Source organism: Erinaceus europaeus, chromosome 14, assembly GCF_950295315.1.
Source record: "Erinaceus europaeus chromosome 14, mEriEur2.1, whole genome shotgun sequence".
In the NCBI taxonomy this organism is placed as follows: Eukaryota; Metazoa; Chordata; class Mammalia; order Eulipotyphla; family Erinaceidae; genus Erinaceus; species Erinaceus europaeus.
In genome coordinates this window covers 52589405-52661493 of record NC_080175.1, presented here as the reverse complement: position 1 = coordinate 52661493, position 72089 = coordinate 52589405, and positions in this window count along the sequence as shown.

Genomic DNA, 72089 nt, shown 5'->3' with positions numbered 1-72089 from the left:
AAAACTTTATTTGTTCAACCTTATTGTTTATATGACTTTCACCTTAGAAACCTGTTGGCAGACCACAAATGGAGATAGCATAATGGTATCTACTTTTGAGATACCATTATTATTACATGATGAAACAAATTAATGCTTAGTTAGTCTGAATAATAACTACATTAGCTTAAAATAAAATCTATAGGTATTTACAGTCAACAATTTATACACCTTTCCCATATTTGGGAGCTACTCTCTTCCCTGATCCAGTTTTCTGGTCCTTTTTCCAGTCATGACATCATCTCCCCAGACAATAACTTGGGTCTACTTGCATATCAGATGTAAGGTTCAGGGAAAAAAATAAAACTAGTGTAGCCACAGGCCCTTTAGAATATAAGTAAAATATGCCTACTAGCTATCTACAAAACAGAGATGACCCCCACCTCCCACCCCCAACTCAGCATCTGTGCTACTCCAGCCTTTAAAACTAACCTTTAGTCTAACAACTTGTTTGGCTTTATATGTTAACTGTCTTTTCAGCCACCACAAGCCCTGGCCCTCTCAACTTACATTGAAAATGGATTCCAGAAGAATTTAAAGACGGGTGCTATCTTTGTTGATCTCACAGCAGCCTATGACATGGTCTGGCACCTTGGTCTCCTAGTCAAGATCTCAAGATGCCTGCCTCCATGGGTGGCCAACACCATATCGTTTCTTCTCCAAAACAGAAGATTCCGGGTGCATCTGGGTGACAAGTCTAGCAGATGGAGACCTGTCTCAAGTGGCCTCCCCCAGGGCTCTGTTCTGGCTCCTACGCTATTTAATATTTACATCAATGACCTCCCAGAAACTTCTTCAAGGAAGTTCATCTACGCCGATGACATCTGCTGTGCAATTCAGGCATCAAAGTTTGACATCCTCGAGGAAACACTCACTAAAGACATGTCTCTGATATCTGATTACTGTAAAAAATGGCGACTAATCCCTAGCACTGCAAAAACGGTATCATCTGTTTTCCATCTACACCATGCCTCGGCCTCGCATGAGCTTAATGTGTAGCTTGGCGATATGAGAATCTGGCATGAAGCCCAGCCAGTCTATCTTGGCGTTACTCTTGATCACACTCTGTCATTTCACAAACATCTCATAAAAACTGCAGCAAAGGTGGGCACGAGGAATAACATCATTGCAAGACTGGCCAGCTCCTCATGGGGCGCGAGCGCTTCCACACTATGATCATCATCTCCGGCATTATGCTATTCCACTGCAGAATAATGTGCCCCAATATGGTTCCGTATCCCCCATGTCCACTTGGTCGATTCCAAATTATATTCCTCCATGAGGATAATTTCTGGAACCATCCGTTCCATCCCGGTTCCATGGCTGCCAGTTCTTAGCAACATCACCCCGCCAGATATTTGCTGGGATGCGGCATCATCTAAGTTCATTTCCCACATCTACGCTCGACCGGACCTGCCAATATATGCGGAAATCTTCGCCCACCCTGTCCAACGCTTGACGTCTCGTCACCCAATCTGGTCCCCTATGCCTACACTGAATTTCTCTGTTCCAGTCTCTTGGAAACAGAGCTGGCAGTCAGCTGAGGTAAAGAACAAACACCTCATCACAGACCCCTGCAAGCATCAACCCGGCTTTGACCTAGCACGTTATGATTGGGCCCTTCTCAATCGCTATCGAACAGGCCATGGCTGGTGCACCGCTATGTTCCATCGCTGGGGAGCCAGAGACGACCTGAACTGCCCCTGTGGCTACAGAAAGACTATGACCCACATAGTCAATGACTGCCACCTCTCCAGATTCAAAGGAGGTCTCGAAACTTTACATCAGGCTCAACCTGACGCTGTTGACTGGCTACGGAAGAAGGGCAAATGCTAGAAGAAGAAGAAGAAGAAGAAGAAGAAGAAGAAGAAGAAGAAGAAGAAGAAGAAGAAGAAGAAGAAGAAGAAGAAGAAGAAGAAGAAGAAGAAGAAGAAGAAGAAGAAGCCACCAGGTATTAGATGTTAGCATGATACCAACCAGAGTTCTCTGGACAGACAACCTCACCAATGTGTCCTGTAGCTCCAATTCCCCAGAACCCCACCCACTAGGCAAAGAAAGAGGCAGTCTGGGGGGATGGATCGACCTGTCAATGTCCATGTTCAGTGGGGAAGCAATTACAGAAGCCAGACCTTCCACCTTCTGTATCCCACAATGACCTTGGATCCATATTCCCAGAGGGTTAAAGAATAGGGAAGCTATTAAAGGAGGAGTTTTCGTGGTGGGAACTCTGTGGAGTTGTACCCCTTTTATTCTATGGTTTTGTCAGTGTTTCTTTTTTAAAATAAATAATAATAAAAAATCTATGGTTGCTTGGTGGTGGCAGACCTGATAGAATGCATATATTACGATGTTTGACAACTCAACTTCAAGCTTTAGTGACTCATAAAAAATGGAGCAGTTCTATAGCTGTCTTGGTGTCACTTCTCTGTCTCTCTTTCCTTCTCTTTCTTCCTCTCTCAGCCACATAAAAAAATAATAAAGAAGAAAAATAGTGGATGCCAGGGATGGTCAAACTGTGTAGGTCCTGAGCCCCAGTGGTATTATATATTATATATTTGGTGGCAAAACTTAAAATCAATAGCAAATATAAATTTCATAATGTTAAATTACTGCTGCATATATCAATTTTTATTACCCCAGATTAATAAAAATATATCCATATTATACCTAATACTGTAAATTCTAAAAGCATATCTGTTTCATTAAACCAACATTAATATTGAATTACTTAAAACTACTTTAATCACCATGTCAATTTTTTTCTAAATCATATAAAGTATTAGCATTTGAAGTAGTTTACATATTTATGAAGGTTCTAGTAGACTGATTTTACAAAAGTGTTTTTTTTCTCATTAAAGACAAGCAGTTTATTAATTTGGTAATTGCATTCAAATATATACAAATGTTATTATATACATGAGAGCTTCGCTAGCTAGTATAGTGTACACTGACTGGATCCAGTAATGAGACTGAACCAGGGAGGTGAAGCAAGATGAGGTATTTATTTATTTATTTATTTATTTATTTATTTATTTTATTTCTTTTTTATTATTTTTACTTTTCATTTATAAAAAGGAAGCATTGATAAAGACATAGACTAAGAGGGGTACAACGCCACATAATTCCCACCACCAGAACTCTGTATCACATCCCTTCCCATGATAGATTTTCTATTCTTTAACCCTCTGGTAGTATGGACCCAAGGTTACAATGGTGGGATGCAGAAGGTAGAAGGTCTGGCATTTGTAATTGCTTCCCCACAGAACATGGATGTTGACAGGTTGATCTATACTCTCAGCCTGCTTCATTCTTTCCCTAAGATGAGGTATTTAAAGCTGAGCTGCTCTACTATTCTTTTCCATGACCAAGGTTCTCCTACATTGCCATAAAGCAACAAGACAGAAAGCTGATTTTAACTGAGTGATCCAGCAGGCCCTAAGAGAGAACTAGCTTAATATGTGAAAGTTTACATCCAAATCCAGTCATATAAGCCCATTTTTTGTTTTATTTTTAATTTTTTAGTTTTTTAATTTACTTATTTTAAAAAGGAGACATTAACAAGACCATAGGATAGGAGGGGTACAACTTCACACAGTTCCCACTACCAGATCTCTATATCCCATCCCCTCCCTTGATAGCTTTTCTGTTCTTTATCCCTCTGGGAGTATGGACCCAGGGTCATTGTGGGTTGCAGAAGGTGGAAGGTCTGGCTTCTGTAATTGCTTCCCCGCTGAACATGGGTGTTTTTCGGGGTGTCTCTCTCCTTCTCCGGCAGGGTGTCCTCCAGGGGAAAGGTAATGGGCTGGTTCTTTCTCGCTCACGACAGGGGTGACACGAAGTAAAAGACACCAGGGGACTCTTAGCGTGAATCTAGAATCTGAGTCCTTAGAGTCCCAGAATCCTAGAGTCCGTTTATTAGCAAAATTGACATGAGTTAAATAGAAAAGCAATGGAGGTAATTATTGTTGTAATATGACAGAAATTACAGGTTTCTTAACAGTCAGCATGCCCCTAAGGTAGGGGGCTGGTATGACAGGAATTGATGAGATATAAGACAGTTATTCTCCATAACACAAGCAACTTAATTATCCAAAGGTATTTGAAAGAAGCATAGGGGTTAAACCCGTAGGGTGAGACAGAAAGAAGATGAATATCAAAAGGCCATATAGTTTGGCATTTCTCTTGTCTGGGGTCTGAGGTGTGTGATGAAGTGTGTGATAAGGTGTGTTCTTCTGTGATCAGAAGGTGACTTTGAATGAGTGAATCTGTGGCCATGTGGCCTGCAGTTAATGGAGGGAAGTACTGGGGTATCTGTGGGCCTGAGAGTCAAGAAGGAAAGAACCAAGTCTGAGTTTCCCCCCTTATGCTCACCTCGGTTGAGAGAGACTTACCAAGAGGTTATCTTCTCAGACCTCCATCCAAAGATGGGGGTGGTTCTCCCTAAGCTCTATCAGGCTCACACATGTTCCCAACAGGTGTTGACTGGTTGGTCCATATTGCCAGCCTGCCTCTCTCTTTCCCTAGTAGGATGGGTCTTTGGGGAAGCAGAGCTCCAGGACACACTGGTGGGGTCCTTTGTCTATGGAAGTCTGGTCGGCATCCTGCTGGCATCTGGAACCTGATGGCTGAAAAGAGAGTTAACATACAAAGCCAAATAAATTGTTGAACAATTATGGACCTAAAGGCTGGAATAGTGCAGATGAAGTGTTGGGAGATACTCACTGCAGACTATTTTGTACTTTTGCTTTCAGGTCTATATTTTTTCCCTAGTTTATGGATACGTTTGAACATATGCTCTATCTCAGGGGACTTGGTCTCTATCTAGGTTTTGGGACTTCGTTAGGAAATGAATCACCTGGAATGGAATTAGAGAATACTGTGAAAGGAAAGGTCTCACCTGAGTAATGAAGCTGAAGGGTTGTCATTCCACACCTGAAGTCTACAGATACAGTCTGAAGTGAAGCATGCCGGGGTGGCACTCGTTGCATTGATTAGGTTGCGATCAACAGATGCAATATTATTTGATATGAATTGAGAGACATATGCAGGAAAAGTGGACCCCACCCTAAGGTTCCAGGACTGGGGGAAATATAAGCTCTATAGTGTAAATGGGAGGTTACTGCTATCTTAGGGTTCAAGAAGACAATGGATAGTTATTGTTATCATCACATTATTTGGTAATTGGGTTAACTTTGAAAAGTCCCTTTGTTTGGATTTGCTATACAATACCCAACATCTTGTATATAGCTGTGCCACTGGTTAGGATTTGTTGTATCATATACAACATCACCATAATTTATGTCCTTTGATATTATTTGTATATAGCTGTGCCACTGGTAGCTTCTGTTCCCTAGTCTAGGCTTTTGAGAGAGTCAACATATCAAAAACTCAGCCTATGTATTAAAAAGCCTCAGTCTGTGCTTCAAAAAGTTTGAGATATAAATTTCCTCTCTCATATTAATTAAATAGCGATTTATATGACTACCATTTAATAGGAGTGTACATAGACACCATTCCCACCACCAAAAGACTGTGTCCCCTCCCAACCACCCAACATCGCTCCCCTAACCTCTGCACCCGGGGAAGCCAAATGTCCACCCTCCCCCTCACCACAGGGTTTTTACTTTGGTGCCCTAATCTAGATTAGGTCAGATACTGCATTTAGTTACCCGTTTGGTTCTTGTTTCTGAACTTCTGTTGATGAGTGGGATCATCCCATACTCATCTTTATCTTTCTAACTTAGCTCACATAACATAATTCCTTCTAGCTCCATCCAAGATGGGTCAGAGAAGGTGGGTTCATTGTTCTTAGTAGTTGTATAGTATTCCATTGTGTGATATACCACAGCTTTCTCAGCCAGTCATCTTTTGTTGGGCACCTGAGTTGCTTACAGGTTTTAGCTATTATGAATTGTGCTGCTATGGACATAGGTGTACACATATTTTTTTGGATGGGTATTAAGGAATCCTTGGGGTATAACCCCAGGAGAGGAATTACTGGGTCACATGGGAGGTCCATATCTAGCCTTGTTAGAGTTCTCCAGATTGCTCTCCAGAGAGTCTGGACCAATTTACATTCCCACCAATAGTGCAGAAGGGTTCCTCTGACCCCACAGCCTCTCCAGCATTTGTTACTGCTGTCCTTTTTGATGTATGCTATACTTACAGGAGTGAGGTGGTATCTCACTGTTGTCTCAATGTTATGATTTCTGGATGTCTTCTTCAGATTTAGTGTTTGCATAAAGAAATGCCACTGATTTTTGTACATTGATTTTGTAGCCTGACACCTGGCTATATTGCCTGATAACTTCCAGTAGTTTCCTGCTGGATTCTTCAGGTTTTTCTATGTATACTATCATGTAACCTGCAAATAGTGAGAGCTTGACTTCTTCCCTTCCAATCTGTATTCCTTTGATTTCTTTCTCTTGCCTGATTGCTATGGCAAGAACTTCCAATACTATGTTGAAGAGTAATGGTGATAGTGGATATCCTTGCCTAGTCCCTGATCTGAGGGGGAATGCTTTCAGTTTCTGTCCATTGAGTATGATGTTGGCTGTAGGTATGTTATATATGGATTCTACTATCTTGAGAAATTTCCCATCTATACCCATTTCTTGTAGTGTATTGAGCATGAATGGGTGTTGGATTTTGTCAAAGGCTTTCTCTACATCTATTGAGATAATCATGTGGTTTTTGGCTTTGCTTTTATTGATGTGGTGAATGACATTGATTGACTTATGTATGTTGAACCAACCTTGCATTCCTGGGTTGAATCCCACTTGGTCGTGATGAACAATCTTTTTGATATGTTGCTGTATCCGGTTGGCCAAGATCTTGTTTAATATTTTGGCATCTATGTTCATCAGACATATTGGCTTGTAGTTTTCCTTTTTTGCTGTGTCCCTATCTGCGTTTGGTATCAAGGTGATGTTCGCTTCATAGAAGGTGGAAGGGAGTGTTCCTGTTTCTTTGATCTTATGGAAAATCTTAGGAATATGGGTATTAACTGTTTCCTGAAGTTTTTGTAGAATTGTTTGTAAAGTCATCTGACCCTGGACTTTTGTTGTTGGGGAGATTCTTAATAACTGTTTTGATCTCTTTGTCTGTGACTGGTGTATTTAGGTTTTGTAGTTCTTCTTGGTTCAGTTTTGGGAGGGCATGTGTTTCTAGGAATTCTTCCGTTTCTTCCTGATTTTCTAGCTTGGTGGCCTATAATTCTTCATAGAAGTTTCACATGATTTTCTGGATCTCTGTGGTGTCAGTTGTTAAATCTCCTTTATCGTTTATGATTCTGTTAATTTGAGTGTTCTCCTTTTTACTTACTTTTTCTTTAGTGGGTTTGACTAGGGATTTGTCAATCTTGTTTAATTTTTCAAGGAACTGATATATGGCTTAATTGATCTTTTGGATGGTTCTCTTATGTTTGATGTTGTTTATTTCTGATCAATTTTAGTGATTTCTGTCCTTCTGGTTGCTTTAGGATTCCTTTGTTCCTCTTTCTCTAAGTCTTTAAGATGTGCAGTAAGGTCATTTATTTGAGCTTTTTCTTGTTGTTTAATATGTGATTGTATGCCTGTGAGTTTCTGTCTCAATACTGCTTTAGCTGTGTCCCAAATATTCTGATAGCTCCAGGAATATTTGAATTTCTTGCTTGCGTGTCTCTCTGTCCCAGTGGTTCTTAAGCAATATATTGTTTAGTTTCCAAATTCGTGTCATTTAGTAATTTTCTGTTTATTGTTAAATGTTAGTTTCACACCACTGTGGTCTGAGAAGATACTTGGGATGATTTCAATGCTCTTGAATTTGTTGATGTTGTCTTTGTGGCCTAATATGTTGTCTATCCTTGAGTATGTGTTATGTGAATTTGAAAAGAATGTGTATTCAAATTTTGGGGGGTGAAGAACTCTGAAAATGTCCAGGAGGTCTAATCTGTCCATCTCATAATTTATTATCTTATTTCTTTCTTGATTCTGTGTTTTGTTTATCTATGTGTGAGAGTGGGGTGTTACAGGCTCCCATTATTATTGTACTACTATTGATGCATTTTTGTAGTTCTTTCAGTAGGTTATTGATGTATTTATGTGGTCCCTCATTTGGTACATAGATGTCAATAATTGTTAAGTCTTCATGGCTGATTGATCCTCTAATCATAATGTACTGGTCTTGCCAATCTTTTATTACTTTATTTAATTTAAAATCTATTGTGTCAGAGATGACAATGGCAGTTCCTGCCTTTTTTTGTGGCCAATTACCCTGTATGATAATTTTCCATCCCTTCACTTTAAGTCTGTGTTTATCTTGTTTGTGTTAGATGGGATTCTTGCAAGCAGCATATGTTTGGGTTATGTTTTCTGATCCATCCTCCCACTCTGTGCCTTTTGATGGTTTAAGCCATTGACATTTACTGATATTGTGGATTTAATGTATTGTAGTGCCATTATTCAAAATTTTTGTTTGCTCTGATATATTGTATGGTAGTGATGTTCTTGTTTATAAGAGGTCTTTTAGAACCTCTTTCAGGGCAGGCTTGGTGATGGTTGCTTCCTTTAACAGTTGTCTGTCTGAGAAGGTTTTGACACCTCCATGTAGTTTGGATGAACATCTAGCAAGATATATCATCCTTGGTTGAAACCCTTTTTCACTGAAGGCTTGATCAATATCTTGCCATTCTCTTCTGGCTTTTAATGTTTGAGTGGAGAAGTCTGCTGATAGTCTTATGGGTTTTACCTTGTATGTGACTTTTTGTTTTTCTCTTGCAGCCTAAAGGATCCTTTCTGTATCCTTACTTCTTTTCATTGTAACTATGATGTATCTTGGTGTCTTCAGGTCTGGGTTGATTCTGTTTGGGACTCTCTGGGCATCTTGAATTTTAATGTCCTTTCTGTTGTTCAGGTCTGGGAAGTTTTCTTCTATAATTTCCTCTAGAATGTTTACTTCCCCTTCCTCTCTTCCTCCGGCAGGCCAATTATATGAATGTTACTTCTTTTGAGATCATCCCATATGTCTCTGCTGTTGTTTTCAGTGTCTCTTAATCTCTTTTTGAGCTATTTCACATTTTATTAGTTTTCTCTAGCTCATCCTCTGTCTGCCTAATTCTGTTTTCTGCTTCTGTTAGTCTGCTTTCCCTTCCCTCAGCTTCTTTCTTCAGTTCAGCCATTTCAGCTTTCAGTTCTAATTACCTTGATGTAGCTTGTATTTTCCTTGAGGTTTTCATCTGTTGCTTCCCTAATTCTGCTAGCCCTTTCCTCCATAGTTGTCTTTATTTCTGTGATTATAGGTTTACTATTGCCTGCATAATTTTTTTATCTATGGTTACCTCTGACTGATTTGTAGTTTCTTTTGGGTTCTTGTCTTCATTCATTGTATTAGCAGTTTTATTTGATCTTGGTTTAATAATTTTTAATTGATGTTTTATTTTTATTTTTATGTTCTGTTTTTCTTCAGATGTTATGTTTTGAGTACAAGTCACAGTATACTAAATACCTTTATAAAAAATGCAATCACCAACCTCAGATATTACAATGTAACTGAAGTAAGGATAGAGGCAGTTTAACCAATACCAGTTAGTCCCAGAATGTCTCCAGTCCAAGAAAAAAGAGCAACCAAATCCAAATGAAAAAGAAAGAGTAAGCAAAAAGGGGTAGCAAGAATAGATAATCATGCAAATCTACTGTACATTGTAAATTCTAGGGGTATCAAGAGGAGAAAGGGAAGTAGAGAAGAGACACACAAAGAGACTCCACTCTGAGTCAGATTTCTTCCAAAAATAATTCACAAACGAGTATCAGTGAATTCAGAAAGCTATAGAAGGAGGAAGAAAGGCAGACAAGAATGAGAAAAAAAAAAGAAGAAATAACGAAAAAAGAAAAGAAAAGAATAGCAGTGAAAGGAAAGGTTTTTTTTTTTATTAGATAGAAGAAGGGAAAAACGGGAGAGTGGATAGAGGAGGTAGATAGAGTGAAATAAGTTCCTCTCCCAATGGATAGGACACCCAGTCCCCTAGCAATGGAAAATAAGAGTTAATTTTGGTCAACTTGAATGGGGGGGGGGGAAGGGCCATGAATATATATAATAGTAATAATACAATAGAACAGAGTAAAAAAAATATCCTAATAGTCTGCAGTATGTAAGGCTCCAGATTGGCTCTCAGACTGGAAAAGCTTTGGAATGACACCCCTTGTAAGCCAGGAATCTTGGTAAAGAAAAAATCTCAGTGGGGAGCCTGCTAGCAGCAACTCTCAAGGGCCTGGGGTCTGGTTATAGGGGGAGGGGAGAGGGGTGTGCTTCGTAATCAGAAAATTTCCTTTTTTTTCTCTGTTTTCCAACCCAAATTGTGCTATAGTCACCTCCTTGGTGTTACCCTTAGGACCCTTTATTCACCCTCCTGCTGTAGGCCACATATCCCTACCCTTTCTACCAATTGTTTTTGGAGCTCATGCCAGCAGCTGTTTCCAAGTTGCCATCTTGATTCCACCCCCCATATAAGGCCATTTTAAGTATATTTCTAAATAGTTTTCTCTCTCTCTCTCTCTCTCTCTCTCTCTCTCTCTCTCTGTGTGTGTGTGTGTGTGTGGTGTATCAGCTATAAGTAAAGATAGTGATTACATATTTTTATACTGACGTTTATGAGGAATTGGCTCATTAGGGGGATTAGAAGTTTTTTTGTTTTGTTTTTTTAATTTGTCAGCTAGAGACTGATGACCCAGGAAGGTCAGTGGTGTGGTTCTGAGAATTAAGGAAGCTGATAATGGAAGTCCCAGTACAGAACAAAGATTGTTCTTGCAATTCAGTTTAACCATCAAACAGAGTAAATTAATTTGCTTTTAGTGTGGCATGCTTTTTTGCTGAAACAGTGTCACATTGTAAGATTATGCATATTTCATATATATATTTATGAGTAAGAATTTGTATTTAATAGTAAATTTATTTCACTACTAAACCTTAAATTATATTCTTCCCTTTATAATTGTCCCTTAGTCCTAATTTTGTACACCCCACTCATTGACTTTATAGGCTAATAGTTTATAGCCAATAGTTCAGTAATTCATTCATCTGTTTGCTTTATCCATATACCATATATATTTTAACTAAAAATAAAAAGGGCTTTGGCTACAGTGTGTAGTGGATTCATTTGAGGGACTGCTTGGAGCAGGTTTAAAGGAATTAAGTTTGTATTAGTGTAGTGCAGAGGTATGGGACATTATTTTAGGTACTGCAAAATAAGCAATCAGGAGTTAAGAATACACTAGGTCCATAAAGTCCATGAGTAGTTATCAAAACTTCAATCCCATGAGATAAACAAATTTTTTTCTGGGTGGTCTGAAAAGCCATGATGCATTCTTTTCTATGTTAGAATGTGTCATAACTTTTCTGACAACCCAATAGTTTAGGTAGATTAACAAGTCATAAAAATATACAGTAAAATCTTTTGAGAATCTCTGAAATAATCAATGCTGAGTCATTCTCTTATGTAGACAGAATAGAATACAATACAATAGAATGCAATGAAACAGCTGTTACTGTCTGACTCCCATAAGTTGTTTTTAACCCTCTTTGACTTGTTCTCCTTGTCCTCGGTTATCCTTTCTGCAGGATGCTTCTTCAACCCTTCATTTTCCTCGTTTGTAGTTTGCTTAGATCTTGCTTCTGCATGTGAATGCTTACATAAGTTGTAACAAAAGTATCTGGAGAGATATTCTTTCTTTTTGGCTTGAGAGCTTTTGGCATTGTCATAGATAACTTATAAAGGTCATCTGATGCCAGATGTGTCCTTAGAACCAGCTGCAACGAGGGCCTCATCTCCTCCAATTCAATTTGTGGTGTTCTGCAACCAGATTTATTCAACAACTTATAGCTTCAAAAGTAGATCTTCCTATTCAGTGCAGTGAAGTGTAAAACATAATCTAGCCCAGCCAGGTGGATATTCGGTACTGTGGGACCTCTGAAGAAATCAATCAGAAGGTTTTTCAGCGTTCTGTAGTCTTCTTGAGATAAAGAATTATTAACCAAGATACATAGAGGTATATATAATAGCTATAGAGGAGTCTTAAAAGTTTATCTGCTAGCTGAGTGACACGTGTTCAATTCCCAGAGAAGTAGCCATGATGGGCACCTCAAATAGCTTCAGCCAAGATATGTCTGGTCAGGACAATCAGCAGCAGCCAAAGAAAGAGAACATCTGGCTAGCTGTGCTTTTAAGTCTGTTTAGTCTACCCACAGTTTGTTGTGCATTTGTGTAGATCACTGCATGCTCTGTTGCAAAGGTTTTCCTCTGTAAGCTCTGCCTTCACCCACAAAAGTATAGGCACAATAACTGGGAGTCAGATAAGTCCCTATTAGCCTGAAGACCTGTAGTCTGGTATCTGTATCTAACCCAGAGATGGTCCATCACTCAAGGAAGCTCAGAACAGAGACTTACAGAGGTGTCCCTAAATTCAGATGGTTCTTGGTGTTGACCATGGTGTATCTAGAGTGTTGGACTGTTATAATCTAGACATCATCTGATTGTGTTCTTATGAGGAGTTCACAGATGAGAGGTTTAACTGTGCACCATGGGTCCAAACAAGACCTGTGAATGATAAACTAGAACAAATATACCCTGCCTTCAGTTAGTAATTTTATTGACTTCAATCACAAAGACTAGACAAATCATGAGGCATCTGCTGGAGAAGGTATAACTGTGGATAAAAGTAACACTTAGCAGCTGTCTAATTAGAATTATGCAGTATAAAATTTTAAATATATAAAGGTCTCTGTATTCTTCTGTTCATGACTGAGAATTAGCCTTTTAAGGGTACATTACAACATTCCCAATTTACTCATCTATTTGGGTAGTAAGGCATGCCAATTACATGTTAGAAGACACAAGCCATAATATATAAATATATTCAGAGCAGTTGCCATACTAATATTATAAGGAATGCCACTAGCAGCAAAGGTAGAGGCATATGCAAACATGGTTTGCCTTCTGTGTTTCCCCTTCTTTAGGGGTTCATCTTTTATGGAAACACCTCTATCTAGAGATTTATGTCTCATTGAGTGAATCTTTGATATCCTGTATCAATCACTAGCCCTGCTGTCAACACAAGTGCACCAGTGTTAAAGATGTCTCCCCCTCTCTAGCTATCTCTGTTTCTCTCTCTCTCTCTCTCTCCCTCTCTTTCTATCTATCCTTCCTCCCTGCTCAACTTCTCTCTGTCCTATCAAATAAAAGGGGGAAAAAATCTCCCTTCTCTTCACGTGATTATTTTATTTCATTTTTTGCCTTCAGTGTTATTACTGGGTCTTGGTGACTGCACTGCAAATCCACTGCTTTTGGTGGCCATTTTTTTTTCCCACTTCTTTGATTAGGACAGAGAGAAATTGAAAGACAAGAGGATATAAAGAAGAGAGGGAAAGAAAGATAGACACTTATAGGCCTGCTTCACAACTTTTGAAGCAGACCCTCTGCAGGTTGAGACTTAAACCCAGGTTTAAATGGGGGCTTAAACCCAGGTCCTATATGCAATTTTTCCCTTTTATTGGGGAATTAAAATTTTACATTCAACATTAAATATAATAGCCTGTACATGCATAACATTTCTCAGTTTTCCACATAACAATACAAGCCAGGGTACTAGGTCCTCTACTTATGTGCACTTAACCTGATGTGCCACTGCCCAGCCCTCCACATACTTTAAACATGTTCTTCTTTATCTTTTAACTAACAGTCACTTTCAAAAGTGTGAGGAGCTGTTTCATACTGTTTTGATTTGCATTGCTCAAATAAAAGATGATTAACATCTTCCCATATGTGTTTTGGCTACCTGTCTTTCTTGGATAAGTGTATCTGCAAGTGCACAACTAGAGTTATTAGTTGTTGTGTTGTATATTCTTCAATATTAAGATAACATCATTCGATATATTATCTTCATTAATAGGATGTCCTGTTTTGTTATGATTTTCATTTTCCTTCACCTACAAAATTTTATTAACTTAGTTTACTAATTTATTTTGAATAGAGACAGAAATTGATAGGGGAAGGTGGAGATGTAGAAAGAGAGAAAAAGAGGGGTGGGGAGAGAAACTAACTAACTGCAGAACTGCTTCACTATGGTTCAAGATTCCCTTGTAGATGGGTGCCAGAGGCTTGAACCCTAGTACCTGAGCACTGAAACAGCTGAACTCTACTAGGTGCACCACCACTCAGTCCCTATTTAGAAAATAATTTAGTTTGTTTTAATTCTATTTGTTTACTTCTATTTTTTAAATTTATTTATAAAATGGAAATACTGACAAGACTATAGGATAAGAGAGTTACAATTCAACACCATTCTCACCACCAGAACTGTGTATCGAATCCCATCCCTTGATAGCTTTCCTATTCTTTTTCCTTCTAAGAGTATGGACCCAGGATCATTGCAGAATGCAGAAGATGGAAGGTCTGGCTTCCGTTTTCATTTTCCTTATCTTTGGAGTTAGATCATCAAACATATAAATATATGGACATAAAGCAGTATACTACCTGTGCTTTCATCTATGCATTTTGTGTTTTATGTTTATAAACATTTATTTAGAACTTTTAGGTTAACTTTTCATGGCATGGAACAGTTATTGGTCTATATTAATTCATTTGCACATGACTATGTATTTTTTCTTAATACTATTTGTTGAGACATTTTCAGAACCTTGGAGTCTTTTATTTGTTCCTTGTTATAAATTAATTACCTGTATAGATATGGTTGTAATTCTGGGATCTCAATATTATTTAATTGTTCTATGTGTCTATATTTAATCTTAAACCATTTCATTTTAATTACTTTAACTTCATACTCTACTATAAAATCCATATGGTACCTCTATTCTCTCAATAGGTTGTATCTTACTTTTGGTTTTCAATATCTCCAAATAAATGTGATACAGCTATTGTTCTCTTACTGTGTAGAATGCAGTTATGATTTTCTGTTAAAGCTATTTATTTTTATGTTTGTTCACTTTCTCATCACTGGGACAGCACTGTTATAGTTAAACTTTTTCAGATACAAAGACACAAACAGAGTCAAAGAGACACCAAGAAAAACATCACAGCATCAAAGCTTCCTCTACTGCAGTAGGAGTTAGATTATAACCTGGGACATGCACACTATGCAAGTGAGATACTGTTCTGACTGCCTTCCTGTTCCTATAATTCTGGTTCATTTAGAAAGATACAGTGTCATACTCTGATACTATGTCATACTCTCTCTTGAATTAAACAGAATTGTTTTATGATGACCTGTGACCCTATTTAGTCAAGGATTTGAAAACACTTGATCTTTTTTTTTTTTTGACATTTGTCCACAAGCAAATCTCAAATAAAATTTTACTTTTGTGTTAACTTTTGAAACATCTCAGGGAATCCCTAAAAACTTCAATGTAATTTTGTCTTTTTTTTCCTTTTTTAATTTTTTAAAATAATAATTATTTTTATTGGATACAAATAAAAATTAAGAGAAGAGAGAGACAGAGAGGGATAGACATAGAGGCACCTGTAGTCCTGCATCCCTGCAGGTAGGGACCAGAGGCTTGAACCTTGGTCCGTCTTCATTGTTATATATGTGCTAGAGCAGGTGTGCTATCATCTGGCCCATTTTTTTATTCTTCATTTTTGTCTTTTCTGGGACTGTATCAATCAAAGATGTCGTATTTTTTAATAAAGTCAAAGAGAAACAGAGGGCATACTAAAGTTCCCTCCAACCAAATCAAGGTGCTGTATATAGCACAACAGTGCAACTATCCTGAGCTATTCTGTTGGCCCATATTTAAATTTTTTATCCACTTAGTTCATTGTTACACATAAAGAGATGTTTAAAAATTAAATAAGTTGGAAGTCGGGGCGGTAGCACAGTGTGTTAAGCTAACATGATACAAAGTGCAAGGACCAGCATAAGAATCCCAGTTCATGCCACTGGCTCCCCACCTGCAGAGGAATCTCTTCACAAGCGGTGAAACAGGTCTACAGGTGTCTACCTTTCTCTTCCCATCTCTGTCTTACCCTCTTCTCTATTTCTCTGTCTTATCCAACAACAATGTCATCAATAACAACAACAATAATCACTACAACAATAAAACAAAGGCAACAAAAGGGAATAAATATTAAAAATTATAAAGTTAAAAAAACTAAATAAGTTAATTGAGATGTAACTGGCACCAAAAGCATTGACAAATAAAAGTAGGTGTTGAACCTTCCTTAGGTTACATTTATATCATTACTATATATTTTAATATAATAGTAATACTATTAATAAATACTACAAATAACTTTTATTAATGCATTATTTATATACGTATTTTAGGAATTCTCTGAAACTCAGAAATTGTCTAATGCCTTTCCATATAGAATCCTCATATTGGCTTTTTATGTAAGCCATTATAATTCTAAGTTATTGATAACTCTATCATTCTACATACTATATTTTAATCTTTTAAAATATTTTATTTACTTTATTTTTGTTATTTTATTTATTAGATAGAGATAAACAGAAATCCAGAGGGAAGGATAGAAATAGAGACAAAGAGAAACCTGAAGCCCTGGTGAAACTTGATTTTGTTTTTTTTAATTTCTTTATTGGTGGATTAATGGTTTACAGTTGACAGTAAAATGCAATAGTTTTTACATGTATAACATTCAACAGTTTTCCACATAACAACTAAACCCCCTCTTGGTCCTCCTATGCCCATGTTCCAGGGCACGAACCCTCCCCTTCACCCCAGAGTCTTTTACATTGGTGCTATACTCTACTTCCAGTCTAAGTTCTGCTTAGTGTTTTCCCTTCTGATCTTGTTTTTCAAATTCTATGAGTGATATTATTCCATCTTCATCTTTTTGCTTCTTACTTATCTCACTTAATATGATTCTTTCAAGCTCCATCCAAGATGGGTTGAAGAAGGTGAAACCACCATTCTTAATAGCTGAATAGTATTTCATTGTGTGTGTATATATATACTGCAACTTTTTCAGCCACTCATCTATTGTTGTGACACCTGGGTTGTTTCCAGGTTTTGGCTATTACAAATTGTGCTACTATGAACATAGGTATACAAAAGTCATTTTGGATAGGTATGTATGGTTCCTTAGGATATATGACCAGTAGAGGAATTGCAAGGTAATGGGGTAAGTCCACTTCTAGTCTTTTGAGAGTTCTCCAGACTGCTCTCCACAGGAGTTGGACCAACTTATATTTCCATCAGCAGTGCAGGTGTGTTCCTTCAACCCTACAACCTATCCAGCATTTGTTGCTGCTACAAATTTTTTCTGATGTATGACATTCTCACAGGAGTGAAGTGGAATCTCATTTTTGCCTTTATTTTCATTTCTCTGACAATCAATGACTTGAAGCACTGTTTCATATATTTGTTGGCCTTTTGGATCTATTTTGTGATGAATTCATAACCTCTCTCCATTTTGGATGGGGTCATTAGTTTTCTTATTGGTAAGTTTGATCAGCTCTTTATATATTTTGTTTATTAGCTTCTTGTCTGATGTTTGGAATTTTGTCCCAGTCTGTGGGAGCTCTCTGTGCATAGTGGTTTCTTTTGCTGTTCAGAAGATTTTCAATTTGATGTAGTTCCATTGGTTTATTTTTGATTTGGTCTTCTTTTTTTTTTTTGTAATATATATTTTTTTCCTCCAGGGTTATTGCTGGGGCTCAATGCCTGCACCACAATTCCACTGCTCTTGGAGGCTACTTTTTCCCCTATTGTTGTCCTTGTTGTTTTATTATTGTTGTGGTTATTATTATTATTGGTGTTGTTGTTGTTGGATAGGACAGAGCGATATTGAGAGAGGAGTGAAAGACAGAGGAGAGAGACAGACTACTGCAGCACTGCTTCAACACTCACAAAGCTTTCCCCCTGCAGGTGGGGACCTGTGGCTCTAACCTGGGTCCCTGCACATTGTAATACATACACTCAACCAGATGAGTCACCACTGGCCCGTCTTGGTATCTTTAACTCTGAGTTAACTATGTTTGGGTGCCTCTGAGCTTCTTGAGCCTTTATGTCTTTTTAAAATTTTTATATTTATTTATTTATTTTCCCTTTTGTTGCCCTTGTTATTTTATTGCTGTTGTAGTTATTATTGTTGTTGTTATTGATACTATTGTTGTTAGATAAGACAGAGAGAAATGGAAAGAGGAAGGGAAGGTCAAGAGGGGGAGAAAAAGAGAGATACCTGCAGACCTGCTTCACCACCTGTGAAGCAACTCCCCTGCAGGTGGGGAGCTGGGGTTCAAATTGGGATCCTTACACCTTACACTTTGTACTATGTGTACTTAACCTGCTATGCTACTGCCCTGATCCCGACTTTATTTCTTTTATGTTGTCTAGACTGGAGAAGTTCTCAGCTATTATGTCCTGAAGAATGCTTTCTTCCACTCCTTCTCTTTCTTCCTTTGGTAAGCCAATAATATGTATATTATTTCTTTCGAAGTCATCCCAAATGTCTCTGTTGTTGTTTTCAGTATCTTGTAATCTCTTTTAGAGACCTCCTACTTCTTTCTTAGTTTCATTTAATTTGTCCTTGATCTTGCTAATTCTGTTTTCTGCCTCACTTATTCTATTCTCTCTCTGCTGTTTCTTGTTCAGCCATTTTGTTACCCTGTTCTAATACTGTATTAGCTTGTTCAGCTAGCTGTAATCTTAGCTCAGGTATTTCAGCCTACAGCTCTCCGATTACCTCGAGATAGTTAGTATTTTCCTTCATTGTATTATTTGTTGTTTCCTCATTTCTGATGCCTTTATTTGCAAACACTTTCCTCACTCCTGTGACTAATTCCTCAACTAGCATTTGGATGTTGAGCTCATTGTTCTGTTTCTACCTTTGGGGGTCTTTTTCCTGGGCTTTTGTCCTGGTTCATTTCTCCAGTATTTCTTATTGGTTTAACCGTTCTCTATTGTGTATTATGAGGCCTCTCTCTCTCTATCTATATATATATATATATATATATATATATATATATATATATATATATATTTCCAGGCATGTGTGATTAGTATATTGAAAAAGCCCAGCGAAAAGTCCCTCAAAGGTAGAAACACATAAGAATGCAGACAACATCAGGTCTGGGTGGTGGTGCACCTGATTGAGCATACATGTTACAGTGCACAAGGACCCAGGTTTGAGCCCCCGGGACCCACTTGCAGGGGAAAAGCTTTGCAAGTGGTGAAGCTGTGCTGCAGTTGTCTCTCTGTATCTCTACCACTCTATCACCCCCTCCCTCTCAATTTCTGACTGTCTCTATCCAATAAATAAAGCTAATATTAAAAAAAAAAGAATGCAGGAAAACTCTAAACAGGGTTCTAGGTACAGTACCTAAAGAGTTCACAGTTATGGAAATTAACAGTTGTTTCAATGTTGTCTCAATCCATAGAGTGAAACACTATGGCTGTTAAACCCTCTAATGTTCTTTATCTTCTCTATAGGCTATGGCAGCCTGTGGGTCTGGTTAAACTTGTGATGAATCACCTGTAGCCTTGGTGAAAGAATGGCTAAATTTATGAAGCTTTCCCCCTGTAAGTGGGACACAGGAGATAGAAGCTGGGTGCTTATACATTGGGACATATGTGCTCAACCAAGTGTGCCATAATCTGGCTATTTACTTTTTATTGAGAGAGACAGAGGTATCGACTCAGGTAACAAAACCAATTAGATCACTGCTAAGTTTTGGCTTATGGTGGCATGGAGATTGAACCTGGGGCCTCAGAGCATCAGGCATGAAACACTTGCAGAACACTCACACACACATTTTATGAGGCTAATATCACTTTGATCCCCAAAGCAGGAAGTGATTTCCCCAAAAAAGAAAACTATCAATATATACCCTGGTGAACTTTGATTCAAAGATTATAAACAAAATCTTGGTTAATTGAATCCAACAATATCTTAATAGAATAATCCACCAAGTTCAAGTGGGGTTCATTCTTGGGAAGCAGAGATGGTTCAACACCTGAAAGTCGATCAATGTAATCTACCATATCTACAAAATGAAAGATAAAAATCACATGATCTTATAAATTTGATGCAAAATTGAATTTGATAAGGTCCAACACTCATATATGATAAAGGCCTTCAAGAAAGTAGGATTGGAAAAAAATTATCATCACAGTAAAGGCTACATATGACAGACCCATGGCTACATTATGCTGAACAGGAAAAAAGAAATGATAGCTTTTCCCCTCAAATCAAGAACAAGGCAAGGATGTCCACCTTCACTGTTTCTAGTCAATATAGTACTAGAAGTCCTTGCCATCACAATCAGTCAAGAAAGAGCTTTCAAAGGAATTCAAATTATAAAGGAGGAAGTTACATTTTAATCATATACAGGTGATACACTGTTATATCTATAGGACCCAAAAGTTCTGCAAAGAGCTACTAGGAGTCATCAGTAAGTTCAGTAAATACCAGGTTACAGTTATACTCATAACTCTGTAGAACTTCTTTATACAAAAAGAAGGTCCAAAGGAAAGAGAACTAAAGGAAGCAGTATCATCTACAATTGAATCCAAAAAGATAAAATACCTAGAAATAATCCTAACAAAGGAGATGACGGTCCTTCTGAAGGAAAAATATAAGACACTGTTAAATGAAATAGAGGTTGACACAAAAAGTAAACAAAGAATATCCCCTTTCCATGGGCTGGAAGAATAAATATCATTAAAATGGTAATCCTGCCAAAAGCAATCTACAGATTCAATGCAACCCTTATGAAAATATCAGTGACATATTTCAAGAAAATTGAACAATTTGTCCAAAAATTTATGTGGAACTATATAAAGCACAAACATTAAAAGCACATATGAGGAAAAATGGTGGCATCAATATTCCTAACTTCAGTACATATTAAAAACCAATATAGTGGTGTACTGGAACAAATAATAGACATAATGGACCTATGGAAAAGGATGGAGAGCCTTAGATAAACTCCCACATGTGTAAACACATTATATATGATAAAGAGGCCCAAACTTCCCAATCTGAAAAGACAGTCTCTTTAACAAATTGTGTTGGGAGAACTGGACAACCACATATAGAAACATGAAACTATACTACTAACTAAATTATAAACCAAAATTAACTCAAAGCGTATCAAAGGTCTGGATTTTAGACCCGAAACTATAAAATATATAGAAGAATACATCAGTGAAATATTTCAGGACCTTAACATTAATGACATATATGGAGACTCCATCCCTTTATTTGCCACTGTAGGAGAACTATAGTGGTTATCTATGGGGGTGGGATGTGGACACAGACCCTTGGTGATGGGCGTGGTAAGGAAAAACTGACTATAATGTAAACCATTAATACCTCAATAAATGATTTTCTATTGCTCATTTAAAAAAGTAAATTGAATGATTAGATTTATCTAAAGCAAATTCATTGGAGGTAATTATGACTTGTAAGAACCATTGCTATCACAAGTGCAGCTTTTACTTACCCAGTCCCAACTCATTATCTTTCTTCAAAATGGTAATTCCATTTCTCTCTCTCTCTCTCTCTCTCTCTCCTTCTTTCGTGTGTCACTAGGGACTCACATGCAAAATTTCATGAGTCTGATCTTTATTTTTATTCTTGGAGACAGAGAAAGATAGGAGAGAGGAGACCACAGCATCAGAACTTCTTTGTGTACCAGGAAGCTTCATATGGTGCTGGGACTCGAACCTGAGTTGTAGCATGGCAAGGCAAGCAACCAAACAGGGGAGCTATCTCTTTGTCCTTGTTCTGATTGATTTATATGTTTGAATACATCTAAATATAAATATAACATTCCTAAATTAACATAAAACACATAGGTAAAATTCTAATATTTTAAGGGTGATTGACATAGTAGGACCGATATATTCTGTTTGAAATGGTTGTGTCAGAAGTATATTTTTTAATAAGAATATTTCTTTCCTCATTTTCTGTTGTCTGTATGTAGGAAAAATGACTTTTTTTTCCCATCTGAGGTCTTTTTTGAAAAGTTGATCAGGCAAATTAACATCAAGAAAATTAGTAAGATAAAATGAGCCCAGGTACTTATGTTTCTACAGAGAATTAATATGGCTGTAAATTCATCTAGAATAGGGCAGAGTAAAACTTTTTGTTCTTGAACTATTGAATGAGACAGGAATCTTTGGCATTTATGAGAGAGGAGGGATCTCACACAATTAGTAGGATGTGACTATGTGACTAAAGAAGACTTGTATTTTCCCATCCAAGTGCTAACCAGACCCGACACTGCTTAGCTTCTGAGATCAGACGACATCAGGCGTGTTCAGGGTGGTATGGCCATAGACAGAAGACTTATATTCTGATGGAAGCTTTACTTGGAATAACCTAAAGTAGGTAATGGCCATTCTTCTAGGTTGTTAAGGCATTTTTAACAATTTCTCTTAAAACTCAGAGATCTGTAGTTGGTGCTAATTTTACATGATAATGTGGCTCATGTGTTAAAAAAAAAAGGGTAATCTAGCCTTCTCTTCAGTGTTATACTTTATCCTATCCTTGGGGGGCTTGAAGAGATCATGTTAAAGTGAGATAAACCAGAGAGAGAAGGGTGAATATGGGAAGATCAAGATCATAGGAAGAACTTGAGAAACAAAAGAAAACTAAATACCAGTAGTTGGACTGAGTTTGACATATCACATTAATGCAAAGGACTCTGGAAGGAGAGTAGGTATGAGGGGAGGGTGAATGCTTTGTGGTCCTGGTGCATGATGGTAGAAAACAACCTAGGGGCTGTAGCGCAGCGGGTTAAGCGCAGATGGAGCAAAGGACAAGGACTGGCATAAGGATCCCGGTTCGAACCCCGGCTCCCCACCTGCAGGGGAGTCGCTTCACAGGCGGTGAAGCAGGTCTGCAGGTGTCTATCTTTCTCTCCTCCTCTCTGTCTTCCCCTCCTCTCTCCATTTCTCTCTGTCCTATCCAACAACAACAACAACAATAATAACTACAACAATAAAACAACAAGGGCAACAAAAGGAAATAAATAAAATAAATATTTAAAAAAAACTTTATAAAAAAAAAGAAAACAACCTAGGAAGTCGGTGAGAATGTCTAGCAGGCATCTATCATGGAAAGAGGAGAAATGTTATCATGTGTCAGCAACCATACTGTAAACTATCAACTGCTCAATAATAAAAATAAAAACAACTGCAGTAAACAATTACAAAAAACAAACATTTCTCATCTGTGAAATGCCAGAATCCTTTAAAATACTACTGCATTTTATATTTGTCTAAAATGTTTTATAAATTTGGAATGGCAAAATAGCTCACATGGATACTACATTGCTTTGTCATTTGCTCAAATAAAATACTAGAATTTGTGTCTTTTTTTTTAAATTAAAAAAATTTTTATTATCTTTATTTATTGGATAGAGACAGTCAGAAATCGAGAGGGTAGGGCAGATAGAGAGGGAGAGAGACAGAGAGACACCTGCAGCCCTGCCTCACCACTTGCAAAGCTTTCCATCTGCAGGTGGGGACCGGGGGCTCGAACCCGGGTCCTTGTGCACTGCAACATGTGCGCTCAACTAGGTGCGCCACTACCCGGCCCCAGAATTTGTGTCTTTAACAAAAAGGCACTCTCAGTTTTTCAATGGAAACAACCATATCAGGTATTCTGACCTCTTTATATTTTAATATAATAAATATTTCATATAGTGGACTAAAGGTGATAATATACTCATGGGAATATAATTTTAAATGATACTGCTTATATAACTTTCAGAATATACTAGTGGACTGAGTCAGAATTTCCTGGAATCATGAGTCTGGAAGAACATATTCCATGAAAGCTTACCACTCAGTGAAAATGTGAGGGGTATAAGAATTGATCAATCCAGGTTTCAAAAAAAGAGAGGGGGTCGGGTGGTGGTATACCAGATTAAGCACACATAGTACAAAGTGCAAGGATCCATGCAAGGATCCCAGCTCCAGCCCCTGGCTATCCACTTGCAGGGGGATCACTTCACAAGCAGTGAATCAGGTTGGTAGGTGTCTATTTTTTTCTCCCCCTTTCTATTTCCCCTTCCTTTATCATTTTTTTCTGTCCTTTCCAATAAAAAAATGGAAATATGGCTACCAGGTACATTGGATTTGTAGTGCACTAACTGAGCACCCATGATAACCCTGAAATAATAATAATAATAATAATAATAGTAACAATACTTTTTGCTGGAGAGATGATTATGCAAAAACAGTCTCATATCTTTGGTTCTTACACACCAGGTTCAATCCCCACACCACCATAATTGACAGCTGAGCAGTGCTCTGGAATAAAATATAATAATGTATTTTAATAAGCTTACTTGTTTATAATATGCTTAAAGTTATGTTAAATGTGCATGTTTGTATGTGTTTAATGAGATCTGTGTGTGTGTGTTTAGTTTATTGAGCTCTTTATGTATTTTGGTTGTTATCTTTTATCTGATGTGTGTTGTGTAAAGATCCTCTTGCACTTTGTAGGGTGTCTTTCTATTTTCATGGTAGTACCCTTTGCTGTGCAGAAGCTTTGCAATTTGATGTAGTCCCATTGGTTTATTTTCACTTTTACTTTCTTTGCTGTTGGATTTGTATTCTTGAAGAATTTTTTTGGAGTATCAGTCATGAAGTTTCCTACCAATGTTTTATTCTGTGTATTTGATAATTTTTGGCCTAATGCCCATGTCCTTGACCTATCTGGAGTTGACTTTTGTGTATGTTGATAAGTGATGGTTCTGTTTCATCTGCTTGCTTGTTTCAATCCAATTTCCCAGCACCATTTGTTAAAGAGACTTTTCGTTCCTTTCACCATTTAATAGTTTGGACCCCATTGTCAAAAATTATTCATTTTTATTCTACTTGTGTGTCCATTTTGGTTCAAGTAACAGGCAGTTTTGACTATAGTAACTCTAGTACAGCTTGGGGGAAGTTTGAAACTTATTGGGATACTAGGAATGGACCTACCCTACTACCCGGAAATTCCTATCCTGGGATTTACCCAAAGGAAAGAGAAACACCTATTAGAAGAATTCTGCATATATCTATGTTCCTAGCAGCACAATGTGTAATCTACAAAACTTAGAAGCAACTAGATGTTGAGTGGCTAAAAAAACTGTGAATATATATATATATATATATATATATATATATATATATATCCTTTGCATTCTCTTGGATGAAACTTGTACAAATCATGTTCAATGAGATAAACCAAAAAGAGATGGACGGATAATAAATGATCTCTCATATTAGAGGGACTTAATAAAAGAGGGGAGGGGAGGGAAACTACAAAGTGAAAGATGGATTGGACACTGTGCATTGTACCAAAGAAAAGAATTATGGGTATGAAGGGCAAGGAGGAGAGAAAGAAAATTCTGGGGGCCTGATACATCATGAAATTATATGAAGTTGCTGCACTGTAAAACATTAACTCCCTTAAAATATTATAATTTGAATTAATTTTTGAGGATCAATGTCATTATTTAGGTAGGATAAACCTCCTTCTAATTACAGAATTATTGATGAGGGGACTCAGAGGTGAAAAGCAACACTTTTAGTTTTTGCTTTGCCTTGTTTTCTCTAAACATAGTTTTTTTTTGTTGTTTCACCACTTTCACCAAACATATCTTTGCAGATTTTTCCTTCTGTCTCTTGGACACAATTTTTACCAAAGACTTTTCAGCTACCTAGTGATTTTTTTTTTTTTAATTTTAAAAGTCCAAATGTTCCCACAATTAAGGTTTCCTTCTTTTGCCAACTCTAACCTTTCTTAGATCAGGTAATTTATGATGTGGATTATTGGAATAATTTTTCTTTATTTTCTTGTTCTAATTTATGTCCTGTCTCACAGAAGCTGCACTAAGCTTTCTCAGGTGAGAGGAACCATTCTGATAGCTATATAAATTCCCTCATAAGCCTTCTTAAGATTACTTCTTTTCTATAATTTCAAAGTGAGTGAAATACAAAAATAAATAAATAAATAAATAAATGAATTTACTGTATCCTTTAGTGGTGAGTAGAAATTCTGGAATAAAGAATCATCACAGGGGAGGCAGGTGTTGACACAGCTGGTTGAGTGCACATGTTACAGTGTGTAAGGAATCTGGTTCAAGCCCTCAGTCCTCACCGGCAGGGGTAAAGCTTTGTAAATAGTAAAGCAGTGTTGCATGTGTCTCTGTTTCTCTCTGCCTCTCTATCTTATCCTTCTGTCTTGACTTTCTTTTTCTCTATCAAATAAAAAATATAAAAATATAAAAGAATATACACACTTATATATAAAATATACACACTTATATATAAAATATACACACTTATATATAAAAGAATATACACACTTATATATTTAATGTTTCATTTATCTTGGGTCTGTTCAAACTCTGAGATGATGTAGAAGGACTGTTATCACTCTATTCTATTTTCCTGGTAGATGTTAAGCTTTGTCATAGTCAAAGACTTTTCTGGAGATGTTCTATCAGCTAGTTTAATCCTCAAACTATTGCTAAATTTACTCAATCTTCCTAAAAAGGTCATATAAGTAGCCCATTTTTATGTGCATAGCTACAATAGAGAGATGGCAACATGTCTAACTTAGTGGTAGAACTGAATTAAAGTCTTTCTTTCAAGTGGACCTAGGAATAGGGTGTCCACGCATAATGAGAAAAGGGAAAATAAGTTGTAGTAAGCATGATTCTCTGTTATCTAATAATCTTAAAAATATGAAACACTAAAAAAGTGGGGAAAATTATAACCCAAAACAAATATACTAATGCATAACTTACAAATGAATAATATGAATGTATTAAAAATAAATAATTAATGTGTTTGAATCGTGTTATTAGCAAATTTGATTTTATATTCAAATAATGGTCACATATTTAGTTTTTCACCTTAATCATGGTGCAGAAAGGGAAACTAAAAAGCAGGACCTGACTAAATTGTAAGTAGGGCACCAAAGTAAAAACCCTGTGGTGAGGGGTAGACATGCAGCTTCCTGGAACAGTGGGGGGTGGGAGTGGGTGGGAGGGAAAAACAGGGTCACTGTTTTTTGGTGGTTGGAATGGTGTTTATGTACACTCCTAGTAAAGTGTAGTCATATAAATCACCAGATAATTAATATGAGGGGGGAAATTAATTGTATGGCTCAAAGTTTTTAAAACACAGACTGAGTCTTTTTAATATATAAGCTGTGTATTTGATGTGCGGACTCTCTCAAAAGCCTAGACCAAGTAGATCAGAAGCAACCAATAGCACAGCTATATATAAGATACTGGGCACTGTACAGCAAACCCTAACAAAAGGACTTTTCAAAGTTAACCCAATTACCAAATAATGTGACAACATTAACTATCCATTGTCTTTTTGAACCCTAAGACAGCAGGAATCTCACATCTCCACTATAGAGCCTCTACTTCCCCCAGTCCTTGAACCTTTGGATAGGGCCCACTTTCCCGTATGCCTCACCCAATCCATATCAAATAATATTGCATCTGCAGATCGCAACCTAATCAACACAACGATTGCCACCTCAACATACTTCAGCTCAGACTGTGTCCAGAGACTTCACGTGTGGAATGACAACCCTTCAGCTTCATTACTCCGGTGAGACCTTTCCTTACATAGTATTCTCTAATTACATCCCAGGTGGTTCACTTCCTAACAAAGTCCCATAACCTAGATATACACCATTTTCTGTGAGAGAGAGCATATGCTCACACGTATCCATAAACTACTGCAAAATATATACCTGAAAGCAGAAGTACACTAGAGTTTGCAGCGAGTGCCCCTCTAACACTTCCTCTCCACTATTCCAAGCTTTAGGTTCATGATTGCTCAACAATTTGTTTGGCTTCCTATGTTAACTCTCTTTTCAGTCACCAGGTTCCAGATGCCATCAGGATGCCGGCCAGGCTTCCCTGGACTTAAGACCCCACCAATGTGTTCTGGAGCTCTGCTTCCCCAGAGACCCACTCTACTAGGGAAAGAGAGAGGCAGACTGGGAGTATGGACCAACCAGTCAATGCCCATGTTCAACGGGGAAGCAATTACAGAAGCCAGACCTTCTACCTTCTGCAACCCACAATGACCCTGGGTCCATGCTCCCAGAGGGATGGAGAATGGGAAAGCTATCAGGGGAGGGGGTGGGATATGGAGATTGGGTGGTGGGAATTGTGTAGAGTTGTACCCCTTCCACCCTATGGATTTGTTAATTTATCCTTTCTTAAATAAAAAATAAAAAATAAATTTTGTGAGTGTCATTATTCAGTATTAAATGCGTTCTTTTAAAAACGTCAAGAAATTGAAAAATATATAGAAAAATTATAAAAGAAAATAGTACAGGAGTCGGGCTGTAGCGCAGAGGGTTTAGCGCAGAGGGTTAAGCGCAGGTGGCGCTAAGCTCAAGGACTGGCGTCAGGATCCTGGTTCGAGTCCCCGGCTCCCCACCTGCAGGCAGGTCCCTTCACAGGTGATGAAGCAGGTCTGCAGGTGTCTGTCTTTCTCTCCCCCTCTCTGTCTTCCCCTCCTCTCTCCATTTCTCTCTGTCCTATCCCACAACAATGACATCAATAATAACTACAACAATAAAACAACAAGGGCAACAAAAGGGAATAAATAAATAAAATTAAAAAAAAAGAAAATAGTACGTGAGTGATATCTATTGATAAAGAAAAGGAGGGGGCGGGCAGTGGCATACCTTGTTGAGCATTCATATTACAGTGCTCAAGGACCCAGTTTCAAGTCCCCATTTCCCACCTGCCAGCAATGTCTCTAGTGGTAAGATAAAGTGTGTGGGGTGGGGGGAGAAAGAGAGGAAGGAAGAGAATGGACATTATTCTACATATACTGAAGGAATATTTTATGAAATATTTTAGTCTTATTTGATCAATTCAATAACATGATATAAATACATGCTTTGGAAAACACAGCTAGAAAAAAGAGGGGAAAAAAGAAAATGTAACATATTTTTATATGTTTAAATTGCAATTAGCCCACCATCCCACACCCTTCAACTTCATCACCTAAAAAAACACTCCAGATCCAAGTAACTTTACTGATGGGTATTATGAAGCAATTAAGTATACATTAATATCAAAATTCAGACATCTGACAGGAAGTAGAAGAAACTCCATATTTTGAAATCTTAATATCTCAAGTGTCAACATAACATGCGTATTTTCATAAAGAATATTATCCAAATCTTACCTGAAATGATGTAATAAAATCTCAATAAAATGTTATTATGAGATATACATTATGAGAACACTGGGTATACTGAAGAAACCCACATTTGATTTAAAACATGGAACACAGTATAGCTTATAACATTAGCAATATAAAAATAAAAATGAAAACCATCTGATGATTTAAATACAGGCAAAAAAAAGCCATTTGTCAAAAACTAATGTAATTTGAGATTTTTTAAATAAATTCTTGAGCAATTTTTGAATAAAAGTTTTCTCTCTTAGAGGGCAAAGACAGCTCTGATAAATGAGAAATGGACATTATGTTACTGATAAAGTACTTTATACTGCCTTGAGTTGGGAGAAAACCACAAAATAGCTGTTCTCGTCATTTTTATTCAACCTCATACTGCAACTCTGAGTCACTACATTAAGACAAGAAATAAGTCAAATTTTGAAAAGGAAGAAATAAAGCTACTTTCATTCAAGGATGATTTTACATATAGCACATCCTACAATATACAAGACAAATTAATCTATACAGGCCTAAAGATACAAAAGCAACATTGAAGAAAAATATTTTATATAAAGATAAATAGAAAAGAAAGATTTAAAATACCACTTATTAGCATAAAGAAAGAAAAACTTGTTAATAAATTAATGAAATTTGAAATGAGATTCAAGAATGAAAATTATAGAACACTGTAGAATTATTTTAAGGAATCTCTTAAAACTATGACTATATAGAGAAAGAACTTGATCATACATCTATGACTCATCATTCCTCCAGTGATAAATAATAACAATATAGTATTCTTCTAATTGCTAATTGCCCATTTCTTTTGGTAAATAAAGGTAGCAAATTGATTTTAAAGTTTATATGAAAATACCTGGAGCAGTTTTTCCTATGTTAGATAGCCTTTTGGATCTCCTCTGAAGTGAATGTCTTCTTCATATTCTCTGCCCAACAAACATATGAAAAACTGCTCCAGGTCACTGATTGTCAGAGAAATGCAGATAAAGACAACATTGAGATACCACCTCACTCCTGTGAGAATGGCATACATCAAAAAGGACAGCAGCAACAAATGCTGGGGAGAATGTGGGGACAGAGGAACCCTTCTGCACTGCTGGTTGGAATGTAAATTGGTCCAGACTCTCTGGAGAGCAGTCTGGAGAACTGTCACAAGGCTACATGAACCTCCCATATGACCCAGTAATTCCTTTCATGGGGATATATCCCAAGGACTCCATAATACCCAACCAAAAAGATATGTGTACACCTATGTTCAAGGTAGCACAATTCATAATAGCTAAAACCTGGAAGCAACCCACGTGCCCAACAACAGAGGAGTGGCTGAGAAAGCTGTGGTATATATACCCAATGGAATACTATGCAGCTATTAAGAACAATGGACCCAATTTATCTGACCCATCTTGGATGGAGCTAGAAGGAATTATGTTAAGTGAGCTAAGTCAGAAAGATAAAGATGAGTATGGGATTATCCCACTCATCAACAGAAGTTGATAAAGAAGATCTGAAAGGGAAACTAAAAGCAGGATCTGACTAAATTCAGAGTAGAGCACCAAAGTAAAAACCCTGTGGTGAGAGGGAGGGTGGGCATTCGGCTTCCTGGGGCAGCGGGGTAGGTGGGTAGGATGGGACACATTCTTTTGATGGTAGAAATGGTGTTTATGTATACTTCTATTAAATGGTAGTCATATAAACTACTATTTAATTAGTATGAGAGGGGAAAAATTGACCATATATCTCAAACTTTTTAAAGCACAGACTGAGTCTTTTTAATACATAGGCTGAGTCTTTGATATGCTGACTTTCCCAAAGTCTCGACCAGGGAGAACAGAAGCAACCAGTGGCACAGCTATATCCAAGATGCTGGGTATTATACAGCATACCCTAACAAAGGGACTTTTCAAAGTTAACCAAATACGTAATGATAACAATAACTGTCCCTTGTCTTCTTGAACCCTAAGACAACAGGAACCTCACATTTCCACTATAGAGCCTATATTAACCCCAGTCCTGGAACCATAGGGTGGGTGGCATTTTTCCTGCATGCTTCTCTCAATTCATATCAAATAATATTGCATCCATGGATCACAACCTAATCAACACAATGAGTGCCACCCCAGTATGCTTCACTTCAGACTGTGTCCAGAGACTTCAGGTGTAGAATGTCAACCCTTCAGCTTCATCACTCGGGTGAGACCTTTCCTTTCAGAGTATTCTCTAATTCCATTCCAAGTGGTCCACTCCCCAATAAAGTCCCCAAATCTAGATATAGACCAGGTCCCCTGAGATAGAGCATATGTTCACAGGTATCCATATACCAGAGCAAAATATATACCTAAAAGCAGAAGTACATGAGTCTGCAGTGAGTACCCCCCCAACACTTCACCTGCACTGCTCCTGCCTTTAGGTCCATGATTGTTCAACAATTTGTTTGGCTTTGTATGTTAACTCTCTTTTTAGCTACCAGGTTCCATTTGCCAGCAGGATGCCGACCAGACTTCCCTGGACAGACGAACCCACCAATGTGTCCTGGAGCTCTGCTTCCCCAGAGACCCACCCTACTAGGGAAATAGAGAGGCAGGCTGGGAGTATGGACCAACCAGTCAACGCCCATGTTCAGTGGGAAAACAATTACAGTAGCCAGACCTTCTACCTTCTGCAACCCACAATGACTCCGGGTCCATACTCCCAAAAGGATAGAGAATGGGAAAGCTATCAGGGGAGGGGATGGGATATGGAGATCGGGTTGTGGGAATTGTGTGGAGTTGTACCCCTCTTATCCTACGGTTTTGTTAATGTCTCCTTTCTTGAAAGAAAGAAAGAAAGAAAGAAAGAAAGAAAGAAAGAAAGAAAATACCAAGAAACCTAGGACAGTTGGAACATCTTCAGAAAGTGGAACAAAAATGGAAGACATATTTATCAGACTTCAAAGGCTTATTTAAATACTACATGTGATATTTTGGTATCAGTTTGAAGATAACCAAAATTACCAATGACATAGAAAAACCAGTCCTGGGAGTTGGGGGTGAAAATGCAAGGAATGACATAAGGATCCTGCTTGAGCCCCTGGCTCATTACCTGCAGGGGAGTTGCTTCACAAACTGTGAAGAAGGTCTGCAGGTATCTATCTTTCTCTCCCCCTCTCTGTCTTCCCCTCCTCTCTCCATTTCTCTCTGTCCTATCTAACAAAGAAGACATCAATAACAACAACAATAATATAACAATAACAACAACAAAAAAACAAAGGCAAAAAAGGAAAAAGAAATAAAGAAAAAAGAAAAAAACAATCCATAAATAAATTTGTGCACATAATATATAGCAATTTTACAAAGTCCCCAAGATAATGCCAAGTTAACAGGAAAATACTTTCAACAAAAGTAACTGGAACAAAGTGACATGTGTTTTAAAAATGGCAGCAAGACATTATACTCCATATGAAAAATCATTTGAAATGCAGCATAGACTAAAAATTAAAAGTGTTAGAATAAGGAGAATTTCAAACCTTTAAAATAATTAGAAGCTATATAAATCAAAAATATTCTAAGAAAAAGTTAATAAATTAAAAATCCATGAAAATTTAAAAATTATATTTAAAATTTCACTGAGTAAGCACTTGAGAGCATAACAAAAAGAAATAACATACTAATCTCATTCATACATATTAATAAAAGTTTCCTAACGTTATTTAGAAGCACATTGCAAGATAATTATATCCAAGTAGACCTTGTCCCTGCTATGTGAGATTGCTTCTGTATTACAAAACCTACTATAGTAATAAATCAGATCAGTAGATATTAGAAGAAAGGTAACAGATCATCTTCATAAATGGTAGAAAGGAAACTGACAAATTCAATTAGTTAAATGTACTAAGAACCTGAGTAGAAGAACTCAGAAAGTATTATCAGTCACAGTTAAAATTTGCACTGTATTGGGGAAATCAAGTCAAATAAATTAAATGAGTTAAATATTAAATATATAAATACTGAAATAGAGGATGAAATGCTATCATTCATTATCTGTATATGTTAACTGTGTATGAAAAATACCAGAAAGTACTCAACTTTTGTAAACAAAATAACTTGATGAGGTATTATGATATAAAACCCATATACATAAATCATCAGGTATCAACCACACACAAGAGTACTATATTTGTAGGACACATGATAATGTATATGAAGGAAACTAAAAGGTCACACAACACATTTGAGCCAATTGAAAAGTTCTAGCATGCTGTTACAAGAAGATGCAGTATCATAAACATGTCAATTATCCTTTAGCTAATTAAAATAATAATGATCTACACAAAGAAATGAGTAGATAAATAAGTGAAAACAAGGAGGAATGTTTTGAAGACAAAACATAACAGAAGAGGGATGCTATAATTGATTTTAAGTATCAAACAAAATGACCCCCATATTTTGATCCCTATTTTTGAATTGCCACCAGTGTTACCACTGGGGCTCAATGCCTGCACAACAAATCCACCATTCCATTGGCCTTTTTTTACAACTAATATTTGATTAGGCAGGACAGTATTGAAAGGGATGGTAAAGAAAGAAAGAGATATACCTGCAACACTGCTTTCCCACTCATGAAGTGCCACTCCCCTACCTCCCTGCATTATAGGCTTGAGCTTAGGATACCTGGGGATGGGAAACTTTGCACTTTTGCAGAAGCACCAGCACCTAGCCCTGGGATTCACACTTTTATGAAGTGGTTGCCTTGTTTTATCAAATTATGCTTAAGAAAATGTAGGACTTCCACGGCTATTTTTAAGGAACTATTAAACTCTTTTTTCTCTCTTGTGGATTATAGTCTGAGGGTGAGGAATGAAGCAAAAGGTGTGTTGTAAAAACACTCAAAAACCCTAAAGAAGAGGTAAAATAGGTAAGTAGGTGGTGACTCACTCAGTTAAGTGCACATAGTACTAAGTACAAGGACCTAGGTTTGAGCCCCCCCACTCCCCCACCCCCACACTCTTCCTAAGGCTTTTTTAGCCACTAATGTGTTGTTGGACATCTGAGGTTGCTCCCAAGTTTGGGCTATTACAAATTATGTTGTCTTGGACAGATGTATACATAAATCTGCTTGATAGTTTTTTCTTTGTTTGTTTGTTTGTTTTGTTTTGTTTTGTTTTAATCTTTGGGCAAATCCCTAAGAGAGAAATTGCTAGGTCACAGAATAGGTCTATTACTAGTGTTATGAGAAAACCCCAGGCTGTTTCCCATAAAGGTTTGGCCAGTTTATATTCTCACCAACAGTATTATAGAGTTATTTTCTTTGAGTCATAGATAATAAAGGACATTCAAAGAAGTACAAACTATAAATTTCCTTGACTACTGGGACCTGGGTGGTGTCTCATGCAGCACAGAACAACATTACAAAAAATGCACAAGGAACCAGTTTCAAGTCCCCAGAACTTCCAGAGGTAGGACTATGATCAAGTCCCCATCTCCCATCTGCATAGTAAGCTTTAAAAAAAGTGGAACAGTATTACAGTTGTCTCACCTCTCCATCTCTCTTTCTGTATCTCGCTATGTGTTTTTCATCTCTATCAAAAACATAAAAAAATGGCTACTTATGATGTGAGTTACTGATAACCCTGGTAGCCAAGAAAGACAGAACACAAGAGTACTGACCAGCACTTTGAATCTTCCTTAGAGACTCAGACACTCAGAGACCCAGAGTCAACTACTTTGCTCATAATTTCTGACCCCAAAATGGTAGGAAAAATTGTTAGAAGGTCTTTAGGTAGCTGGTATAGTAGAGCATATGTCCATGGAGAGGGGGCATCAAGGCCTGGTAATAACACTAGTGGAAAATTAAATGTTTGACTAAGCAGAACTTAGACTGGAGTTGGTGTACTGCACCAAAGTGAAAGTGAAAATAAAAGTAAAAGTGAAAGTAAAAGAAGCAAAATACTCTGGGGTGGGGGTGTGAGGTGGGGTTCCAGATCCTGGAACAAGATGGAAGAGGAGGACCTAGTGGGGGTTGCATTGTTATGTGGAAATGTTATGCATGTACAACCTATTGTATTTTACTGTTGACTGTAAACCATTAATCCCCTAATAAAGAAATTAAAAAAGAAAAGAAAGTGTTTGCATGTTTGCACTTTTAAGTCAGTATGTCTTATGGATAATTTGCTATATAATAACAGGTGAATGAGAAAAAAAATTATACTACATGTTGAAATATATATATATAATATATATATTGAAAATATATATAGTACTATATGTGTGTATATATATATATATACACTATATATATTAAAGTATAAAATAATAAGTTCTTAATAACTTAAATTTTGGAACTTACATATATTTGGAATATATTGTCTCAAGGGATATCATTGGGGCTCAGTGCAGACACTATGAATCCACTGCTCCTGGAAACATTTTTTCAGTGTTATTGGGTATGACAGAGAGAAACTGGGAGAAGAGAGGGAGACAGAGAGGGATATAGAAAGATACCTGCAGACCTGCTTCACTTCTTGTGAAGTGCCCATCCTTTCAGGTGGAGACCTGGGGGTTCAAACCCAAGTCCTTGTGCTTAATACTATGTGTTCTTAACTGGGTATGTCACATCCTGACCATCCATTCACAGTATTTCAAAAACTATTAAACTTCCATAGCAAAATAAAAACAAAAATACTCTCTAAATAATGAAGAAAGAAAAAAAAACTGATGATAGGACTTTCAACTTTAGTTTGAACATGACATAGAAGGTGTCAGCTTTCTTACCAAACATAAATAAGCTGAAGAAATGTGAATGAACATTTTGGACCCATAGTAGAAATAGTAATTGTTTCCCAGAAATTTTGTATGACAATTATATTTAGGGCATCAACACCAAGATCAACTGCTGCAAATGAAGGGATTACAGCTATAAATTAGTGGGAAGAGATAAGTAACACATTTGAGAAATTGCAGGAAGCTGCATATGGACTAGCATGAAAGTGAGAAATTTCAATTTACTACAATTTTGGGAAGACCTCATGCTTATGTGTTTTACTTTTAAAAACACACATTATCAAAGTCAACAAAAATTCCTTTGGGTCTCAGGCAGGGATAGAAAAAAATACATTATTAAAATATCCCTGAGTCATTGACCACTACAAAACATTTCTTTTCAGGATAAAGACCTTTCCTTTAACCTAATCTTACCCAGTAGACAAGAAATTTACATAACTTCACCTCTCTAAGTCTTCCCAACTCACCTTGGTGTCAGAGGAGAAACGAATAAATTCTTGTCCCAGTCACAGTCCAGTGAAGTGCACTGAAATTAAATGAAACAAAAGTACTTGTGTGTGTTCGTGTGTGTGTGTGTGTGAGAGAGAGAGAGAGAGAGAGAGAGAGAGAGAGAGGCAAACAGAGACAGAAAGAGAGTTATTATGGAGAATGATCACATCACTGCCACACTAAGTAACCACAGGGGAAACACTGTATTAACAATAAATTTGCCACTTCAGCATTAATGACTTTTCAAGTTCTGTTCTGCTAAACCTCCACTAATCCTTGCAATTATTTATTTATTTATTTATTTATTTATTTTTTACCAGAACACTGATCTGCTCTGGCTAATAATGGTGCAGGGGATTGAACCTGGGACTTTGGGGCCTCAGGCATGAGAGTCTTTTTGCATAACCATTATGCTATCTCCTCCTGCCCTAGAATGAATATTTTAAAGAAAAGATCCTCATTAGTAATTATTCCTCTTGATAGAGTTTGCTTAGAGTTGCTTTTCTAAGTGAGTAAATCCAGGTACTTTAAGTCCCCAAACCTGAGAGGCCTTGTTCTTGGGTAGTTTAAAATAATGAGTAAAGTACAGCTTCCCCATTAGCTTTAAAACAGGCAAACACACAAGTAGACACCTTTCTTCTCAGGTCTGGGCCATGGTGACTTAACAACCTCACTCCTCTCCTGCTTACAACTGGGACATACAATAAGCTCCATCTAATTACAGCTGGGATATCTGGAATAAATGTGTTGATCAAAGATGGAGGACCAGTGAGCAAAGATGAAGAGAGGTAGAATTTCCCAGGGGTGGAGATACAGTGCTTGTCACTAGCCAGCACTATTTTTGTTGCTGGGCAGCAGAGCCAAGCAAAACATGGTACTAAAACTTAGAAAAGTAGATTCTGGATTTGTAATCCTTGCACCAAGGGAAAATCTCGAGCAAATCAAGATGCTTTGTTGTCCACAATAAATAAATAAATAAATCATCATTGTAGTAGGTAAGTAATCTGACTTAGGAGTCTCAGTTAAGTCATTAAGGAATTCACTCCCCCAAAGGAAAGTCACAAGAGTTAGATAAAAGGCAGGACACATTCAGGTATGGGATGGGTATACACATTCAGGCATGGGCAGAGCACACAGAAAAAAAATGACAGTTGCACGAGTGGTTAACGCATTGACCTGGGGATAGGTCAATACCTTCTTCCTAGAATCTATGACTTTCAAGTATTATTAGAACATCACCAGTTATCACATAGGATACATATTCTATTATTTTATTATTTGCAAAAACTGGTAATGAGTAAACTTAGTTGGGCCCAAAAATCATATTTTGCCAGTTCTTGCTTTGCTATCACCTAAATTTTGTTGTTAAAACCATTCTCCTAATGCAAGGATCCAGAACTCCTTGAAAAAAAAAAGAGTATTTCTAGGAATAGAAAAGTAAATATACAGGAAAAAATAAGATGATCTTATAGTACTTGAACGTGAAAGAGTCTTTGAAAACAAACAAACACACACACACACACACACACACACACACACACACACCAACTAACCTGCCAATTTCCAAAGGTTTTGGTGAACACAATTACTAAAGTGTCATTAGAATATAACTCCGAATACCCAAAACAATGTTATTCCCAAACAGATACAGGGCCATGAAGAAGAATAAAAATACAAAATATATGGGCCTCAGAACACATCAAGTCGATGGGGTTTACAGTCAACAATATTTATACACCTTTCTCACATTTGGGAGATAGCCTCATTCCTGATTCAGCTTTCTAGCCCTTTTTCCAGCCATAACATCATCTCCCCCAGACAATAACTTGGATCCACATGCATGTCATATTTCAGGCTCAGGGAAAAAAAAAACAGTATAGCCACAGGCCCTTTGGAATATGACTAAAATATGCCTACTAGCTATCTAAAAAACGTAGACCCCCCCTCCCAACTCTTCATCTGCACTACTACAGCCTTTAGGTTCATGATTAGTCAACAACTTGTTGGGCTTTATATGTTAACTCTCTTTTCAGCTACCAGGTTCCAGATGATACCAACTAGGGAAAGAAAGAGGCAGTCTGGGAGTATGGATCAACCTGTCAATGTCCATGTTGAGCAGGGAAGCAATTACAGAAGCCAGACCTTCCACCTTCTACATTCCACAATGACCTTGGTCCCATACTCCCACAGGATTAAAGAATAGGAAAGCTATCCAGGGAGGGGATGGGATACAGAGTTCTAGTGGTGGGAATTGTGTGGAGTTGTACCCCTCTTATCCTATGGGTTTGTCAGTGTTTCCTTTTTATAAATTTTTTAAAAAAATAGAAAATACTTATACTTCAATGATGAAAACCACAAAGTTCAACATAAAGACTAATAAATCATATAATAAAAAACTCTTCACATGAAATAATGAAAGTGTTACTGGCAAGAAAATCACAAGCTTAGTCTAATCATTAAAAGTAATTCCTTTCTATAGAGGAGACTCCTATTAAGTGTGTGAATGGTTTTTGCTCAAAATTGTCAAGATCAATAGAAATTGTCAAGATCAATAGAAGAAATCCAGAAATCATTGCCATTCACTGTTGCAACAAAATCAATAAAATACCTAGGAATAATGCTGAGCAAAGAAGTGAAAGACTTGTATACTGTAAATTATGAGTCGCTATTCAAGGAAATAGAAATTGATACCAAAAAATGAAAAGAAATCCCATGCTCATGGATTGGAAGAATAAATATAATCAAAATGAATATTCTTCCCAGAGCCACATAGAAATTTAATGTGATACCCATCAAAGTTCCACCAAGCTTCTTTAAGAAAATAGAACAAAAGCTACAATCATTTATCTGGAACCAGAACACACCTAGAATTGCCAAAACCATCTTGAGGAAAAGAAACAGAAATGGAGGCATCACACTCCCAGATCTCAAACTATATTACAAGGCCATCACCATCAAAACATCCTGGTCCTGGAACAAAAATAGGCAAACAGACCAGTGGAACAGAATTGAAAGCACAGATCTAAACCCCACACCTATGGACATCTAATCTTTGATAAGGGAGCCCAAAGTATTAAATGGAACAAGGAGGCTCTCTTCAATAAATGGTTCTGGGAAAACTGGGTTGTAACATGCACACGATGAAACTGAAATACCTTATCTCACCAGAAACAAAAATCACCTACAAATGGATCAAAGACCTAGATGTCAGACCAGAAACTATCAATAACTTAGAAGAAAACATTGGTGAAACACTTTCCCACCTAAACCTCAAGGACATTTTTGTTGAAACAAACCCAGTTGCAAGGAAGACTAAAGCAGAAACAAACCAATGGGACTACATCAAATTGAAAAGCTTCTGCACAGCCAAAGAAACTATCACATAAACAAAGAGACCCCTCACAGAATTGGAGGTCTTCACATGCCAAACATCAGACAAGAGACTAATCACCAAAATATACAAAGAGCTCAGCAAACTTAGCACCAAAAAAGCAAGTGACCCCATCCAAAAATGGGCAGAGGATGTGAACCAAACATTCACTTCAGAGGAGAGCCAATAGGCCAACAAACATATGAAAACCAGTTCCAGGTTGCTGATTGTCAGAGAGATGCAAATAAAAATAACATTAAGATACTACCTCACTCCTGTGAGAATGGCATACATGAAAAATGACAGCAACAACAAATGTTTGAGAGGCTGTGGGGACAGAGGAACCCTTCTACACTGCTGGTGGGAATGTGAATTCCCACATCTCTGGAGGGCAGTCTGGAGAAGTCTCACAAGGCTAGCCATAGACCTTCCATATGATCCAGTAATTCCTCTCCTGGGGATATACCCCAAGAATTCCATAATGTCCAACCAAAAAGATATGTGTACATCTATATTAATAGCAGCACAATTCATAATAGCTAAAACCTGAAAGGAACCCAGGTGCCCAACAACAGATGAGTGGCTGAGAATGCTGTGGTCCATATACACAATGGAATACTATGCAGCTATTAAAACAATGAGCCCTCCTTATCTGACCCATCTTGGACAGAACTAGAAGGAATTATGTTAAGTCAGCTAAGTCAGAAAGATAAAGATGAGTATGGGATGTCCCCACTCATCAACAGAAGTTGAGAAAGAACAGAAAGGGAAACTAAAAGCAGGATCTGATTAAATCGAGAGCTTGGTACTAATGTAAAACCCTGTGGTGAAAGGGAGGGTGGCCTTTGGGCTTCCCAGCAGCGGTGTGGGGGGTGTTGGGGGTGTAGGGGTGGGTGGTGGGGATGGGACACAGTCTTTTGGTGGTGGGAATGGTGTTTATGTACATTCCTGTTAAAGTGTAAACATATAAACCACTATTTAATTAATATGAGAGAGGAACAATTGATCGTATGTCTAGAACTTCTTAAAATACAGACTGAGTCTTTTTTAATACATAGGCTGTCTTTGATATGTTGACTCTCTCAAAAGTCTAGACCAGAGAGAACAGAAGCAACCGGTAGCACAGCTATATACCAGATGCTGGGTATTATACCCCAAATCCTAACAAAGGGACTTTCCAAAGTTAACCCTTTCACCAAATAATGTGATGATAACAATAACTATCCATTGTCTTCTTGAACCCTAAGACAACAGGAACCTCATATTTCCATTATAGAGTCTATATTTCCCCCTGTCCTTGAACCTTAGTGTTGGGACCACTTTCCTGCATGCTGCTCTCAATTCAAATCAAATAATATTGCATCTGCAGATTACAACATATTCAACGCAACAAGTGCTTCACTTCAGACTGTGACCAGAGATTTCAGGATTGGAATGACAACCCTTCAGTTTCATCACTCAGGTGAGACCTTTCCTTTCAGAGTATTCTCTAATTCCATTTCAGGTGTTTCACTTCCCAATAAAGTCCCTAAACCTAGATATAGTCCAGGTCCCCTGAGATAGAGCATTGGTTCACACGTGCCCATAAACTAGGGAAAAAATATATACCTAAAAGCAAAAGTACACAAGAGCATGCAGGGAATACCCCCCCCAACACTTCATCTGCACTATTCCAGTCTTTAGGTTCATTATTGTTCAACAATTTGTTTGGCTTTGTATGTTACCTCTCTTTTCAGCCACCAGGTGCCAGATGCCAGCAAGATGCTGACCAGACATCCCTGGACAGATGACACCATCAATGTGTACTGGAGCTCTGCTTCCCCAGAGCCACACCCTACTATGGAAAGAGAGAGGCATACTGGGAGTATGGATTGACCAGTCAACGCCCTTGTTCAGCGGGGAAGCAATTATAGAAGCCAGACCTTCCATCCTTTGCAATGCACAAGGATCCTGGATCCATACTCCCAGAGAGATAGAGAATGGGAAGGCTGTCAGGGGAGGGGATGGGATATGGAGATCAGGTTGTGGGAATTGTGTGGAACTGTACCTTATATGTAACTCTTATTCTATGGTTTTGTTAATGTCTCCTTTCTTAAATAAATAAAAAATAATAATAAAAAAAGAAAACCAACAGCCCAAGCCTTAAAAGTGGACAAATACTCTGAACATAAAGTGAGAAATAAACTGTTTTTGAAAATATGGGGGAGGTTGTCCACTTAATTACTAATATGAAAAATTAGCATAAACACTATAGTGAAATCACTGTTTTTTGGGTTTTTTTTTTTTTGCCATAAGTGGGTAGAAGATACAAATAATTGGTAAATACTCTCTTAGCAAAGCTATGGGGAAAAGCATCACTGATGAAATTATGGATTAAAATCAAGAGAGAGAGAAACTGGATAGCATTTATTACAGAATGTCAACTACATTTACATTTTCAACTAGTAATCTGACTCTAGAAACCTATCCTATTGTTATTTTCATGTGTTTTTCTATTCACAAGTAATTATTGCAGCATTGGTTGCAATAAAATAGGGATTTGGAAGCAACAACAGTGAGTAAATTACATTTTATCTGTAGAATGGAATTTTATGACTCTGATTTCCACTGAGTATAATGTTTAAGAGCACAAACTGTGGCATAAATAATTGTTCTAAATTTCTATTTTATCCTTGAATTTTGTGAGACCTGGGGAAATATTTTAAAAACCTAGCTTCACCTACTGTTGTGATAAGACAGATAAATTTCCAAGTGCAGTTTTTAAATAATATGACCATGTATCCATCTAAATATATGTGAAATACTTAATGCATTTAAAAATGGTCCCCCCTGCATTACGATGACCATAAAATATTAGCTGCTATGATGATTCTGCTGTAACAAAGAAAAAATATATTCTTTGCATTGTGTCATGGAAAAATTTACAAGGTACATTAAGTTCAAATGACAAAAAGAAGGCGTAAAGCAGTTTGTAGCCATCACTAATACATGAAGTGAAAAAGCAGAATAAGTATGAATTTGCACTTCCTGGTATTTATGTAAAGAACATTAAGATGTAGGTAAACATTTTCCACTTTCCATTATCATTTTCACTTTTCTAAAAATATTTTGAGGGGGCCAGACTGTAGTGCACCAAGTTAAGCACACAGTGCAAAGTACAAGGACTGACCAGTACAAGGTTCCTGGTCCGAGCTTCAGGCTCTCCACTGCCAAGTGGGTCACTTCGCAATGAAACTGGTCTACAGGTGTCAATCTCTTTTTCCCTCTCTCTCTTCTATTCCTCTCTCAATTTCTCTCTGTCCTATTTAACAGCAAGAAAAACAACAATGTAAAAAAAAAAAAGTCCACCAGGAGCACTGGATTCACAGTGCTGGCACTGAGCCCCAATAATAACTGTGGAGCCAAAACAAAAAATTTTAATACACTATCTATTGCCAATAATGTCAAATTGAAAATATATACATATAAATATGTGTAAATAGTATAAGGGAGACACAAATAAGATATTTCACATCATATATATATATATGCATATATGTACATGTATACATATATATGCATATATTTCAAATGGATTTCTGTAAAGTCAAATAATTAGCTAGTATACTTGGACACTGCAAAAAAGGTGACAATAAAGTGATAAAATTAAAGTTATATTAATTTGCTTATGTGCCTATAACTTCACCTCTTAGCAGGGACACTTACAGATGCTCATACTATATTATACAGTAGGTAAGATTCATATGCTTTGCTAATTTATTAACATTGTTGCACTAACTAACATATAATGAATGTTCTATATATGTCAGGAAATCTCTCAGATGCCCAAAACTCAGTATCACATGTCACATTTATTAACAGCTAGTGGTGGACTATATTTTACCTAATAATCTGAAGAGACAAGAGAAATTAAATAACATTTATGCTGTTGTTAAATGAGTATTGTGAAGTCCAGAAGACTGATTTTCAAATCTATGCTTTTAACCACAACCCTTTTCTTAATTGGAAAAGTGCAAGTACAGCAAAATAAAAGGACACTTGTGCAGTAGTAAACATAAGAGAAGGGGCTTTTGGAGTCCCGTTGATTCCATTACCTCCTGATCTTCCCTTTTCTCATCATCACAGTGGAAATTTGGGGCCGTTGGGTCTCTAATATCCTTCTGTCACTATCTTAAGGGCTCTAGTATATACATAAAAATAAATTCCCTAGTACTAATCATTTTTCCCCACCAGGGTTATCACTAAAACTAGGTAGTTGAATGACAAATCCACCACTTCACTTTAGGGAACCATTCACTCCCGACTCTCTCTTTTATATTATTATAAAGGAGACAGGATCAGAAACAGGGAGGGAGAGACACACAGACAGCCTGACCCACCTCTCATGAAACTTCTACCTGCAGGCAGGGACCCAGGACTTGAACTCAGGTCATGTTAACATGTGCTTTATGGGTTGCCCCACTGTCCAGCACCAATTTCATGTAAGCATTTTTAAACACTAATTTATCTTGAAATACATAAGAATTTCATGTTAAATAAGGTTCCATGTAGATATATTGATTTAAATTCACATCACATGTGTTAAATTTTTAATTTGCTTATCAGTCAAATAAAATATCTGATACATTTCTCTGAGCTGATCGAGAAAGTATTTTGTTAATATTAAGAGGGTAGCACTAATTGAAATTTGTTAAGAATATAATTTAAATTTTACCTAATATTAATTGTGAATTAATATGTTATTATTTTTGACAGAGGCAATAGGACGTGTGTGTGGGGAGAGAGAGAGAAAGAGAATAATATATCACAGAACCAAAGCTTTCTTCAATATGGTGGGGCCTGGTTTCTAATCTGGGTCATGCACTTGGTAAAGCAGAGCAATTTCCAAGTGAGCTATTTCATCAGCCTCATCTGCTACTGCTATTTTTTAAAAGTTTTTTAAAAATATTTATTTTATTTATTTATTCCCTTTTGTTGCCCTTGTTGTTTTATTGTTGTAGTTATTATTGTTGTTGTTGTCGTTGTTGGATAGGACAGAGAGAAATGGAGAGAGGAGGGGAAGACAGAAAGAGGGAGAGAAAGATAGACATCTGCAGACCTGCTTCACCTCCTGTGAAGCAACTCCCCTGCAGGTGGGGAGCTGGAGTTCACCGGGATCCTTATGCTGGTCCTGGTGCTTTGCGCCACCTGCGCTTAACCCGCTGCGCTACAGCCCGACTCCCTGCTGCTAGCTATTATTGTTGTTTGACACTATGCATATTGTTGGGGCTCAGTATCTGCACAACAATTCCAGGCAGCTATTTTTCTCCTTTATTATTAGTAGAAGGTGAGATAGGCGGCAGAAGGAAAGTTTCTTATCTCTCAGTCTCTCTTAATAAATACATCTGTATCTATTTTAAATATCACTGGATACCTAAAAAAAGAAAGAGCAAGATTATCTTTATCAGCTCAGTTATGAGTGTACTTCCACTTCAATATACAGCACAGACACAGAAGTTCTGTCTGTTTATCGTGACATTTTTTTACTAATATGGTGATATCAAAACTAAATGCTAAATAATAATACAGAACTAGACGCTAATGCCAAGCTAGTACCCTAACACCCACTTTTCCCTAGTTGGCTGGTATTTGTATAAAGAGACTTCCCCACCCATACTTCTTATATGATTGTGAGGACTATACCTGACTCATTTTTTAAACAGTCATTGATTTTCATTCCAGCTATTATTTTTAAATTGAAAGATAGATGAGGAGCCATATTGGGCTGAATGTCATCTCTGACTTCAGTGGTGTTATATATCAGATAAAAAAAAGACAAATAAAGATTTCTATTTCTCAGCAGAGATACATAATGCTGGGTATTATAGATCATGTCAAGCAGCCTACACCAGGAACAGTGATCTCCATTCATATTCTCTGTCCTGTCTACTCTGATGAAGCCGGGAGATAGTAGGATATGTCTAATAATGCTATCAGCTACTGAAAGATTAAAGAGAAATTTTTGTAACATTGAAACATACAAATCCTCATGGCTATTTGCTTTGTTGTACAAGGATTGCGTTTTTGGTTTTGTTTTGTTTTTTCTCTTTTCTAAGGGTTCTTAAATGTCACTCCATCCTGCTTTTAGAACTTTGAATAGCAATCTCACAAGGAGGAAGATTACTACTATTTTGAAACTTTCATTTAAAACACATACATATATCTATACATTATATATATCATTTCTACTTGATATAGCATTCATATTTATAGATATGTAGATATTTATAGAGCATATATTTTTAAACATTTTTTAAATATGTTTCCAGTAAGTGGATGTGTATCTGTATCAAATTCAGGTTTTCTTTTTTTAATTTATAAAATGGAGATAATGACTAGACCGTAGGACGAGAGGGGTACAATTCCACACAATTCCCACCACCAGAACTTTGTATCTCATACCTTCCCCTGATAACTCTCCTATTCTTTAACCCTTTGTGAGTTTGGACCCAGGGTCATTATTGGGTACAGGAGGTGGAAGGTCTGGCTTCTGTAATTGCTTCCCCACTGAACATGGGCATTGATCAGTTGACCCATACTCCCAGCCCATCTCTCTTTCCATAGTGGAGCAGGGCTCTGGGGAAGCGGAGCTCCAGGACACATTGGTGGCGCCATCTACCTAGAGAAGTCTGTTTGGCATCGTGGTATCATCTGGAACATGGTGGCTGAAAAATAATTAATATGTACAGCAGAACAAAGTGTTGGCTAATAATGAACCTAGAGGCAAGAATATTGCAGATGAAGATTTGGGGGTCTCCAGCTACTAGGTCTATTTTAGGTGTATTCCAAGAGGTCCATGGCTTTACTAGTTTTTGCCTGACAGCTAACATGCAGAAAATCCAGGTTTTCCAATTCTAAACCCTTCATATTGCTACAAAACTCAAACTGTGAGTTGAGACTAAAAAAAAAATGGATAAAAGAGAAACCCAAGGAAATAAATAGTATTGGAAAAATGAATAATTGGAATTTAAGCAATATATATAATATTTGCCTCCAAGGTTATTGCTGGAATTCGGTGCCTGCACTATGAATCCACTGCTCCTGGAGGCCATTTTTCACCTTTTTGTCACTTTTTTTTTTAATAGTTGTTGTGCTTATTATTATTGTTATTGATGGCATTATTGGATAGGACAGAGATAAATCAAGAGAGGAGGGGAAGACAAAGAGGAGGGGAGAAAGAAGATGTCTGCATACCTGTTTCACCACTTGTAAAGAGACCCTCTGCAGGTGGGGAGCCAGGGGCTTGAACCAGGATCCTTCCACTGATCCTTGTGCTTTGCATCATGTGCGCTTAAACCACTATGCTACTGCCCGACCCCCCTACAGTCAACTTTTATAAGTATAGAGATCATTTTTTAATTGCAGCTATCTTAAACAAATGACAATAGTGACTGTTATTATCAATTGTTATTTTATGTAAAGTAATACTGCAAAAACAGAATTATTTGGTAAATAAAACATGATTGAAAACTACCTAAATATTTACTGTAATTCATTTAAAAAGTAGTATTTTTAAAGTAGAAAAAATTAGTATGATTATTTTTTTTCTTATCCATATAAAAAGTCTTCTCAAAATCATCTTTTATTTTTATTATAGACTCAAAATTATTTTCCCACAACTTATAGGACTTTTTTTCCCTTTATTTATTCAATTATGATGATTTTTAAAATAATTAATTAATTTATTTATATTATTGAATAGAGAGAGCAAGTGAGAGGGTAGAGGGAGATGAAAAGAGAGATACCTGCAGCCCTGTTTGACTACTCATGAAACCTTTCCCCCTGCAAGTCGGGGCCAGAGGCGTGAAGCTGGGTCTTGGAGCATTGTAATGTGTGTGCTTAACCAGGTGTGCCACTACCTGGTCCTCCTAATGATTTTTTTCTCATCAGTACTTCTACTATGTGTCCAGTTCCATTATTTCTGAGGTAGAAACAGCCTAGTACCAACCCAGTAAAGATGCAAATTTCCCAAGACTTCTCCAGTATAATATTTTGAGTAGTGGGTGATCTTAGAATTACTGGTAGTAGTAAAAAGAAAGAAAATATTTTTAAAAAGCCTGGATTGGGAATGATATGGGATTGAAGGCCTCTGAAGTCCCAGTACATGATAGTGGAAAAGGACCTAGCTTGAAGCAGACATTGTCTTGCAAAGACCTGTCATGGAGAAATGAGAAAATTGTGCCCATGTGTCATTCACTGTACTGTAAACCATTAAGTCCCCAATGAAGTGTGTGTGTGTGTGGGGGGGGACGTCTGGGTATATAAAGGTAAAACTCTCTTTAATGGGCCTGGAAGTAAAAAGCAAAGAAAAATAGAGGAGCAATCCTTTCCTCCCTGCCATCTTTTCCAGTCTGATAAATCACTACAATGTTCCACAGACTACTAAGTGCCAGTCAGTAGCAATAATCTGTGAGCTTTTATCTTCAACACCAACTGTGTATTCACTTTTTCTGTATTTTAGGGAGGATTTTATTGTTGACGGTGTTGTTATAACCCAGAGGATGAGGAGTCACTTTCTTTGGATGTGTATACAATCAAGATTGCACTGGCTAACTCCAACCCAGCTAGGGAAAGACAGAGACAGGCTGGGTGGGTATAGATCAGACTGTCAATATCCATGTCCATTAAAGGAGCAATCACAGAAGCCAGAACTCACACCTTTTGTACCCCAAAAAGAAATATGGTCCATACTTCCAGAGGAATAAATAACAGGGGAAGATAACAAGAGGGCTCTGTATACCCATTCCACCAGGACCCGAAGTGTTTGTCACCAGAAATCTTTATATATATATATCAACACTGAAAGGGAAGTAAATCTGGAAAACACCAGAGGAATCCAGGCATTGTTTCTCTTATGTGAGAGAGAGAAGAAAAAATGAAGTGCATTTAGAAGTAGTAATAGGGATAGGTATGATTTAAAAATGAAGTGAAGGCTGAGCAATAGAAAATGGGCAAAAAATTATAGATATGGATATATAGTTATAGTTATAAAGTCAGACCATATCTTGACCTTGGGAGAACTACTGAAGTTTTAAGGGAGGAAATGTGGACACAGAACTCCTGTGGTGGTAACTGTATGGAATTTACTACTATTATCTCAAAATTGTGTAAATTAACATTAAATCACTAAAAATATTGCACTGATTATTCTTGTTACTTCTCAGGAAAAATGCACTTTGGATTTAGGATTCAGCATCTGTCAGTTGTGGTGGCAAAGCTCTGATTAGATAAAGAAAATGGAATCTTTACTAAAGCCTGTTTATGTAGGAAGCTAATCTGACTAATCTAAGCTAACCCTATGGTCTCAGCTGAAATAACCCTAAGTGTCCAGGCTGGAGACTCCCGGCAAATTTTCTCATCTCATTCAGGAATCTATAAAATAGCAAAATCAGCATTTAGTTGTTTGACTGATCTTAACATAACCTTTGACCTGAGCACTAGGGTAATTTCCAAGCAATGCTTTTTCAAACTAGAGGTATGCTTTTTTTTTTTAAATCAGTTAACTGAATCATATCTGCCAGCCTTTTTTATAATGTTAAATTAAAGGGGAAATAGCAAGACAATTTCCAAGTACTAAGTACAGAAATGCTAAGTGAATGTTTTCTCTAAGCTCTGTTAACATAAATATGATGGATGGACATATGGACTGTGGATTTCAGTGTAAAAGATATTCCATATATAGTTCATAATCTAAAATGTCCAAGAGCATCTAACATATCTCAGGATTGAGTCTGAATAATACATATTTCCTGCTTCCAGAGGCAATTATCTACACCCAGTATAATTTCAAAAAGTTTAGGCATTTGTTTAACCACTTTTCACTTCCCTGATATATTTTATTTGCAATCCTGGTTGTGCAGAAGCTTTTCAATTTGATGTAGTCCCATTGATTTGTTTGTGCTTTAGTCGTTCTTGCAATTGGGTTTGTATCATCAAATATGTCTTTGAGGTTTATCTGGGAAAGTGTTCTACCAATGTTTTCCTCTAAGTATTTGATAGTTTATGGTCTACCATCCAGGTCCTTGATCCATTTGGAGTTGATTTTTGTTTCTGGCGAGATAAGGTAGTTCAGTTTCATTCTTCTGCATGTTACAACCCAGTTTTCCCAGCACCATTTATTGAAGGGAGCCTCCTTCCTCCATTTAACACTTTGGTCCCCTTATCAAAGATTAGATGTCCATAGGTGTGGGGGTTTAGTTCTGGGCTTTCAGTTCTGTTCCACTGGTTTTGTTCCAGGACCAGGATGTTTTGATGATGATGGCCTTATAATATAGTTTGAGATCTGGGAGTGTGATACCTCCATTTTTGTTTCTTTTCCTTTAGATTGTTTTGGCAATTCTAGGTGTTTTCTGGTTCCATACAAATACTTGTAGTTTTTGTTCTATTCTTTTAAAGAGGAAGTAAACATTCTAGAGGAAATAATAAAATAAAACTTCCCAGACCTAAACAATAGAAAGGACAATAAGATTCAAGAGGTCCAGAGAGTCTCAAGCAGAATCAACCCAGACCTGAAGACACTAAGACACATCATAGTTACAACCCTTGGTTGAAACCCTTTTTCATTCGGGGCTCGATAAATATCTTGCCATTCTATTCTGGCTTTTAGAGTTTGAGTGGAGAAGTCTGCTGATAATCGTATGGGTTTTCCCCTATATGTGACTTTTCTGTTTGTCTCTTGCAGCCTTTAGGATCCTTTCTTTATCTTTACTTCTTTTCGTTGTAACTATGATGTGTTTACTTCCTCTTCCTCTCTTCCTCTGGCAGTCCAATTATACGAATGTTACTTGTGTGATCATCTCATATGTCTCTGTTGTTTTCAGTTTCTCTCAATCTCTTTTTGAGCTCTTTTACCTCTTTGTTTTCTCTAGCTCATCTTCTGTCTGGATAATTCCATTTTCTGCTTCTGTTAACCTGCTTTCCCTACCCTCAGCTTCTTTCTTCAGTTCTTTTATAGTATTAGCTTGGTCTGCTAATTGACCTTTTAGTTGAGCTTTTTCAGTTTTCAGTTCTCTAATTACCTCGAGTTAGCTAGAGGGTTTCATCTGTTGTTTCCCTAATTCTGATAGCCCTTTCCTCCATAGTTGTCTTTATTTCTATGATTATTAGGTTTGCTATTGTTTGCATATTTTTCTTATATATGGTTACTTCTGACTGATTTGGAGTTTCTTCTTGGCTCCTGTCATTGTGGTAACAGTTTTATTTGCTCTTGATTTAACCTTTTGATGTGTTTTTTATTTTTCTGTTCTATCTTTCTTCAGTTGTTGTATTTTGAGTACAAGCCACACTATACTAAATATCTTTATGACAAATGTATTCACCAACCTCAGAACTTATAACAATAGTAACTGAAGCAAGGCTTGATGCAGTTTAACCAATACCAGTTAGCCAAACAACACTTCCAGTCCAAGAAAAAGTAGCAACAAAATCCAAAAGAAAAAGATAATGGAAATAAGGGAAAGGAAAATAGACAATTATCCAAATTCTAGGGATAGGAAGAGGAGAAAAGGAAGTAGGAAGATAGACACACACACAGAGTCCACTCTGAGTCAGATTTCTTCCCCATAATTCACAAGCAAGTATCAGTGAATTCAGAAAGGAAGAGGAAGGAAGAAAATAAGACAAGAACAAGAAAAAGAAAAAAGAGCAGTAAAACAAAAGTTTTTTTTTTTTTAATTAGCTAAAAAGGAGGGAAAAATTAGAGTGGAGGGAAGAGGTAGAGTGAAACAAGTTCCTCTGACAATGGATAGGACATCCAGTAACCTAGCAATGGAAAAAACAACAGCATTTAATTTTGGTCAACCTGAAGAAGGAGTGGGGGCAAGGAACACACACATATATATACACTATTAATAATAAAATAGAATAGAGTAAAAAACCCTAACAGTCTGGGGCTTGAATGGTTCCATATTGGCTGCAGGCAGCCTGAGCACAGACAGTAAGAAGTATCCAAAAAAAAAAAAAAAAAAAAAATCCATGTAGTATTTCCCAGGCAGCGATGAGGCTCTGATTGGTCAGATATTTTTGTCACTCAAATAGAGCTCCAGTCACTTATAAAAAGAGAGAGGGAGAGAGAGAGAAAAGGAGAGAGAGAGAGAGAGAGAAAGCAAAAAGGTAAAGTATTGGAATGATACCCTTGCTGAGCCAGGAATCTTGGTACAGAAAATAGCTCAGCAGGAAGCCTGCTAGGAGCAGATGCTGAGTCCCTGGGGGCTGGTTCTGGGGTGCAGGGGGAGGGTTGAGCTTCAGAAATAATCAGCAGATTCCCTTTATTTTTCTTCCTGGCCTCCATTTTCTAACCCAACAGTGAGCTACAGGACCCTTCCTTGGTATCAAACATAGGACCTCTATTCACCCTCCAGCTGGTCACCCATTATCCTACTCTATCCAGAGAATCCTAGGTCACAAGCTGCTGCTTGTTGTAGCTCACACCAGCAGGTTCCTCCAAGTCCAAAACATTTTATTTCTTAATTTCCTCTTTGACCCAGTAGTTGTTAAGTGGTGTAATGTTGATTTCCCATATTGTGGACTTTTAGTAATTTTTTATTTGTTGATAAGTGTTAATTTAATTCCACTGTGGTCTGAGAAGATGTCTAGGATGATTTCAATGCTCTTGAATTGGTTGATACTGTATTTGTGGCCTAACATATGGTCTATCCTTGAGAATGACTTTGTAGACTTGAATAGAATGTGTATTCTTATTTTTTAGTGTGCATTACTCTGAAAACGACCAATAGTTCTAGTTTATCTATCTCTTCATTTAATTTCCTGATTTGTTGATTATCTGCCTAGATGATCTGTCAAGTTGAGAAAGTTAGGTGTTGAAATCTCCTATTATTACTGTGTTGCTGTTCTTATATTGCTGTAGCTCTTTCAGTAGATGTTTGATGTATTTAGATGACCCCTCATTGGGTGAATATATGTTAATAATTGTCAAGTTCTCTTGGTTGACAATTCCTCCAAGCATTAAGTAGTGTTCATCCCTGTCTTTTTTTATTTATTTAATTAGTTAGTTAGTTTTTAAGTCTATAAGATATGAGAATAACTGCTCCTGCCTTTTTAGTGGTCCATTAGCATTTATGGTAATTTTCAAACCTTACACTTTGAGTCTGTGTTTGTCTTGTTGATTTAGATGGGATTCCTACAGACAACATATGCTTGGGTTGTGTTTTCTGATCCATCTTCCCACTCTGTGCTTTTTAATAGTTTAATTTAGGCCATTTACATTTACCAATATTATATATTTAATATATTTTAATACCATTATTGTAGACTTTTAGAGTATTCTGACATATGGCATGTTTATGGTGATGTTGATTCTTTCAACTGTTGCTTGTCTGAGAAGGTTTTTATTCCTCCATCTAATCTGAAATACATTCTTTCAGGATACAGTAGTCTTGGTTGAAAGCCTTTCTCACTGAGTTCAATATATATCTTGCCATTCTCTTCTGACCTTTAGAGTTTGTGTGGAGAAGTATGCTCCTAATATTATTGGATTTCCTCTGCAAATGACTTTGATATTCTTTCTAAGCCTTCAGGATCCTCTTTTATTCCAAATTTCTTTTCATTCTAAATATGACATGTCTTGGTGTCTTTAGGTCTGGGTTAATTCTTTTTGGGACTCTCTGCATTTCTTGAGCCTTTATGTCCTTTATGTTGTTTAGAGTAGGTATGTCTTCAGCTATTATCACCTGAAAAATGCTTTCTTCCCCCTCTTCTGGTAAGCCATATATATATATATATATATATATCTTCTTTTGAAGTTATCCTATGTCTCTGTTGTCATTTTTAATATCTCTTTATCTCTTTTTTAGTCTTCTTACTTCTTCCTTAGTTGTCTCTAATTCATCCTCGATCTTGCTAATACTGTTTTCTGCTTCAGTTATTCTGTTCTCTCTCCCCACTGTTGTTTTCTGTAGCTCAACTATTTTATTAATCTGTTTAGATACTGTTACCTTTTTCAACTAGTTGTGCTCTTAAGTTAGTTTATATTTCAGCTCTCTAATTACCTCAAGATAATTTTTTTTTTATTTCTCTCAGAATTTCATTTGATCTTTCTCCATTTCTGAGACTATTACTTTCAAAAGCTTTCCTTATTCCTGTAACTATTACATCAGTTAATGTTTGGAGGTTGTCCTCATTCTTATGTGTTTCTACCTTTGGAGGACTTTATCTGGGATTTTGTCCTGGTTCATTTCTTCAATGTTTCCTTTGGGTTTAACCATTATATTTAATGTGTGATGAGGTCCCTCCCTCACTACTTTTCAATCCACTAGTCCCACCGTCTTGACTGGATTTTGTCTAAATAAGGCACTTATGAGTTCACAGTTCTTAATAGTTGTTTCACTGTTATCTCAACCACTGAGGTTAAGCACAGTGGCTGTTAAAGTTTCTTATATTGTTATCTAATTTATCTTTCTTGTAGGCTATGGGAGGCTGAGGGTCTTTAACTATAAGTATATATTTTTAGCATAATCACACACTGGTAACAAAGAGATAAAACAAGGTAAGGGATAAATAGAACAATGATTATGCAAAGAGACTTCAACACCCCAAGGGTGCAAAACCCAAGGCCTAATCCCCTGCTCCATCACCAGCCAAAGCCAAGCCTTTCTGGCTCTGTGAGATTCTGAAAAATCTTGTTTTTATTTGGTGGCCTCTCTGACAATTAATCATCATGTTACCTAATTAATCAGGTAAACAATGTGGAAAGGATCTTATTATATAGCCACACCTCTGCAATACCTGGATTGTAGACTTTTCTCTTGAGTCACCCAGCCAGTTCTCTGCTCCAAGGTATGAATATAGGCCTCCTTGCTTCTGTCCCAGCCTTTGAGGGAAGACAGTAATAGAGACTCACAGTTGTAATTTGGGTGTATTGTAGGTGATTTTCTCTTCCTTTCACTAGTATTTTTGTTGATAAAATTCAGACCAGAGGTGGTGCATCAACTTGCAAACTGCCAGACTGGTACCAGCTGCTCCTGAGTATGTAAAAGCTTTTAGGTATCTCTTTCTCTCTCTCTCTCTGTCTCTATCTATCTATCTATCTATCTATCTATCTATCTATCTATTTATCTCTTAGAGATAAAGAAAGAGAGGAAAAGAGAAGAGAGAGGAGGAGGAAAGAGGAAGAGGGAGAGGGAGAGAGAGAGAGAGTGAGAGAGAGAGAAACATCTGTAGCCCTGCTTCATCACTTGTGAAGCTCTCGCCCTGCAGGTGGGAACCAGGGACTTGAACTCAGATCCTTGTGCGCTGTAATGTGTGCACTTAACCAGTTTTGCCACACCTGTCCCATGATATTTTTATTCTAGTTTTCCTTTTGTATGGCTTCATAGATTTGGAATCACTGTAATCCCTACATATTTTTAAGACTGGCTTATTTTCACTTAGTTGTATTTACTGAAGGCTTCTCAATGCCAATTTTATCATTTATTAGGAGAATAATGGTTTGAGACCCCACTTTCCATCTGCTTCACAAGTAGTGAAGAATGTCCGCAAGTGTCTATCTGTCTCTATTTCTTCTTCCTCTCTCAATTTCTCTCTGTCATATCAAATATAATAGAAAATTTAAAATAAAGTAAAGAAAAATAGCCTCCAGGAGCATTCAATTTGTTGTGCCAGCATAGAGCTCCAGGGGTAACCTTGGAGACCAGGCTGGGGACCAGAGGCTTGAACCTGTATCCTTGCATGATGTAGTAATATGTGCACTTTACCAGGTGTGTGCCAATGTCCAGCCTCCTAACAACCCTATCTTTTCCTGAGTCCTTGGGTAGCATCACCAGACCACTTACAGTCCAAGTTTCACTCTGTTTTCCCTTTCTTGCTTCTTCAGTGCCACCTGTAAATGAGACCATCTTGTCTTTATCCTTCTATTTCTGGCTTATTTTGCTTATTATCCAAGATGTGACAAAGAAAATGTAATCATTTCTTATTGCTGAGTAATATTCTATCCTGAACCAATCTTCTGTCATTAAGCATGTGGGCTGCTTCCAGGTATGGGATATTAAAAACTGTGTGTATGGGAGTCGGTCTGTAGCGCAGCGGGTTAAGCGCTGGTGGTGCAAAGCACGAGGACCGGCATAAGGATCCCGATTTGAACCCCGGCTCCCCACCTGCAGGGGAGTCGCTTCACAGGCGGTGAAGCAGGTCTGCAGGTGTCTATCTTTCTCTCCTCCTCTCTGTCTTCCCCTCCTCTCTCCATTTCTCTCTGTCCTATCCAACAACGACAACAACAATAATAACTACAACAATAAAACAACAAGAGCAACAAAAGGGAATAAATAAAATAAATATTAAAAAAAAAAATTAAAAAAAAAACTGTGTAGATCTCCTGGGATACCTTTTCCTGTGTTCTGTGGATAAATTACTAGGAAGAATATTGCAAGATCATCTGGTGTATCTGTCTTTTATATTATTTTTTAATTTTTATTTATTTATGTATTTATTTATTTCCTTTTGTTGCCCTTGTTGTTTTAATGCTGTAGTTAATACTATTGTTTTTGTTGGATAGGACAGAGAGAAATGGAGAAAGAAGGAGAAGACGGGGGGGAATAGACACCTGCAGACTTGCTTCACCATCTGTGAGGCGATTCTTCTGCAGGTGGGGAGCTGGGGTCTCGAACCAGGATACTTACACCAGTCCTTGTGCTTTGCACCATGTGCACTTAACCCGCTGTGCTACTGCCCAACTCCTTGTCTTTAATATTCTAAGGGACATCCAGGCTGTTTTCCACAAGAGTTGTTACCCACCTTCAGCATTTTTTGGTGATTTCAGTGTTTCCAAGCTTTGGCAGTTCTAATAAGAATGTAGTGATGTCTCATTATGGTTTTCATTGAATTTTTCTGGTGATATATAATGTGGAACAACTTTCAGATGCTTGTTTGCCATGTATTTATCTTTTTTGATAAAAAAAAACTGTTTGGATTTTCAGCCTATTTGTAAATGTGGGATGTTCATTTACTCATTGTGGAGTTTTAAGACTGTGAAGAACTTGAACGACAGTCTTTTCATCAAACATGTTTTGCAAAGTCTTTCAGTATATGATTCATATGCTCATATATTTGATTGATGCATCTTTTTGGTTAAAGTAAAAAAAAAAGGGGGGGTTAATTTTTAATGAGCAAGAATTCCAGCACCTCTTTAGGTTTCTGAGGAAACTCAGATTTTGTTTTTCATTTTTTGTTGATTTTGTGATTGTAGATAGCCAGAGTTGATGCTACTGATGTCTAGATGTGTGTAATTTTTCCAGCAATGTTCTATCCATCTGTAACCCACCCTTACCAGGCTTCTTACTTGGACAAGTTACTGCAAAACACAGACCTTTTATGCAAATACATACCCCATCCCATTCTGTTTGTGAAGGCTTACAGTTTCAACTCAATATTATTCACTCTGTTGAGTGATCTGTTGAAGTGTAGAGTAAGTTAAGTCTACTCAATACCATTCTTCATACTTTTATGATTTTTCAATTTATTCAATAGGATAAAAATAAATAAAGAAAGATGAAGAGATAAAGAAGGAAAGAGAAAGACACCAGCAGGATTGTTTCACTGCTTGAGAACCTTACCCTTTGCAAGTGGGGACCAAGAGCTTGAACCTAGATTCTTAAGCACTGTACCAAGTAGTTCTACTAGGTGCATCACCACCCAATACCCCCTCCATTCTTTCTATTATTAAACAGTAGTATTATCTATGATAGCATACAAGTAATAAAAATAGACTGCACTGTGCTTATATCAAAAAATAACATTTCTAAAAAAAAATAAGTGGGGAGTTGGTAGAGACCTGAAATTATAAGATATGACTCTTACCACTTGTGTGGAATTGGTGGTGGTACACCCAGGTGAGTGCACATGTTATAATGGGTAGTTACCTAGATTCAGTTATCCAAGTCCCAGCTGTGAGAGGGAAGTTTCATGAGCAGTGGAGTTGGGATATATTTTAATGCATTCATTTATAAATAAAATTAATAATGTTTGAGCATATTTATATAGAATGTTAAGTCATATCAGAGAAATATAGAGTGGCATGAGTTTATTAGAATTGCAATACTTATTTTTTTAATTTTATATTTAATATTGGGTGAGTTTTACTAAAATGCACTGTTGAACACTTTGATTACTGAATATTTATATGTAATGTTTAAAATATACATATCCATTGACATAGAGGGAACAGTAATAATCTTAGAACTTATACCAGAGTTCTCTAAAACAATAATGGAAAAGTACCTCCAACACATAGAAGTGTAAAACAATTGTTTTTATTTCCCATAAAACTAGCATTGCTTCAATGTGATATGAACAGGAAAACCCCAGACTTAGCATATGATGATCTGTGTACTAAAGGTCTTCAAATTTTAATTAGGCCAGTTTAACAAGTTAGTTGTCTGTTCACTTTATATGTTAGTTTTTTTTCTTTTATTACTTTATATATTCTTAAGGAATAAATTTTACTGTGTGCTACCATAGAAAGAATAAAAAAAAGGTTTTATATGCACTGCACAAGGTACAGTGTATATTCCAAATGCATTGCAATGTATAGTTTGTATTAGTCACATACTAAAATGTAATTCTACAGTGAAAAGCCTTAATCTCATGGTGTGGCTAATTGCAAGTACTTTCAAATGCCTACCACCTATACACTTTTTTGCAAGTATCTTCAAATGCCTACGTCCTATATAATTGCCTAGCAATTGATTTTAAAAGGCACACATTATATCAACCAAGGAAAAAAAAGGAAGGAATTAAGACAAAAATAAATCTACTTTAAAACTCATATAGTGGGTCCCTTGTTTTCATTTCAATTTTTAAATCACTACTTTTAGTGTTATGGTTTTAAAATGTAATCACCTCACACAAGATAGACAGATTCAAGCATGAGAAAGGAAAGGGAGGGGACAAAAAAATGACATCTCTTTGTTATGTGTACCACCAGGGATTGAATTTGGATTTTTTTTTCTCCTCCTGAGTTTTCACTGGGGCTTGGTGCAAGCACTGCTCCTGGTGGCTATTTTGTTCTCCATTTTATTGGATAGGACAGAAAGAAATAGAGAGAGGTAAAGGAGACAGAGAGGGAGAGAGAAAGACATCTGCAGACCTACTCCACTGCTTGTGAAGCAACTCCCCCTGCAAGTGGGAAGCCAGAGGCTTGAACCTGGATCCTCATGTGGTTCTTGCATTTTGTATTATGTGTGCTTAACCAGGTATGCCACTGCCTGCCAATTTACCTGATTTGTCACACAAGTTCTGTACTCTTCCAGCTGAGCAATTTTCCCAAAAGCAAAATATCCGTATTTATTCTTAACAACATCAGAGCTGCTACACTATTAAGACTGACCCAAGATAGGGGAGATACTTTTTGTGAAATTTCAAAGTTATATTGATATCAGTGAACAATGATCAATGTCCACTTAAAATAACTGTTAATAATAACATGATAGTAAAAGGCCAAACCTATAATCAAAAAAGTCTAAAGATGAATTATTGGATGCAATCCACAAAAACTTTCATGGGAGTTGGGCTGTAGTGCAGCGGGTTAAGCACAGGTGGCGCAAAGCACAAGGACCGGCATAAGGATCCCGGTTCGAACCCCGGCTCCCCACCTGCTGGGGAGTCGCTTCACAGGCGGTGAAGCAGGTCTGCAGGTGTCTATCTTTCTCTCCTCCTCTCTGTCTTCCCCTCCTCTCTCCATTTCTCTCTGTCCTATCCAACAACGACAACAACAATAATAACTACAACAATAAAACAACAAGGGCAACAAAAGGGAATAAATAAATAAAATAAATAGTAAAAAAAATTAAAAAAAAAACTTTCATAAAGGAATATTTTGTGCATTTACTGTCAGGTTGCGTCGCGGGGGAGAAAAAAGAAACGAGGAATTTGTGCCAGTTACAGAATGCAAATCTTTATTCACGTGGACATCCCAGAGTTGGGTGAGAGCACAGCAATTCGGACCACATGGAGCTAGCAAAGGTAATAAAGTAAAGCTTTTCTTCTTATGTATGTACTTTTGCTTTAACACCAGATTTTCAACAGAAAATTGATATATTAGTGTGATCTCATTAAATAAATAATATAAAAACACTAATAAGAGATTCATGCACCCCTATGTCCCTGACTACATTATTCACAATAGCTAAGGAGAAGAAGCAGCCTAAATGCCCTTGGATAGGCAACTAGATAAAGAAGTTCTGAAGTGTCATACTCAATGGACTACTATTCTGCAATTAGGATAGGACAAAATAGATCGATCTGGAAGTGATTATGCTTAGTGAAGTAGTAAAGAAAAGAGGTGAAAGATAGTTATCAGACAGTTTCACTCATGTGCAGACTATAGCAAATAGAAAGCATGATCTTTCTGTAAATAAACAAATAAATAAATAGTAGTTAAACTTTGTCTAAGATTTGGTGAGAACTATGATAGTTGAGGTGGAGGGGGGAACAAATTTTTTGCTGAATGGCTTCTGGAACTATGCCCTTGTGACCTTATAATCTTGGTAAGCATTATTAAATACCTAATAAATTTTTTAAAGAAAATTTAGTTTCTTAAGTAGTGAATATTTTTAGAATAAAAAGACATTTTAGGGGGCTGGGCAAGTTGATTTAAGCGCATGTGGCACAAAGCACAAGAACTAGCATGATGATCTAGGTTCAAGCTCCCGGGATTCCCACTTGAAGGGGAGGCGCTTCACAGGCAGTGAAGCAGGTCTGCTAGTGTCTATCTTTCTCTCCCCCTCTCTGTCTTCCCCTCCCCTCTCAGTTTCTCTCTGTCCTATCCAACAACAACGATGAAAATAATAGTAACAACAACACCGATAAACAACAAGGGCAACAAAAGAGAAGAAATGTGGCCTCCAGGAGTGGTGGATTTGTGGTGCAGGCACCCAGCCCAAGCAATAACCCTGGAGGCAAAAAAAAAAAAAAAGACACTTTGGCTTACAAAAAAATTTCTTCAATGCAACAACTTGGTTTGAAACTTCTGATCTTGTGAATGAACTGTAAAATTACAGGTAAATTTCTTTAATCACTGTGAATTATTGTGTAATGAGAGTAAACAGTGTCTTGCACATAAGAAATGTGAAATTAAACAGTCTTAATTAAGCAAAGTGCTTAAAACACTGTCTGGCAACTTTACTTATTTAAGGGTTGTTAGCTAGTAAGTAATTAATGTTAGCATCAATGTTACGATTTATCTATATTATTATGGCTGTCAGAGCAACAGGTGGGGCTGTTCTAATGCCAAAGTCATTAAGCTGGAATTTGAATTTTTTTAATTTGTTAGATAAAGACAGAGATAAATTAAGAGGGAAGGGTGAGGTGGAGAGACAAAGAGACACCTGTGGTACTACTTCACTGTTCTTGAAGCTTTTCTCCTGAAGGTGGGATATGAGGGCCTGAACCCCAGTTCCTTGTACATGGTGTACTCAACTGGGTATGCTACCACCCAGCATCTTGGTATTTGAATTTTTAAATTATCTTTATTTATTGGATAGAGACAGCCAGAAATCAAGAGAAGACGAGAAGCTAGAGAAGGAGAGAGGCAAAGAGACACCTGCAGCCCTGCTTCACCACTTGTGAAGCTTTCACCCTGCAAGTGGGGACCAGAGGCTGAGTCAAACCCAGTTCATTGCAACATTATAACATATACACTCAACCAGGTGTGCAAATACCTGAGTTCAAGCTTCTGGTCCCTACCTTTAGATGGAAAGTAGTATTTGATTTTAACTTTACAATAACTTCATCTAATGATTTTCTGATGGTATTGGTGGGATAAATAGCTTACCAGTTGTTTTATCAGCCCTCTCATAAGGGCACCAGGCCCAAGTTTGACTTCTGGGTGTCCCACAACACTGGGGGAACCTCTGATGTTATCATGTTTTCCCAAGTAGGCTGGGAGTGAGGAAACTGTATTATCCAGGTCACAATACCATAACATAAAATAAATAAAGTAAAATAAAAAGCAAAACTATGGTGCTTCAGGTAACCAGGTTATTTCAGATGTGTATATGTCAATAATGGTGGTCTCTATCTAAGAATGTTTATATAGTTAATACCTAGTACAAAGAAACTATGCCAGTGGCCCACTCAGTAAAGCAAACCTGTTACCTTGTGAAAAAGGGCAAGCCCAGGGTCACCACATGCAGGGGGATGATTTATAAACAGTGGACCTGTGCTGAGGTATCTTTCCTTTGGTTCCTCTCTCTTGCTCTCTTTTACTTTTGAAGAAATGGCTGCTGGGAGCAGTGGAATTGTATAGGCACTGAGACCCTGAGGTAACCCTGGTGGGAAAGTAAAAAAAATAAATCAGAATTAAATAAAAATGGAGATTGGACACTTATTGTCCTCACACAATATGTCCAAATACATTTTCAAAGTTAAGAAACACATCAATATGATAATGAAAATATCTTCACATAAGTCATATGCAATCATTTAGAAGCAAATAATAGTTTGCACATAAAGAGTTCAGTAAACTTAACACTAAAAAGCCAACCAACCAACCAAACAAACAAAAATAAGAGGGCTGGGTAGTGGCACACTAGGTAAGAACATATAAAAATGAAGTGGTAGGATTCCTAGGATCCAGGTGAAGCCTCCACTCCCTACCTGCTAGGGGGGGGTGTAGGGTGGTTGTTTCAAAAGTATTGAAGCTGTCTATCTTTCTCTCTCCCTTCTATCTTCATCTCCCTCTTATTTCCTCTCTGTCTTATCCAATAAATGGGGGAAAATAGCCACCAGGAGCAGTGGATCTGTAGTGCTGGCACCAAGCCCCAGAGATAAACCTAGAGGCAAAAAAAAAATACCATTCAAAGGTCAAGGGCATGGACAGAAACTTCACATAAGGGATCCAGAGGGCCAACAAGCATTTGAAAAGGTACTCAAAGTCACTGATCACCAGAGAAATGGAAATAAATACAACAATGAAAAACCATTTTACACCTGTGAAACAGTCATTCTTCAGAAATTACTGTAACAACAAAATACTGAAAAAGACATAGGGAAAAGGAGAAACTTCTGAACTCTGGTGAGAGTGTACATTGTGGAAACAGTCTGGAGATTTTTCAGAACACTAGAAATAGACCTGTCCTACAACCCAGCAATTTCTCTCCTGGGGAACAAAATCACCTATCAGAAGAAATCTATGTATACCTATGTTCATAACAGCACATGTAATAGCTAAAACCTGTAAACAAACCAGATGTACAGTGACAGACATATGACTAAAAATATCTGTGCTATATATACATAATAGAATACTACTCAGTTGTTAAACATGATGAGGTCATTGCTTTTGAATCATTTTGGATGGTACTAGAGGACATCATGTTAAGTGAGACAAGCTAAAAAGAGATGAAAAAATGCCAAATGATCTCACTTATAAGCAGGACTTGATAAATAGGGACAGGGAGAGAGAACATGAAATGAAATGTGGACTGGCCACATGTATTGCACCAAAGTAAAGGACTGAAGGGGAGGAGTGAAAGAAAGGGATGGAAGAGAACTCTGGGATCCCGGTGCATAATGAAACTGTACTCATATATCAAAGATCATGGTGTAAAACATTAAACCCTTCAATTAACAAAAAAATCTCAAAGGAAAAAATTTACCACAAACATTTTTTTTCTGTGTTTGCAATTTGTAGAGTTGAGACATGAAAACTTATCTTCAGAACATGATAGATCTTCTGTTAGGCACATAGTGTCATATTAGACATAATTGATATTATAGAGTAAAATGACATGATTTATTTCTTTTAATTCTTTAGTGGAAAAAAAACTATTTAGAACAAAATTCCTAACTCTCAGCTTCATGTTAATAGACAGTACCAACAATAGAAAATTCTAAATAACCACTTAGGCATCATCGGTCAGGAGAGTAAAGGACATATTTGCAGCCCCACGGGTCCTGTATGTCCACCACCATGTGCTGACTACTAACTGCATTTCATCCTCATCATCCTGTTGGGAAGAACAGACTGTTCATTCCATGCAAATTTCCCCCAAGATTTGAAGAGCATGAAGGGAACATAATGGGCAGAGATAAAACTATAAGGACAAAAGTTCACAACTACAGTAAGTTCTTGATTTAATACATTTGCCTCTTGGGGAGTGGTCCAACTAGTGTTTTATAGGAATAATTTGACACATGCTCTGAGAAAACCAGTACATGATGCTTCTTTCTTTTATTTTTTTATAGTGTTGCATCCCAGTGTGGAAAAAAATTAATTGATTTAAATAAATGGCATACTAGTGAAAAAAAAAAAAAAAAGGATATACAATGTGTGCAGAATAGCACCCAAAGACAGGGATTCTTGCTACTTGATATTTTTCCTGTAACCTTAACAGTGTGCATAATGAGATGGTTAGCTAGGGTGTAATAAAAGGCCTGGAATAGACAAAGAATCTGCTCCAAGCAGATTCACCTAAGCATTTTTTTTCTCCCACTGACCTGTACAGGGAAATAAGAAAGAGTAGTGCATAGAGCAAAAATACAATTCCCATTTTATCCATGGTCATGTAGCTAATGGATGATAATTTTAAAACTCGATTCTAAATATCACATAAAAAAATTATCTCCTTCAGAAAAAAAGGCTATAATATATTTTTAAATCTCATGAACCTATTAAAACACATAACACCAATTAAAAATGAAAAACATTGCATAAGTAATGAGCTATAACTTAGAATTAGACTTATATAAAATTTCATCATGTTGCAACAGTTTCCTGGATCTTAGGACATTAATTTCCCAATGAGAGTTAAGATGTAAGTATTAGGGACAAATTTGAACATAGGTATTTCAAACACTGAAGTCAATGGTTTCGTGCTTATATCTCTGGGTTAAAATATTTTAAAGAATTATTTACTCATTTGACATTAATATATTATTATTACTATTATTATTATTACTACTACTAGTAATATTAATATTATTTTGTTACCAGAGTTATCACTGGGGCTTGGTGCATGAGCAATGACTCCACTGCTCTCAGTGTCTATTTTCCCCCTTTTTATTTTTAAAAATATGTTTTGTTTATTCATTTATTGGCTAGAGACAGAGAGAAACTGTGGTGGGAGGTGGAGAAAGAGAGGGAGAGATAGACACACACTTCAGTGTTTAACAACTTGTGAAGCTCTCCCCACCCCAAGAAGCAAGTGGTGAATAGGGTTGAAATCAGATCCTTGAGCATGGTAACATGTTCTCAGACCAGTGTGCCACCACCTAGTCCCCCTCTTTCCATTATTAAGTGTGGGGAGAAGAGACACCACTGTAGCACTGCTCTCCCACAAGTGAAGCTTTCCTCCTGCAGATAGGAACTGGGGTCTTGAACCCATGCCCCATGTTACATGTGCCGGTGAGCCATAACCAGGCTTATTAATCAGTGAGAGGAGAAATCATAGCTTCAGTCTAGCACATGCAATAATGGGGATCAAACTCAGGACCTTATGCTTGTCTGTTCAATATTGTATCTATCATACCACTTTCTTTTTTTATTATTTATTTAAGAAAGGAGACATTAACAGAACTGTAGGATAGGAGGGGTACAACTCCACACAATTCCTGCCACCCAATCTCCATATCCCATCCCCTCCCCAATAGCTTTCCCATTCCATACCACTTTCTAGGCTGCTTTCTATTATTATTTTGTTGGTATGCTTCTGGATTCTGCTTGTGAGACCTGTTTTTTATCATCACATTGGGTTCGCTTGTATTGCTTGCTTTGTGTTCTGTTTGCACATCCACTGTTGGCTGGGCACCCCCTGCCTCTGGGATATTGGTTTGGTCTCCCCCCCCCCACCTCCAGGACATTTGGTTTAGTCATCGCTGGTTCCTGCATCTTTCTTCTCCCCGCCCCCTATCTTACATATTTCCTTTGTTCCTGACTCTTCTGCCAGAGGAGAGGGAGGAAGGAAAAAAATGGGTTCTGATTAGGTTGTTGGACTGCATCCCTGCTCGTGAATAAAGATTGAACTGCACTCAGCTCAGCCATGAGTCTCTGGTCATCTCTGTCTCCCGCCTGCGAAGCCAGCCCAGCAGAAACAACAATTATTTGGTAGTAAATAATACTATTCCCTCACATGCAGTGCTGAAGACTGAACCCAGAACTTTACCTGTAATAGAGGGTTTGCAGACAGCAGCAACACATAGAGGTTCATAGTAATACATGTTAATTCCAGATTAGTAAAACAATAATAAGCCAGCCAAATTATCTTTCTACTACCTACTATCTATGTAAGCATTGATACTGGAATTATATGTGTATTTTCTTTCCTGATAAATTCTCCTGCCAGTTTTCTCTGTTAAAGTCTGTCATTCCAACAAACCTGGCTTACTGCTCATATTTCATGTGTTTTTTTTTTTACCTTATTCACTTTATTTCAAAATCTCCAAAGAATAAGACAGTGAAATTAAATTTTAAAATTCTACCACTCAATATTTATATTTTGTAATTATCAAGTGTTGCCATTTAGGCAAAGTTGAGAAGACAGCTGTCTTGACCTTATTTCAATACATTTAACAAAAATAGCAATTTCACATCACTTATTGGTTAATACATTTACAATTCTTCTTCTAGTGTTTGTCATACATTTATAATGAAGAAGGGTCTCAAAGGACCATAGGGTTATGGATTTATTCATGAGGTACTAACAGAGGGTGTGACTTTTTATATCTGGGTTTGATCCAGTGAACTATATCCCTTCCATCATTTAAATTGCATTGTTACAACACTGAATCACCAGTATAAATTTAAATTATTAATATATCACCAACAAAGGCAAATGACTACAAATATTAAACCCATGAACATAAGTTCAGGTCCCTAAGTGTTAAGGGATCATACAGGAAATAAGCCTAGTGACCAGCTCTGACTTATATAGATAGCTGCATCTATGTGGCAATATCTAGAGTTTTATTCCATGGTAGTTATGTGGTCAGGTTCCTAAGCTTATTTCCCAGATTTATTCACCACTTTCTAACATTCACAATCCTCAGTCTCCTCATCTGTGAAGTGAACATTAAACTGGCTTTATCTCACAGAGTTTCTAAGAAAATAAAAATGTTAGGTCAGCATACTTTGCCACTCAGGAAGACTGGTCTTGAGATGAGTACATCCTAAAATGTACTTAGCTATAAGCATGGAATGTGAGCTCAGACTGACAATGCAAAGGTTACACAAACTCCTATGCTAAAGATGAAGAGAAATGGACCCTAGGTCAGATGGATGGGGTTTACAATTAACAGTATTTATATACTTTCCCCACACTTGGAAGCTATTCTCTGTCATGATCCACTTTCTACCCCTATTCTCAGCTCCAAAACCATCTTCCCAGACAATACTTTCAGCCCACATGCATGTTAGCTGTGGAACTCAGGCAAAAATTAGTGAAAGCATGTGTCCCTTGGAATATACCTAAAATAGATTTCCTAGATTCTTCCAACATGAAGACCCCCAAATCTCATCTGCTATATTCTTGCCTTTCAGTTCCTAATTATTAAACAATTTGTTCTGCATTATATCTTAATGTTTTCAGTCACCAAGTTACAGATGCTACCTTGATGCCAACCTGACTTCCTTGGGCAGACAACCTCACCATTCCAGAGCCCAACTATGCTAGGGAAAAACAGTAACAGGCTGGGGATATGAATCAACATGCCTAGGTCCATATCTAGCTGAGAAGCAATTAAATAAAGCACACCTTCCACCTTCTGCACCTTATAATGATCCTGGGTTCATACTCCCAAAAGGATAAATAATACTGAACTTTTGTGAATTGTCTGGTGGGAATTACATGGAATCATACCCCTGTTATCCCACAATCTTTTCCATCATTATTAAATCACTAATAATTTTAAAAAGTGCTACATGATTTAGGGACTTAGTAGTGTATTTCATATATGGAGAACATTTAATAAATGATAGTTACTATATCATTAGTTATCATTAATTATCATTATTTTCTTTTGAGAGTGATTAAGACTAAAGCACTCTGATGAGGTTCATATTTTCACATTTGGTGTTCTCATGTGATATTAGGGATTTGACCTTAGGACCTCAGATGTAGAGGCAAGAACTCTACCTTCTGAGTCACTTACCCACCCTAGGTACCATTATTTTTAATGAAACATAAATAAACAATACATTTTTTAACTTTCTCCTTAATAGACATAAAAAAATTTGTCTTTGATTATTGTCCCTAAGACAACCTTTCATAAAATCATCAACCAAGTAAATGCAGTAAAATTCAAGATTAACCTAGACTCCATTGTAATCCTAGGTGTATTTCCTCTCCAACTTGAGGCCAGATCCCATAAACCCAGTGATACCATTTTAAATACAACAAATGGCAGCTTTTTAATAGTTTGGAGAAAGTTCAAGCTCCTCAGATAAAGAAAGGACTAGAAAAAGTGGAAAAAGGCAGCAGAATAGATCACTTAATCATTGCTTTTTGGGTCTATACCAGGTAACTGCACCACTTGGGGCCTTAGTCATGGAATCCTAGGATTCCCTGAGAGATACTATGGGCCTAGACCTCCAATATATCCCTTTTCCACCATCACTGGTCACTTCCATCAGGAATATCAGCATATGTCCTCTTGTGGGACTTTCCAGGATCTTGCTCTAACTGTAAAGTAGCAATGGTAGGGACTGCCCTACCCTCAGAAGGGAGGCAGGATCAGCCTACTTTGCCATTGGAGGAAGACCAGTCCTGAAATGAGTTAAGCCTAGAATGTTCCCAGCTGTAACCATGAACTGAAAGCTCATACTGACAGGGATAAGGATGTTATACAGGGTCATGTGCTAAATATTAATATATATTGGTCCTGGATCAGATTGATAGGTTAAACAGTTAATGGTATTTATATATTCTGTTCAAGTTTGGGAGCTACTCTCTGTCCTAATACAGCTTTCTAGCCCAATTTTCAACTCTGACTAGATCATTCCACTGTATATTTTTAGTCATTTCTATGTAATTATCCAGTTCAAGCAAAAATTACTAAAGTTCCAGGCCCCTAGGAACATACCTAAAATAGACTTTCTAGAAGCTTTCTGCCCCAAAATCCCTTTCACTTGCTCTATTCCTACTTTCTTGTCCCTGTATATTAAACATTTTTGTCCTGCTTCATATCTTCACTGTCTTTCATCCACTAAGTTGCAGATACTACCATGATGACATTCTGACTTCCCTGGACAACCTCACCAATATATCCTGGAGCCTCACCTCTCCAGAACCCATCCCACTAAGGAAAAATAGAAAAAGGCTGAGGGTATATATTGACCTGTCAATGCCCATGTCCAATGGAGAAGAAATTACAGAATCCAGACCTTCCACCTTCTTCACCCCCACAAAGAATTTTGGTCCACACTCCCAGAAAGGTATAAATGTTAGGGGAAGATAACCAGAGGACTATGAACTCCAACTCTATCAGGACCCAAAGAGAAAAAGAGGAAAAGTAGAAGGACATTTAGAAATAGTAATAGAAATAGGTGTGACTTAGAAAAAAAAGGGAGAGAGAGAAAGCAGAACCATAGGAAAAATGTGCATAGATAGATAGATAGATAGATAGATAGATAGATAGATAGATAGACAGACCAGATATAGAAAAAAATAGTCAACCAATATCTGTGACTTTGAGAGAACCACTGACATTTCTAATGGAGGGAATGGGGTCAAAAAACAATGGTAGTGGGGATGATATGGAATTGTACCCCTGTTGTTTTGTAATTTTGTAATCTTTTGGGGTAACTCTCTCCCTCTCCGGTGGGGTGGTCTCTAGGGGAAAGGTAACAGGCTGGTTCTTTCTTGCTCACGACAGGGTGACACGAAGTAAAAGACACCAGGGGACTCTTAGCGTGCCTAGAATCTGAGTCCTTAGAATCCCAGAATCCTAAAGTCCATTTATTAGCAAAGTGGACATGAGTTAAATAGAAAAGCAATGAAGTTAATTATTGTTGAAATATGACAGAAATTACAGGTTTCTTAACAGTCAGCATGCCGCTAAGGTAGGGGATTGGTATGACAGGAATTGATGAGATAGAAGACAGTTATTCTCCATAACACAAGCAACTTAATTATCCAAAGGTATTTGAGAGAAACATAGGGGTTAAACCTGTAGGATGAGACAGAAAGAAGATGGATATCAAAAGGCCATATAGTTTGGAATTTCTCTAGTCTGGGGTCTGAGGTGTGTGATGAAGTGTGTGATAAGGTGTGTTCTGTGATCAGAAGGTGACTTTGAATAAGTGAATCTGCGGCCATGTGGCCTGTGGTTAATGGAGGGAAGTACTGGGGTATCTGTGGGCCTGAGAGTCAAGAAGGGAAGAACCAAGTCTGAGTTTCCCCCCTTATGCTCACCTCGGTTGAGAGAGACTTACCAAGAGGTTATCTTCTCAGACCTCCATCCAAAGATGGGGGTGGTTCTCCCTAGGCTCTATCAGGCTTACACATGTTACCAACAGTAATCCAATATTAAATCACCAATATTTTCTTTATACATCATACAGCATGTGAATTAATTATTGTTTAAACTATAGAGAATTGATAAATGGGAAATAAGAAATTGTATGAAATATCATATATTTGAAAAACAAGAAAAACAAGCCAGAATTATGAATATGTAAAAATTGCTCTTGTTCCTATAAAAGTATGATACAGTTGTCACAAAAATGTGATTTTTGGATTTATATAAGACAAGAAACATTGGCACATTACTTTGCTTTCCCTGGTGCATGGATGAAGATGAATAGAAGTAATGTTAGTCAGAACTCTTTAGTCAAAACAAAGCCTTAAATTCTAAGTTCTTTCTACAGTTCTCATATTATGACCCACCACAATACAGACAGACTTAGATTCATTATGTATATTTACACGGGCCCAAAACAACATGTTTCTTTTTCAAATGTCTTTATGAGAGAGTAGAGAGATAGCTTACTGTGTAATATACCTGCCTTGCCATACTACCAGGCCCAGCTTCAGGTCCCAGCACATCATGTAAGAACATCAAGGTAAACTCCAGTGCTATACAACTCTCTAAAACTCTGTCGCTCTCACTATGAAAGTTAGTCCAGAGCAAAGAAATTATACTTATAGAAGACCCTGATAATACAAAATTAGTTAATGAACTAAAATCATTCAAATAAATAAAAAATAAGTTCACACTAGGGGTGGGAAGGCAGTGGCACACCTGATTAAGTGCACACATTACTGTGTGCAAGGGCCTGGGTTCAAGCCCCTGGTCTCTACCTGCAGGAGGGTTTCACAGGTAGTGAAACAAGGCACAAGTATCTCTCTGTATTTTTCCTTCTCTATCTTATCCTTCCTCATCAATTTCTCTCTCTCTCTCTCTAAAATAGTAATTTTTTGTTGTTAAATTCATCCTAGGTGCTTTTTTGTTAATATTACTATTAGTGATTTAATGATAGTGCTGGGAAATTGTGCAGATGCAATCACATCTGCCATATTGTCCCCTCAGGCTATTGCTAGTTCCCATTCGTGTTGGACATTCTCGGAGCGCCTGTTCCACCATGTTGTGCCCTCAGGGCAAATAAAGGATTGTGTTCAGTTTCTGCTCCAAACCTCCTTTTTCTGCGTCCCGCTGCCACCGCAAGTGACACCTGGTGCCCAACGTGTCCCGCACTCATGCCCTGCAGGGCATCCTGGCCTGAGGTCCAGAAAAGCTGCCCAGACACAGGTAAGTGGCAGCTGCCTGAATCTGTGGCCCTGTGTTTCTCCCCACCATGGGATTTTTCCCGCTTTACAAGGTGGCATCGCAGACATTCTATTATTTTCTCATGGGACAGGCTCTCTATCTCAGAGATGCTTTACTGGGGGCTGTACTGGGAGCTGCACAGTGGGTTATCTTGGCTATGTTTGCAGCTTTCAGGATATATATAAGGCGCCCCACTGAAAAGTTAACAGACCTTGAGGCTGAGATATAAGAGTTAAAGGAGATGTTCTCGGTGCTTAACCACCCTAAGCCTTCTGCACTTTGCCCTGAGAGTTCTGTTTCGGCAGATGCATATTTGGCTTCTCTGGCAGCCACTTCTCCAGCAGCTTTCACTTCTGTGACTGCTTCCCCCACTGATTCCTCGTCATTAAGAGACCTTGAGGCTAAGATACAAGAGTTAAAGGAGATGGTCTCAGTGCTTAGCCACCCTAAGCCTTCTGTTTCAGCAGACATATGTTCGGTTTCTCTGGAAG